The sequence below is a fragment of the Parus major genome, chromosome 9, assembly GCF_001522545.3.
Source record: "Parus major isolate Abel chromosome 9, Parus_major1.1, whole genome shotgun sequence".
In the NCBI taxonomy this organism is placed as follows: Eukaryota; Metazoa; Chordata; class Aves; order Passeriformes; family Paridae; genus Parus; species Parus major.
In genome coordinates this window covers 3,681,778-3,753,124 of record NC_031778.1, presented here as the reverse complement: position 1 = coordinate 3,753,124, position 71,347 = coordinate 3,681,778, and the positions used below count along the sequence as shown (strand labels likewise).

The window sequence follows — 71,347 nt, the reverse complement described above, 5'->3', positions numbered from 1 at the left end:
ACCATCTGAGATTTCAGGTTCTTTTACGCTAAATTACCTCCACTTTGGGAGTGTCTAAAATAAATTCAAGCTCACATATGTGTACATACAATCACATCTTCTACAAATTTAGCCAGCAATTAAAACCCTGAGAGCAGCTCCATGATTGATCAGTTATTTACAGCGTGCACAAGCCCAGAGCTGGAGGAAGTAAGTCAACACACCAGAGGTTGGCTGCTGCTACAACAAATCCCTTTTTTGCTAGAATGTTTGACCAACACTTGCAACCCTGCACCCCCACCCCCTTTGAGTCCCCCTTGGATTGATTAAATTGGCTCAAGATGACACCAATAATTGGCTCAAGATGCCGCTTCGACAGACCAAATGATCCATATCTTTGCATTCCCTAAAATCAGGCCTTTCAGCTCTGTGTTAGATTTAGGATGGTTTACATTGGCTCTGTCACAAACATTTTAATAAAGTCCCAGAGAAACCTCAAACTGGTGACATCATTGGATGGTGTTAAAAAAAAGTTCCACTTTGCTGGTTAGTTGTTAGCCTTTATAATCCGATCAGAACCTCCTTTTCACTATATTTTGTCATTCCCTTATAACTCTCTGCAATTACGGCCGTAGTATTAAAAAGAAAAAAAAAATTAATAATAACTGTAAGGAGAAAGAATTTTAAGTATTTTGACATCAAGTAGTAAAATGAAAAAAGCCAAGCTTAAACATTTACTGTATCTTAGTGGCAGGAGCCTGAAACTGCTGGGTGTATTATTTTTGAACTATTAGATTAATTAATTACAAAGAAAATATTGGCTGTTCTCATGAGACTGTTGTGTAAAATAAATAATGTCATCAAGCTCACTGGAAAGGCTAATACTCATTTAAGTACTTTTAGAAAATAAGTTGCAAATTCTTCAGCGTGTCCCAAGCCTGTGCCTGGGTTCAGACAGCGGGGCCTGACTCTCCTGTAGTTTATGTGTGTGGAAAGGCAAAGATATCCCACCTCCATCACAGGAGCAATGGCAGTCCGAGGCCTGGGGCTGCTCAGAACCATTCCCAAACCAGTTGTCTATTTTTCCCTGAACGCACAGATTTTTAACAATTAATGTTTTCCATCATTAATTCCTGTCCACCTCGAGAATGGAGCTGCTGTGGAGCTGCACCACGCAGCATTCCTGTTATCTGATACCCAGGCTCCTTGAGCTTTCCAGCTCTTTGAGTTTAAACAGATGACAGTCCTTGTGTCATCAGATGTTATTACTTAATTACTTCTAGCAGTGGACTTTATATAAAAAGGATACTCTGAGTATTTTTTTCCACAACATGCTGGAAAATTTGACTTTCCTTTCCTTTTCGATCTCTAAGGCTGATTTCACGTCCTGAATTTCTGGACAACTGTCCTTAAAAATATGAGAATCCCAAGCAAATGAAAACTAAAATCTATACCAAATTTTTAGCGCAGGAGCAGCCTGTGTTATTGTGGTGCCAGGATTTCCTGTGAAATCTTATTTATAAAGCAGTAACACTCTGACCCTACAGCACAGTCTGACAGCCACTGATGCTAAAGGCTGATTTGAGGGTGATGCTCCATCCTCATCCCATCCTCCAGAACTGGAACCCAAAACAGAGCAGGGTAGTGGAAGAGGGAGCAAAGGGATAGGAAATTACTGGTTTAAGGTCAGCAGCAGAGGCAGAATCTGAACCCTGGATTCTCCTCTTTATGGTGGGTTATTATCAGCAAATTTCCTGCCCTGCATGTGCCAGACCTGGCTGTCCCTCACTGGGGCAGGGGACACTCAGAGGGTCAGAAAGGAGCCCACAAGCACTCCCTGAGCTGCCTCCTTCTCCCAGTTCCTTCTCACACAAGGTGCTGCAGGGTAACAGGTCTGGGGTTTGTCTTGGTCCTTCCTAAAGCAAACCCCATGTCCAGAGGCTTGGCTGGAGGTCAGTACGTCCCCAATTTCCGCTCCTAACCATGCACATCCTCATCCCCAATTTCCACTCCTCACCCTGCACATCCTCATCCCCAGTTTCCACTCCTCACCCTGCACATCCTCATCCCCAATTTCCACTCCTCACCCAGCAAAGCGCAGCCTGCCTGGTTCCTGCCTCCACTCCAAGCTCCTTTCAAAAGTCAACACAAAGAAAGGGGTTTTGCTGTCAAAAGACAGAAATATTGATTTTTAGCACACTAGTTAAAAACTTGATGGTATGCTTTAGTCTTCTAAAAAAATAAACTAGCTTTCAAAACAAAATCATCTTGCTCAACAGACAGAATGCTTAGCCAGTGTAAGACCATCACAATATTGTGTTGCACAAATATTACTGAAATATAATGTTCTTTTCATTCTGTTCTTTTCCATCATTCTTTACAACACTGAGGTAAAATACAAATAATTTTCAAAAAGTCTACTTTCTAGAAATATTTCTAGCAAGTCTGAAAAGCCTTACTCCTTTCTTCTCTTGGTTTTGGTGGTGTTTTTTTTTTTTCCCTTTTTTTTTTTTTTTTTTTAAGAAAAAACACACCAGGAAAACTGCAAGCATATTTCCAAAATAAAACAAAAAAGGTGATTTTCCAGGTTTCAATATATAACAGCTTTTTAAATTATCCAATACGCTGCCTTGATTCTGTACAAATGTTCCCTTCCTTCAAAGAGACAAAAAAGCATGTACTGCCAGATCTGATTGTATGTTCAGAGTGGATCTGATCCCCTTGTCACTAAGGTTACTAATCAAATTTCCATCCAATATGCTCATGCAGGATTTCCTGATCAAACACTTAAATCTGCCCCCTCTGCACCCCCATTAGCTAACATGTTTTATATGTAGTGGGGTCATCAAAAGTGTAATTCCCTTAAAGAAACCTAATCCTGCCCCCTTGTCAAGCAGCAGATAGCTAATAATGCTCTCTATCCTACACTTTTTGAACATCAAGAGCATACCAGAAATTAAAATCTTATTTTAATCTCACAGCAGATGTTCAAAACAAAGGTATCGCATATGTGCGTTACATGGATTTAAAAACCATCAGGTGAAGAAATAAGGAAGTTTCAAGTAAGATTAGCTGGGGGCTTGCCAGAAAAGTGCCGAGTAGGTTTTTGTTTGTGTTTGGGCCGGGTGAGTGTCCTGCAGAACCCCCAGAACAGGTTCCACAGGACAATGTCACTGCGGAGAGGATTATCTGGGGGAGCTGTGGATCTGTTCCAGTGTCGCTCACAACTCCCGTGCTCACCCTCACCCTTCCCTTTCCTGCCTGGATTCCTACAGCTTTCTGAGCGCTCACGAGATCTTTCAGTGCTGTTTTTCTCTCATGTGAGGAAAAGACCCCACAACCTAAAGCAGAAGAAGAAAACTCTCAAATTGATTTCACCGTGAACAAAATTCAGTCCCGTTACTGAAGGTGCTTTTCATTCCCAAGACCACCTTTTTAATCTTTAATAATAAAATCAAACCTTGAAGACTCGGTTCAAGATTTTTCCTCTTGTTAATTCTTTTTTAACAGGTCGAATGAGAATTTGCACTAAAGAAATAAAACTTCCACGATGATCCTTTTGGAAGCCCGTGTGGGGATGAATTTTTTTCCTTTCTGTTTTTTTTCTGAGCAATGGTCACAATCAGAGTAGAAGAAGTGGGTCAGGAAATTTAACCTGACTGGTCGAACTCTGGGCTGAATCTGTAAGGTCTGCAAGGCCCGGCTTTGTCAGAGCTCTGTGGATTACATACATCTGAGTGGCAAAACAGATTTAAAATGCTGTCCATTTCAACTTAACATTTGCCCCAGACACCACTGAATTTCCATGAATACCAGCCCCACTGCCTCAGCTTTTGCAATCACCAGCACTGGTATCTAAATGAAATTGTTCATTTTAATGTGTGGGAGTTAATTTTTTTCTCTGACACGCTGTCATTTAACAAATTTTTAATAAGTGAAGAGAACAAGTGCAATGTAATCCCGGTGCTTTCAGTTTTAGTTAGTGGTGTTTGATGAAGTCAATTTATAATGCTGACAGATCTGAATAATACTTCATGTGGAATTCGGTGGGACTCCTTAGAAATATTTTAAGAGTAACTGAATCATTTTGACTACTGTATATGGTAAGAAAATGTACTTTAAGGATGTAAATACAATTTTGAAAAATGTCTGTTGAGTTTCAGGATTTTATTGAACTAAAAAGGACTTAATGAATAGAGTTAAAGAAAAAGAGCAGAAAGTGGTGATTTAATCTACTTAATATTTTTCTGTACAATATCTCTAATGGAAAACAAGTGGATGGCTTTTGCTTTAACTAGAACAAAATTTAATATAATAGTGTATGGGAACAAATTCAACAACAAAGCCAGTGCTTTAGAAAAGAAAACACTCATTATGCTGCAAAATTAATTTTCTTTTTCCAAACAACTTTTTTTCAGGTTCTTTCTCTGATCATGCAGAATTCTTTCTGTGATATGCATATTTTTAAATATTGAAATTATAATAATTTTCTGGGTGGTGCCTGAAGATGTTTAAATGAACTGCTAAGATTTTAGTTCCCAAAACTTAACAAAGGAATCACAACAGTTTTATTAGAACAGTTAATTTAGAAAATGAAATAGCAAGACAATAATGTGGGCACTGTAAGTTCTTAGTTCTGTGTGTAGAAAAATCATTTGTCTACTTTGCAACTCAGAATTTTCAATTAGTGTCCTATCCTGAAATCTTCCATTTGATACGAATAACACTCTAATTTAATTTCTACTATGATCTTCAGCTTCTTTTTTATTCCCAGCACATTAATATGCTTCGAAATTTGACAAGGAAAGAACTGAGTAACTTCCCAAACAGTAACATGAGTCTTAATGAGAGATTTCAAATGAAAACAGTGATGAGTTATGCAAACGCAGCTGATATTGCATCATACTCCCAAATCTTCTCCAAATTAGCTCTATGTCAGAGGGCTGTGCTGGGAGAATGGGCTCTTGTGAAAGTGTGTCAGATTAAAAAATGTTACAATAATATCAGTTTACTGCAAAATCTGACAGGTCATTACATTTCATTGCAGTGAGCAAAGATTTAAAATTCCTTTTTTTGGTTGTTTCATTTTAAAGCCATAGCTCAATTTGATACATTACTTTTAAGAACTGCTTTCCCGATTCTTTCCAACACAAAGCTTTTTCTGATTTTGGTGCACCATGAGCTATAGATATAAGCAAACCTTGCCCAAGTGGCAGATATGCTCACAGAAGGAGCACTTCTTCAATATGCGTTGTGCTAGAATTTTGGAAGGGATTCCAGTTTCTTCACAGGGATGGAGAAGGATGCCAGGCAAACATTGCATGTCACCAAGTGTGTCTGTAACTGAATGAAAACACAACAGAGGGAAACATCACGGATATCTGACAGAACAAAATGCAACTCTCTGGGGTGTTCCTGGGCACAAACTGTTGGAAAATATCAGAAAGGTTAGTCCTCAGACTTAGTGCAAATTTTGGAATATGACTGTGCAGTCGAGAAGGCACCACTGGCCTTCTCTGGTATTTAATCAGACTATAAAAATCAGCCACAACGATGAACATTAGCAAGAACTCAGTTCTAACTCAGCTAGAGAACAGACCCAAAAGATGCAGAGCGAAACCTCTCACTAGGGGTTTGTGTGACATGTTATAGATGGCTACACTGATTGAACTGAGGACCAGGGATATGGCTTGGATGGAATTGATACACACAGAGAGAGTATCAAATTCATATTAGAAATGTTGTGTGTACGTTTGTATGTTTGACTTACATTTTTTATGTTGCTATAGATGAGTTTCATAGCAGAATAATGAATTTTAGTTTATACATGCAGCCTTTTAAATTATTTTGCAATGACAAAGGGTAGCAGTGCAATATATAACTATATGAAATATATATTTTTAATGATCTCCAGTAAAGAGCGCAGTGGTTATGTCCCACTAAGCTGATATCAGCAGTGAGAGGAAAGGCAAGGTTCACATCTCTGTCTGAACATCACAACCATTTTCCTCATTCTACTTTTCTCTGCATTTCTCCTTTGGTTTTGCTGCAATCACCACTGCATGCCCAGACCAATGTTCAGTGTTTCTGAGTGTCAGCCTCACGTCTGTGTGACTGAATCCCACACCCTGAGGTGGCTGCTGCAAGCAGAGAGGAGCTGTTAGTGGCAGAAATGGGGAGGCAAAAGCCTTCCCAGCCCCAAAGCTTTGCTGTGCCAGACAGACAGACAGATGGACAGCCAGACAGAGCATGCTGTTGTGCTGCTGTTTGTCTCTGCTCAGAGCAGAATCCCCTTTCCCAGCTTGGGTGGGTCCCCTCAGCATCGTGCTGACCCTGGGGAGATGTTGATGCACTGCTCCAGCCACGAGGGACACTCAGCACCACCAACCACAACAGGAAAAGATCACTGTTACTTCTCTCTAAGCATGTACTTGTAACTCATCCTTGCAGGCAGAGCAAGGAGCATTTATTCAGAAGAGCCATCTGGTTAAATGAAACTCAACCCAACTGTCAGGCTGCCTGAAAACTGAACTCAGAATTTTCTACTGCAGCCTGAAGTAACATAAAAGTTGCAGCCTCTGATTTTTCTTGTGGTGCTGCTGTGTATATATTGTGTATATATTGTATATATGGAGCTTTCCATATCCAGAAAATCCACCTCCTGGCAGAGGACACAGGGCAGAAGGAGCAGGAAGGCCAGAGCATGCCTTTGTGTGTCATTTTTCTTTGAAAAAGAACTGAGGCTGTGAAAAAAACGTGGCACTTAAGGAGCACAGGCATCTCTCAAAATCCCTCTCTCTCTTCTCTTGCACACCAAACCCACAGAGCACTTGTGTTCCAATCCATCCTTCCTCACACCCACTATCACACATCAGGATAAAAAAAATGCCTTCAAATGCAAATTTTCAAGAGTAAAATGCAAAATGGAAAAATGTAAAAGGTTTCTTGGGAAAGCTGTGAAAAACTCCATGGCACAGTTCTGTACCTCCTCTTCCAGGCTGAAAGGTAAATATTTTTTGTTTGTTGATTATGTTTAAAGAACTGAAGGCTTCATACCAGCAGTCTCACATGTCTGGTTTAGACAGGAATATTTTGATTGTGAAGAGGGAGGTTACTCTCTGTAAATTGTTTAAAAACAGATATGCAGTAGAGTCAGTAGAGAATAAAAACAAAGGAAATTTTCTTCTCTAAACAAGCTTTCCCTTTTTTTTCTACTTGTTTTGTCCACTCCAAATAAAAGGATTTATAATGGATTTTTCTTTTCTTGTTTGGCTGTATCTTGATCAGAAATAGCTGCCTGGCTAATACATTTTGTATAAAATTAAAAAAAAAAAATCAAAACATCTTTAAGAAGTCTCCTATTTTATGTCTAAGGAAACAGAAAATTTTTGTTGGTGTTTATGGAGTAAGAATTTGAATATATTTCCTTAGAAATTTTCCTCAAAATTTATAAAAGCCAAAAACTACCAAAATACAAATACAGAAGAAAAAAGAAAGAAACCTAATACTGGAATCTCTAACCAAAGAATAACTTTTGTTCTTTTTTTTTTTTTTGCATAGTGACACTTTGGCTTCAGGGAAATAAGAATTTTTATTTTTGTCAATTACTGTGTTTTCCCCACATTTGCTTTTTTAATGGTTGAAATGAAATGAGTCAAATTAGACATTCTGTTACTCCATAAGAAACAAGGTAGAAAGCAGTCTAGCTTCAGTTAAAAAATACACAACCAAATCTACTTGTTTTGCCTCATGTCACAAATATGGCCACAGGGCACTGTGTTAAAAACGAAAAATAGTAGAAATACTGAAAAATGTGAGTCTGGAAAAATAATAATATTCATGTTCATTCTCAGTGGGACTTTCATTAAGGTAAAATCTGTGAATTTGAGCCTTTGTCGCAGTCCTGCAGCGTGCAAACATTCAGAACAAACTGAAAACTCTGAGCTATCATCAGAAAAGCTGAACTGAAATTCAGATGAAATGAGCAGGCACCATGGCTGAGGAGAACTTGCGCGTCCCCTCCAGCAAACGCCACCGCCACCATGTCAGGGCAATGCAAAAAACAGGAGAAAGGAAAACTTGCCATGAAGCAAGAGGTGCTCGTGAAACTTAACACCATCTTTCAGTGACTGGCAGGAATCATCTCTTGGAGAAAGACAGAAGGAGACAATTAAATACCTGCCTCTGAAAAGCAAACCCGGATTTGCTGAAGCTCCTTGCCTGCAGTGGAGGCAGGCACAGGGGTGACTCTGGTCCCTTGCAGGGACAGCGCCAGGGCTGAGCCTCACTGCTCAGATGGTTGTAATCCTTTCACTGCTGGACACTGAGCTTTGACAACAGGACTCACTGTGCAGACTCCTGACTCCAAAAGCACAAAATCACTTCATACTGATCCGATTTCAAGCGTTTGTCCAGGCTGCTGCACGTGTGTCACATGCAACACCAACACACTGCTCACACTATCTGGGAGTTTTGCCAAATATTGTACTTTCCTGCCAAAACCTCTGACCCAGCAGTGGCAGAATGCAAATGAATAAACAAGTTACTGAAGAAAATTATTAATGTATGTGCTGCAGCTTCACTTCCAATGCAAATCCCCTGTTTGCCAGCCAGAGAGTTAAGCTTAGCTCTTTGCTCTGGACAGGCAGTGAGCAACAAGCAGGGATCCCGTCACCAATCCCAGAGATATTGCCAACACACAGTAACTCTTTTTTGGTAATGACTCCATCTGTGCCAATGCCAAAATGAGCTTCAATTCCAGCATTGCAACTTCCCAGTTGCACTGCAGGTGTGGGACATATCCAGGTCACAAGAGCTGCTGAGGGGCTGTGCAATGGAGGGAGGCTGCACACTTTTATTTCAAGTGCACCCACCTGAAGAGATGGGATTTATATCATTATTCCTGCAGTAGCTGCTTAGCAGGATCCCGGCTACAAAGCATTCCAAAGAGAGAACACTGCTGCCTGTGCAGTGCAGGAGCTGCTCAAGCTGACAAAAGGTTGATCCACTCAGCAGCAGGCCCCAGGAATCATTGCTGTGCTGCCTTTAACTCCCACTGTAGACAAGCTCTTACTCAGTGAAGTCCAGGGCTCTCTCCTCTGTCTCTCATTTCACAGCCATGGAGGTCCTTTCAATCTTTTCCATGAGCTGAGTGCCAAGGAAGGGGTCAGCAATTTGCTAAAATGTGTGGTTCAGTCGTCACTCCCTGCTTTTTGCTTTCCAAAAAGGATTTGGGAGAAAGAAGGGCAGTGGAATAAGAACAGATTGGAAAAGGAAGCAGAGGAGAACAGAACAATCACTGAGTGGTTCTAGCAGGAAAGTGTTTCAGGAGAGGGAACAACTGATGCATATTACTCTCTGAAACAAGTCATATGAGTGGTTTTAAATGGCATTTATTGTCAAGGAGAGGAGATGAAGAAAAGCCATCTGTCAATAGACACACACTGAATTCCTCAGAGCAGGGGCTGCAAACCTTTTCCAGGGGATGGACAGGAGCCACAGGAACACTTGGCAGGAAAGTCCTAGTTAGGATAACTTGATCATCCTGTTTTGCAAGAGATTGGAGCCTTTTCTGAGTCTGCTCTGAAAACCAAGTGTGATGTACAACATGTACATATCTGATGGACAGGAGGGGAAAGGGCAGAGCACAGCAGTTCTCACTGAGAAATGATCCTGCCCAGTCCTGGTAAATGGACCTTGTCAGTTCTAACACCATTACAGCAGGATCTTTCTAACTGCTATGAAAATCTATTTATTATTAGGTGTAGCCACAAAGAAACACGCAAATATCTTCCATGTACGTGTATTAAATATTGCTTATTGATTTTCTTTTTCATTTAAGACTTTGGTTTTGTTTCATGGCAGCTAACAGTATCTTTTTCTTTTTACAATGACAACCACACCAAACAGAGTCACTCTGACCGTCAAAGACAATTTGCATATGCTATAAAAAAAAGGCAGAAAGCCTTTTATTGATTAATCATAAATTTAGTATTGTGGGTTTCTGCCTAAATACAGCTCAACATACCCAGATGTCAGGAAAAAATCTGGAAAAAGAAGGAAGTATGGGAAAAAGGCATACATCCATCTATCCATCCATTATCTATCTATCTATCTATCTATCTATCTATCTATCTATCTATCTATCTATCTATCTATCTATTTCTATCTATCTATTTCTATCTATCCATCCATCCATCCATCCATCCATCCATCTGCCTCCCCATAACCAGTTAGGAAATACAGTGGGTATTAAAACCAATTGTCTATTAAAAAGCCAAACATTCATAATTCAGTAGAAAAACCCCAAATAAATAATTGTTATGGGACCATTCAACAGTATTTGATCAACTCTATTATCTCAAATAACACCATCCTGAGACTTCTTAAAAAACATTAATCTGGTCATTAATGCCTTAGATCAAGCCCTGCAGAAGCACCAGGTTACTAAAGGGTTCATCCCATTGTGACCCCAAGAAATTCTTGTAAGCTGAGCCATGTTCCTGGCTATTCCTGAATAGGAACACGTCTGTGAAATGCCAGAACTGGCTCTGCTGAGTTCCCCATGCTGCCTCATCTGCTGATGAGATGTTGAAATGTATTTTATAGGTAAATTGCACACCACGCTGTGCCACAGCATCTCACTCCTGTTCTTTCTGGTCTCTAATTTCTCTGCTGATGTTTCTCTCACATTTCAGCTGCAAGGTCTCTGGGACCAGGATCAGTGAAGGCTTTACTCAGAGAGATCCTGAGCAATAAATCACGAATACTCTGCTCCTAAAAATAATGAGCATTTCTTGTAACAAATGAGAGATTTGTTACAATCCCTTCTATGGATTTCAGCAAAGCCTGTCCCTGCCCCTCCTCAGCTTCACCCTGCACTTCTGGATGAACACTTGAATGACTGATGCTCCACATGTCCCTCCCCACTGGTGTTTTGTAGTAGAAGAAACAAACTCAGATCCTCAAACTAAAAGTGTGCAAATGAGAACAGCTGTGCCTCAGTCTCCTCAGAATTCTCAGGCCTCCTTATTTTTGTGGCAGCCTGTATTTTTATTTTTTTCGGGGGAGTGCAAAGCAGCAAAACCTCCTTGCAGAGCTATTGCAATAATAACAAATAACGTGGCAATTGAGACAGCAGTTCTGGCACCAATCTTTCCTGCCCCTGTTAAGTGCAGGATTAAGCACTTTGTCCTGCAAGTGGCACAGGCCTTCAAATGGGCAGGTGGCAGAGGAGCAAAATTATTCTTTCCTGCTTGAAAAATTGTTTGCTTATCCAGGCATGAGATGTTATGCTGGAAGCTCTGTAATGGTAGTGTTGAACAAGTGTCTGCTGCTCATCTGGGTTGAGTGAGGCTGCATTCCACACTGGGAAAAAGGCATTTGAATGTGCTTTTCAGTGGAGCAGATAGGGACATTTCCAGTTCTGTAAGCTGTGGTTCTGAGAAAGGATTTACCCACAAAGAAGCCTGTGGTATTCCACAGGACATCTCAGGTGCATTCAAAAAGGCTGAATTGCACTTCCACCCTGAGTTTCCCTCATGGTTGACAACATCCAGATTCTCTGATAATTCCTTTCCACACTGTGTTCAGGAAAGCTTTGTGCATAACTATAAAATGTCCTAGCAGAAACAAGTAAACGAATGAAAATACACATCCCTGCTCCAGCTAGGAGATTTTAATTTCAGCTTTTACAGACAGGATGATACTTGCAATTATTTACTGAATTTATCCTATACATTTCTTTATTGAGGCAGGCAATATTTATGATTGCTGAAGTAATATTTGTATCAGTCACACAGAAGAACAAGATGTTTCCATAAACTGATATTTCAGATGGCCTAGAACCTGCACTTCCACTTATAATAACCATGGGATTTCACTTTGGTAACTCAATGTAAGTGTAAAAGACCCTCTTTCTCTGAATTAAACCTTGCATATCTACGTGACCCCTCCACAGAAGTGCTCCTGGGACTAAAATTAAGCACACACAACATTAGAAACTGTTGACACATTCAGAAAATTGCCGATATGTGTTTATTTTGGGGTGGAATTCTAGACTGCACAGCTCACAAGACAGAGAAGCAGAGGATGAAAAGACTACTCATGTCCTCAGTTTGCTCAGCTGAATTAGCAAAGAATTCGGTTTTAACAAAAGTAGCTCATGACAGACATGCTTAATTTTTTTTGTAATTATTACAATAAATTCTGCTATAAAAAGTTAGATTTATATAATTACTGAAAGTAACCTCTGTGAGGATTGAATTTGATTGAAAATACATGGCAATAATTTCAATAGTCACCTTATCCATGAGAGCTGGAGCAAGAAAATGATTTGTGTAGCATAAATCCAATTTGTGAAGATACTTTAAGTATTCAGGCCACTGGTGGTCTGTGTGGATGGAAAATGACTTTAATCCCTAGCTCCCAACGTTGCTGAGAAATGTGGTCCAGGAAGATCTCACTGTCACAGCTGTGTTTGGCTGAATCCCAGTTTGTAATTGAAATCTAAGCAGTTTGTTTGGAAAATGATCTTTAGAAAAGGGAGAACTTTAAGAGGGCTTGGTAGACAGCAAAGTTCAGTCTATCTGATCAGACATAGCCACAATCTGAAAATTTAAACTTTTGGTTGTTTGCAGTATGAAGAGGCATGGGAGGACTATGAAGAAGAAGAAGAAAAGTCTAAACACCTGTCTGGAAATCCTACATTAACATCAGACCTGGGGGATGAGGAAATACCTCTTATCTTCACCACAACCCATGGAGCTGGGGAAGTTAAGTTGTGCATGGGCTTAATTAAATCAATAGGAAAGGACTGCAAAATATTTTGTTTTTTCACTTTGAAAGGGTAACAGAAAACCTCACACCAAAGGCTGCTGGTGGGAAAAAACAAATCCAGAAGTTGTCCTAGTTTTCTGAAGCCAAGAAGTAACTGCATATTTCCTGGTCCAGCCCCTACACAGCACCAGCATCAGCATGGGATCCCGTTCAAAAAGGTTGGTGGAGTCCAACAAACACAAAAGTGATGATTTCCTCCACCCCAGCAGAGCAGTGCATTACAGCCTCTCTTCAATGCAGACATCACATAAATTCTGAGAACATCAAAATGGAATTCTCTGTGCACTGTTATGAAATGTGAGAATAGCAACAGGGAAGTGTTACATTTTTGTTGTGCAGGGTTTAAGTGAATGCTTATAAAATAAACCCTGGAGTTTCTACCATCACATGTCTGTGTACGAGCTTGTCATTCTCGTAAGGTTTCTTGCCTGAAGTTTGTGACAAACTGTCTCTAATGCCACTTTAGGCATAAATATGAATATTTTTATTGAATTGCTTTCATAGCTTATTCCCCATTGCTTATTATCTGCTGGAATGGACACATGGCTGCATAGCAATGAAAGGTCTTAAAGCTCTGTTATATTGTTTTTAACACTTTTGCTGTCAATGTAATTGTTGTAGCTGCATGCCTGTGCAGCATTCACTGCTGGATTAAAGAGTGCTCTGTATCAACACACTGAGGCAAGTTTCTTTATCAGAGAAGTGGGGGGTTTGTAGCTTTTTAAAATGCAGAGAAATATCCTTCCTCCACAATATCCCAAATTTACTCCTTAGCCAGAACAGCTTTGGAAATGAAGAAATCATAATCAGATATTTTTAGTCTCCAGTTCCTCTCACCTGAGGTAGGTACACAGAAGAGATGATTTCTCTGGTTATTTCTCTGCACTGCTTGTAGGAAAACCCCAGAGATAAAAAGGAAGCATGGCCAAATGGATCAGCCATCCACACATCCCACTACTACATCCTCCCACTGCTCAGGTGAACCCCACCTGCCACATCATCCCACCTTTTCCTGAGGTGCAGAACTTGGTATGAGATGGGTGCAGAGCACAGAGAGGCACAGGGGCAGCAGGCTGAGTGTGCATTCACACATTATTGCAGAACAGGCCTTGAGATGCCCAAAGTTTGACTCTGAACACCTGTCCTGGCTTGGCAGAGGCTTCGGGACTGAAGCCTGAAGTCTGAGATTATAATATTAATATTTTTTTAAGTCCTAAAGGTATATTCAACTGGTCCCCATCCCTGAAGGATTTAAGATCAGATTTGGTCCTGCTGAAATTTTTTGGAGCCTTTGCATTAATTACAACAGGATTTAGAGGGGCACCAGCAAAACCCATCCAAGACATGGTTTTTGTACTTTCCATGATTAACACATACATGCAAAAAATACAGGAGCTTTACATGATTTAAAAATGCATGGCCTCTGCAGCCCTTTCAGTCTGTGCTTCTTTACACTAGCTATTGCATAGATTCAGAATTAAGACCTAGAAGTAATTCAAAAGAAGAAAATTGGAAAAAAACAAATCTGGATAGAATGTCCACATCCCAAAGCAGTCTGTGTGGTCCTCGCTGTCAGAGAAGGTATTGCAGATACAAACATGCAGCCCAACACATTTCTGAATTACATGTTCCTGTGAATGCATTTTTAAAAGACACATTAAAAAAAAGCCACTCTGAACGATTCTCTTTATCTCTTTCACAATAACTTTGCAAACAAGGGAAAGAAATATTCATGACCAATTGTATTACTAATTGTTCAGTGTCCAGCTGTTTATCTTTATTGCCCTTTGTTTCAGATCTAGTTAACTCCATGTTTTACAAATGAGTGGGTGGATTGGATTCAAATAAATATTTTAATGTCTCATCACAGGTCATCTTTGCTCTCTCTTTCAATCCCGCATCTATTACTTTCCACAAGAAAGTCTTCACAGAAAGAATAATTTCCTTCTAATGAAAAAGGTTTCTTTTATTTACTACTTATTATTTTATTCTGCATGGCAAGAACAGGAAATTTCTGTCCTCCAAGGAAGCCAGTTGGAGCTGCACATTCCAGGCCATGAGGCAATTATGGCTAAGTGAAGGGGAAGTTAATAGCAATGTTATATTTGGGGTGGCTCCAAGCATGCTTTCACAGCTTTGATAGCTGACACAGAGATGGTCATTTTATGCAAGACAAAATCCATTTACCACTGAAGCTCCCTTGCCAGATTTTTCATGCTGTCTCTGCTAATAAGCAAACATGTAAATGAAAGCCATTATTAAACAATAAGGCCTGATTAAATCCATGTATTTCCCAGCAGAAACACAAGACTCATTCTTGCCCTGTGCTGCTGCCTCTGAGCCAGCGTCACCCCCAGCTCCCTGCCAGGCAGAGCTGGGATGCCCAGCTGAGCACAGGGACAGCTCTGGGGGTGCTGCTGCCAGGAGCATTGTCCTCCAAACCACTCCAACAGATTTCACTCAGATAGGATGGACTTGAAATTAGGCACATAGTGGGATCAAAACCACTGTAAAAAAAAAACCAAAACCATTTGTAAGTTCTGATACCTGGAGAAGCTGCAAGGCAACAGCGCAAGCTTTGGTTCCAGGGTCATTTTCATTGGGATGAAATCTCTCCCTGAAGTGAATCCTTACATATGGTTGCCTTTTCTGCTCCTACTGATCCTCTTTCCCATGCACTCACTGACCCCTCTGACTTTCTGAATAAATCTAATAGTGGGACTGTCCAAAGATATCCTTGGAAACTTGCAATCTAGTGACACCAGAGGGATATGTTTCCAAATATTGAGACAGTTATCCCTAAGGATACTTCCTGTTGCAGGCCTGGCAAGTGTGGAAGCTGCTGTGGTCTTATTTTATGCTCAAAAAATGGCCAAGAAGAGAAGGAACTGGTGCCAAAAATATGCCTTAAAAATTAGAGGATGACAGAGCAAATAATGAATTTTTGAGCTGGTGAAAAAACAGCTGAGACTGTGTTGCTCAGTGATATAGTTGGAATGCAGGTTGGTGGATCACGAGAAAATTTGAAAACACACCTGAAAGATTTTTCAGTGTCCACCTAAATCCAGACTCTTGGTCACCAACAGAACTGAGCTGGACACACCAGCCATGAGAACTTCCCTTGTTTTCTATGTAAGTCTAACTGAAGGAAAAAGTAATTTTAACTGCTAAGTACACACTTGAAGCAAAGCAGTTTTTCTCATCTTTCTCTAAGTTTCTAAATTCGCTCCAAACACAAGGTGTGGCAGATCAGTAGATGGAGAGGTGAAGGGAAACTGAGGCACAGAGCAGGGATGTGATTTCTCATGAAGTCACAGGGAACCAGTGGCCAAGTATTTGAACTGATCAGTTATCCACCTTATCACTTAACCAAGAACATAATTTAAACTGATTTATTATGGAAAGTTATTTTCCAAAGTTAACATTTATGGACTTGCATGACTTTTTACACCAGTGGGGCAAAAAGATGTCAAACAAATTTGCAGCAAGATGTTACAAGTTTAACAGAGTGCACTGAAAAGTGACACAGGCTGTGATGTCTAATCTGATTTTTCAGGCAACCTCAAAAACAACCCGTACAAAGACACAGAGCATTTGTCTCTGACTTCCTGTCCTATGAAATACCACACTGGAGCCAAGAACATTAAATAATTCCTAAGAACATGTCAGAAAGGATTGAGTTTTTGTGAAGGCATATTTCTGTAATTTGCAAGAACAGGAAGAGGATGAATCACTTTCTGACCAAAAATAAAGCTGAAGCTTTCCTAGAGTTCCACTTGTAAAAAACGGATTTGTGCATGGCTGCAGTCTGGTCAGGTGGCTCTTACCCTTCCCAGGTGTTCACTCCTGGGCCAATACTTCTGGTTTTTGGTTCCAAAGTTACCTGTGAACAAGGATGTCCTCACAATCCTCAACACTGAGAAGCCACTGCACAGCTGGGAGTCCTGAAGGTGTTATTCCCATGACAATGACATGCAAAACGCATCTGCACACACTCATTGCAACTCAGATCCTCTGCAGGGAAAAGATGACAAGAAAGTCTGCATATGGACACAGTATTCCCTTAAATAGAGTTTAAATGGCTTTGCTTCAGAGCAGGAACATGACATTTTTCCTGTGCAGAAGCAATCTCTAGCAAACATATATCAGCTTTAGCCAGAGCCTGACCCATTATTTATTTTTAAGTTCACACCACCACCTTTCCTCATGTGATAGACCACGCTTGGAATCTGGTCCATGCTTAAATAGGTATCCAGGCTGAGTAAGAGCTCTAGGCTTTACCTAATCACAACACCTCATAAATAAAATTTAAAAAGGAGAAATTTAATTTTAAAGAAAAGGAAGAAAAGAATTGATTGCTGTGATGTTCATAGCACAAGAAAACATAATATTTAAGGAATATCTGGTACAATCTGTATTTTTATTAATTTGACATTTATAGTTTGGTCTAATAAGCCCACTCTTAAATGGGCGAGCTATGCTTCCTCTGAAAATCAGAAAATTGAAACTACCTTGCAAAAGTTTATGAAAAATAGAAACTGTTTTGACTCTGTTTCACAAGAAAAGAATTCATTGCACCAAGCTGTCAGTCACTAACACCGAGCCACTCAATTTTCCTGCAAAAAAATGCACAAATGGCTTTCATTATATTTAGCTGCAGCTTTAAGAAAATTTAATCAACTTAAACTGTTTAGTCTTTTTCCCTGATGAGAATCATAAAGTCAAATTCACATTTCAACCTGCTTAAACTGAAGCTCCTGTCAGCACCTCTGTTTATATTAAATCTATCAGCATGAAATGCATTAAAATAAGAATAATGATATAATGTCTTAAGTGTATAATGTTAACATAGGTCCCAGACAGAAAAGTGGGACAGACAGGCTGAACATTGCAAAATAATTTTCAGTGTGTTATATTTATAGCTGTCAACTTTTCTAAATAGTTGCTCTTGTAACTTTTACACATTCTACTTGTCCATTTGTCTCTGTTACTCAATGTCTGTCCTCTACATTATTTTTATTTTGTATTATTTAGTATTATTTTGGAAGAAATTTGCTGTTTCCACCTTTAGAGGATGGCTTGGCACACTCGGTATCGAGCTCTCCCGGTGCTTGCTTTCAGAAGAACAATAACAGTTACCCAGAATGGGGAGCCTGAGATATCCCAGGCCCCAAAAAGCAATGCCAGTGCTCCTCCAAATCTTCAAGAGCTTTGGAATCTATAAAAACCCAAGGTAATAGAAAGGGAAAAACTGCTAGGAAAACACTGGAATTTGTGTCTAACCCATCTTCTTATGAGGTTCCATCTGACTGATCTCATGAATTTTCATCTGATCAGGAATAAACTACCCCAGAGGTCTCAAAAACTCACTTAAAACTCAGTTTTATGTCCCTATTTCATGCTCCATGAAAATACCCTAAGGTTAAAAACCAAAGTCTGGAAAACCCCAACAACTCTACCTTTCCAAACTCCCACTGGTAACGTTGGGGTCCCTTTTTTGGGCATCCCAGTCCCATTTTCAGTTCTCCTATCTGGAGAGCTGCACAGACACAATGGCTCTGCCCAGCAGGTCCCAGGGTTAGCACAGTTTCTGCTGATGTGAATACTGCACAGTGCTGCTTCTGGGCATTGGCTAAGAACTGGGCTTAGCATATCACACTAAGCAAAAAAAAGGGCTCTTTGTGCTTGAAAATTGAGGGCAGAACGATGGAAATAAATTGCCCAACTGCTGCATTGCAGGCATTCCCAGCTTTCACAGTGACCTGGCAAAAAAGTGTTTTGGAAGACCAGGAACCCAGTTTTACATCTGTATTAACAGCATCACAGCAATGCTTCCTGGAATTTGGAGCCCTGAATGCTACCAAAGCTCAGTACTTTATAAAGCTTGTGGTAAATCAGGCTGTATATGAGTTATATAGTAGAAGTGCCCTGAAATTGTGCTAAAGAAACCAAAAACATGTTTCCTCGCTGTACTTAACAAGAAGGGTGGAACATCAGGATCCATGAGATAAAAATTCATGCTTCTCACACAGTCTGTTGGTGGGAGCAAAAGATGCAATCAGTTCATCAGTTTCCCAATTAATCACTGGTCACAGTAGGTTTGCTGGATTCTGACCATGACTCTGGTCTGAAAAGGGGTTTGCATTTCTTTCTGCAGATGGAAAAATACACTGGCTGTGGGTGAAGGGGCCTCTGAAGCAGATAATACAAAGTGACCAACAAACCTTAGTTCTGTGTCTTAATTTTGTTTTCAGGTACATTTGTGAGAGGTGCACTTTGAATTCCATACAGTGATACTCAGAATATCATGAATACTCTATGATTTAGCAAGACTTACATTTAAGTAACTTATCTCCCATAACACTGAAATTAAAGGAATTTTTGTCAAAGTCTTCCTGGTGTAGCAGATCTGGACAACACTTCGCACTACATTTAATAATTTCAAATTGGAAAGCAAAAGTAGGTGAGGAACTCTTGTCATATGATCATGCTTGAGAGTCCAGATATCCTCCCATGTGAAACTGAGAAGTTTGAGTTGTTATATGCAGACTTTAAATAATTTTAATTGAATCATTAGCTGTGAGAACATTTTCAAACTAAAAAGAAAGCTTCTGGCTTTAGAAAATATCAAAATAGGCCTTTGCAAGGTGTTTTAATTGAAAAGCAAATTTACAGTTTATTACTTCAGATGTGTGTGTGGGCAGACACACGTGGTTGTTGGTGTCTATATGCCAGCTTTGGTCTGAAGACAGAAATTCATTCTGATTTCAGATCCATGAGCCTCTCCATGAACTAAAACCAGCATGAACTGTTATTTTCTGGATACACAGAGTTCATTATCAGAGCCTGGGAAGGTACATAGTTTGTAATGAAGATTATAAAATCTCTCATATAAGATAAATTGTGTTGAAGGTGAAACTCCCCTGGCTTTGCTTTTTGTTAAAATGCCTCCCATAAACTTTTGACTGAAAATCCAAAGTTAGATCTCTGAGGTCACATAAACTAAGAGTGGTCAAAGAACCAGTCTCAAAGAACTTTAGCACTGATGTTAAAGTGATGTATTTATGCCTCTAAGCTTTTATGCTTGTTTATAAATGACTCATTATGACTGAAGCTAACAAAAATTTCATTATGCATTCTCTAGATACCTTTCATTAACAAATGAAGCAGAAGTAAAGGCCAAGTAAATTACACATTTGAATAACATTCAAATGCAGCAAATTGTGCTTTTTTACTTTATTACTCCTATGTTATGTCAGTAGCTCCACAGCTATGGAATCAGCCACCACACACTCATTTGATTGACAGTATTATCACCGATGGATTTCTGTGCTACACATACTAGATTTTTTCCCTTTTTTCCAGCAAGTTTTTCTATTTTGGCATTTATATTAGGAATTGGATTTGTCTTGCAACCCATGCTACTTTCTCCTCTCCACTGACAACACATTCTCTGGAAAATTCCCATTTTCTTACATAGCCTGCCAATCTGACCACTAATGTGCTTAAACTTCTTCCCTGGTCTACAAGTAACAATTCTTTGTGCATGTTAAATTCCCTTCTCAATGGGACCAGATGTGATTCTTGTGTCAACTACTCCTGAAACACAGAATAGCACCTTTTGAGTGGCTCTTCCCATTTCACTCTCTTCTCAGTCCCTGTGAATCTTGGATTATTCTCCTATACCCTTTGGTGCCTACTACCTTAGTGGACCAGGCTATCAATCAAATATCAATTTATTTATATACATATAAATCAATGTAGCTCCCTGGAGGTCACTGGAACATGGGTGATTTTACCTATGTCCCCACATTTACAGCTCAGTGTACAGGGCACTTTATCCCAGCAAAACTACACTGAAAAGAGAGAGAGAGGGGTGAAGCAGAACCTTATAGTATAGATTACTGTGACGCAGCCACATCTATCAGTGATCTGCCAAAGCTTGTGAAGTGATTTTACAAACCTGCAAAAATGTCAGCAGGTTCAGTTTAGGTTTAAATGTTTAAAAGTAAAAAGGTCCAGTATTGAGGAAGCTGGTTTTTTTTTCCTTTTGAACTCCCTGCTTATTTCCAAAAGAAGTAAACACTGCACACACTAACTCAACCAGCTCATCCTCCACATTCCGCCACAGCATCTGCAATACAGCTCTCAAGTCTGTTTTGTTCTCCCTGGCCTCCAGTAAATAGAAAGAGAATAAAGACAGCAAAGCAGTTCTGGAACAGACAAGGAGGGGAGTCCATGTCACATCAGTGGGATCAGAATTCCAAGAGGAAAGTTGTGTCCCTCTTTCCTACATTATCAGTTGCTAACTCATTCCTTTTAGATTCACACAGGACTTTGGTCCAGGTTTTATGCTGTGAATCTGACCTGCCCAAACTGCAATTTAGTTATCTCTATTAATTTTTTTCTTTTTTTTTTTTGTCCCAATACAGTCTAATCTTCACTGTTTGCATTTTAATTGCCTTGCAGTGCCAGGTTGTTTTGGTTCAGTGGAACCACGGAGGCGACGTTTATCAGGAGCGCTGCAGAGAACCAAGCTCAGTTCTCACCAAAAAGAACTGTTACTCCCATCAGTGACTTTTTGTTCTGAAAACAAGGCTACTGATTTGGCTGAAGTAAACAAAACAGCCCCTCCCACCCTGAGATAGCTGCAAGACTCATCTCAGCCGTGAAACAGAGGGGAGGTGCCACAGAACCAAGGATATTGTTATTTCTGGAGGACCAGGTACTGATAGAGAGGCTAAATCACAGAAAAAGAAAGATGCTTCCATTTGCAAGCACTCCTTGTGGATAAAAAATTCAAAGTAATTTTCATTCATGTGTTGGCCAGGCTAAGCACGTGTGAGAGAGATGCTGGTATTTTTGAGAAGGCAAAATCAATCAGTTCTCTGACCAGCCTGCATTACCTGTCCTGGCCAATGTCAGAGGGAGCCATCAGCAGCTTGTCTTGGCACAGTCAGACTAAAGCAGGCTCAAAGTCACCACAGCTAATTCATCCAATAACTGCATTATTTCTAGAAATGCTGAAGAGTTTACTTCAGCTTCCCCTCACCTTAAAGAAAGGGGAGGGACACCAGCTGTGTGCTGATCCTCAAGGATGCCTTCCAACCTGAGGTTGCTGGCACTCAGTATGTGAAGAGCTGGAGGAGGGTTTGCTCTGATCAGCCATGTTCTGCTCTGAGGTATGGGGACCAAAACTGAGCAATTTTGGAACTACAGGACTCCTTGATTTACATAATGATATGCAAAGATGTGCGCCCACCTCTGAAAGGAACAGGGGCTCTGATTGCAGCACTGAACAATGATTTAAAGCCAGCAGCAAAGGAACATCAGAGAAAACAATATTGGAGGGGGATTAAAGGGAGGTAGCATGTAATTATCCCAGTTGGAACCCAGCCTAGAGCTGCATTTCAAACTGCTTTTCCTTTTCAAGAATAATTACTATGAAAACACTTAACCAACACTGTCAAAACCGATGTCAATATTCCATTCAAAATATGTAGGAGATTTTCATTCTTAAAAGGGAACAACTGAGAACATCAGAAGTTACAGATTTTTACACATCTCTTGTCTGTCAGTTTGTCAACTGCAAGTAGTAAAGGTAGTGCTCAGATGCAGCTGCTTAGAAGGAAGAGGTTAAAGTCAGTTGTGGATGCAACAGTAATTTAAAAAATCTGAATAATGTGTGTTTGTTCCTAAACAGAGCTCTTTGGCACTGCTCAAGGCCTGGCTGTGCCCTTTGAGGGAACAGTGATTGTGTCATGGAGCAATCTGCCGGAGGTGAAGGAGCAGGAGAAATTTCACCTCTGTCACTGACAATGCTGTGCTTGCCTGGACCACTGCTCCAGCCTCTGAAATCCCCAGTGATGCTGAAAACCAAAGGCATGGGAGGTTACAAGTGAGGTGCTCAGTCTCTCTCAGCCCAGGAGCCGCTGACCATGCAAACCACATTACAGACAGCAGGATTTTCTGAGAAGTTAGTGTCCTCTAAAAGTTTATAGGAACACTACAAAAGGTTTTTCATGTTCCTTTCAAGTGAAAGAGCAGCTCTGATAGCATCTACTCCTATTGAACTTTTTATTCATTCCAAACTTTCTTTTGTTCTGCAGGGTTGGTTTTTGGTTTTTTGGGTTTTTTTTTTTCTTGGCAAACACAGGGAATTTATTTGGGTACAGAAGTACATCTTGACCAAGTATTTTGCAGTAAAATATTTCTCTCTTTGTTGGATGGAATAAAAACCCCCACTGTGGCATTTCCCTATCCCCAAATTCTTTCTACCATCTCAAAAGTTCTTCTATGCCAGGACAGTAAACAAAACAAAATGGATTTAGGGCATAGAAAGGGAGATGTATTTAATTTTTATTTTTTTAAAAGCAATGAGGTAAACATTAGTCACAGCAAGTAGGAAGCAAAATTTATCATAAACATAACCAGTGTCTGTGTGTCTAAAATAATTGGTGCTTTTATACTTTCAAATAACCATACAAACAGACCATTTCTGATCTACCTACTGGTGGGCTGGCACACACAAAGTTATTTATAAAGGGATAGTTCAAAAGTTAGCTCAAATTTGCACCAGTGGAAATTTCTTGACATCAACAAAGTCTGCCCCAGTACAAATTTGGCTTTAGAATTTTGAGTTTTTCCAGAATCAGTTTTCCAAACAGAACTAAATGAAAGAGCTGGATGCAGAGTGAACTCTTGGAAAGCCATCTTAATTATTAAAAGCCGAAACCAGAGAAGCAGCCTTCACAATTAATGTAATACTGATCCAAAGGCAATTAATTTTAACTTTGGATGAAGGAGGATGAAATTTGCCAAACTTTAAAAGCTCGCCTTTTCCCATCCTGCTCTCCTCTGTGTAACTGACACCACACAATTTGTCTCACACAAAAGCTTGGATGGATATTAATGGCACATTAAAGGAAGTTTTTCAGTTTGCTATCTACAAGAGAAAAGAGAAAAGCTCTTCTTTGGCCTCCTCTGAATGAAATGTGGCTGTTCTAACTGCTGGATTCTGAATTCCAGGATTCAGGAAGTCCCTAGCTCATTTCAGTGCTCAAACTGCTTGCCTGGGATGAACGGATTTTTAAACCTCAAACTTCCTTCCTACATCATTAGAAAGTTCCTTTTAAATTGCCAGGTGAGCCACGAGTTCTGCGTGCAAAAGAAGGATCTGCAGGGAGCAGCTCATGTGGGGAGCTGGGGGCAATAATGCAGTGCCCAGCCAAGCTGGCAGTGCCAGCAGCAGCCTCACATCTCCAGAAACCAGCACTCCTAAACTCAATCTCAAAATCAGGTACATTTTAGTGGCCTAAGCATAGGCTTCACTTGGTACAAAAGAAAGTCATGGTTGAACTCCAGCAATTTCCCTCGCCTCTGGCAGGCTCAGTAGATTAGCTTTGCATATCAAGGTACTTTCTTCTAAATTAAATGAAATGTTTTTATTAACCTTACCTTCACCTTGTTCTGGAAAAAGGGGAAAATTCTTTTAAAATATTTGATAAGCAATTTTAGGGAATCACCAAGCAGCACTACCCACAGGCATGTTCAATGAATATAGATGTGTTCATCCTTAAATTGCCCCAAGCATACCTGAACACTTCCTAAACTTTTATCTGATGACTAAAAAAAGGAGAATCAATAACCACTTCCTTCTGCTGCCAGATGAAAACATTCAGCAAGCCTTAATTCCTTTTAGCTCAATTCTAAGCCAGTACAATTCAGCTGTTCTGGTGAATCTGAATTTGCCAGCTTGTAGCCTTGCAGTTTGCAAGATCAGGAACAGCTGGAGGCCAGGCAGGCCCCAGTTTTTGAATCATGGGCACAATTCTTTTCTCTTATCAGTTTGAAAATGCATCATGCAAATGAGATCATGAAAATCAAAATATAGGGTGAGTCAGAGCTAGTGCTGGCAAGGTTATTTTGGGTCTTCCTTTTACTTAAGAGTGGCAGTTGTAAGAGGTATACTCAATATCTGCTGATGAACCCTGACTTTTTACATACTGTTTCTTACAGAAAATTCTTTTTCTTTACACAGAATATAAATAGAAGGGATATTACTGTATTAGCCTCATATGAGATAAACTTTTTTTATCTTCATTTGCTTAAATAATTGATCATCTTTTTTTTTTTTTAATTTAACTGCTGTTTTTTTCCACTCAGTGAGAATAGAATTCAACTGACATCAAAGTGAAAAACTGTGTGTGAAATAACACTATAGACCAGGTTAGTGACTCTATTCAGCAATCCTATTTTTGTATTGTACTTAATCACTTCTGAAAAACTACACCTGCTTTCTTCCTCTTACTCATGTGCATGTCAGTATTAGTAGTTACAGAAGTTTTAGGATTTTGCCTGTTGTATCTGAACACCAGAAAGACATAATCCTGGAAAGTTCTTATTCTAGTATGGTTTGATTTGCTGACATTGAGATGATATGACCTGGCATCAAAGTTGCTCTCACTGAAATCGATGGCAGTTTAAAAGTCCACCTGGGACCCAGGATACTTCTATTGCATCTATAGACTTCTATAGACTGAAAATGGAGAGTCAGTCATTTAACTTAATCACAGTATAAGGTCTTGCTTGTTTAGTCCCTCCTACCAATTGCCAAACTAAGTAAAATTAAAATTAATGAAAATAGAAATCTTGACTGAGTAATACTGACAAATCCAGTTACCAAATACTCAGGTGCTTAAGGGAATGTTACAGGGAGTAAATATTAGGCAGGATTTCACCCTTCTCAGTTATCTGCTGAGGACTGTTCTCAGTACATCTGGTTCTGTGGTTGGCTCCTCTGCAGGCACAGAGATAGCAGTTAATTGCTTCCCTTGATTAGACTTCACAGCTGCATCTGCAGCAGGAAGGCTCCTTCTGAAATTAACTGAGCTATCAATCGACAGAATAATTTGCTAGAGTGAAAAGCAACTGGTCAGCTGTGCACTTTCAACAAAAGCAGCAAAGTTCCTCTGGGAAAACTCCTAATGTTTGATAAAACAATCACATGCTTTTCTCCAGCCTTAAACATCAATATAAATCACTGCCTTCTGCACTTTAACTGTTCTCACCACTTTTGCCAGCTTTCTTGTCTGTGTGCTACTGTGTTTACAGAAGAAATCCTTACAGGTATCTCTAATGTATTTTAACATGCAATACAAATCATATGCAAGGGGGCTGATGAAACTTTCTGATTCCATTTCTGAATGAGTTGCTCAATAGAACTTTATCCATGCTGATAAACATATCCATGTTCTCTTTGGAAATTAGGTGAACCTGAAGTGAACAAGGACCTTGCTATGCCTTACAGTAACTACTAACAAAGTTCAGGTTCCAAAGAAAGCAAACATAAAAAATTACCTGTTGGGAATATTTTGGTAGAAAAAGTTATATGAAACAACTTACTACATGAATTGTTTCAGCCATTTTAGCATTTTGTATCTCCTGCCAGACAGCACATGTAGCCATTGAAGCCAAAGTTATTTTTTAAGAGGAAACTGAAGCTTTTTTCTGCTTTAGGAAGCCTTGGCTCTAACTACATAGGCTGTGGTAACTCCTTCAGTCCAAATCCCAGCCTTCAAAGAGATCTTCACCAATTTTGCCTCATTTATATTTGTTAATTCTAAACTAAGCTTCTTAATGCTTAATTATGATCACTGACAGGCTCTTCTCCCCCCTCAACTTGTGCACAGAAAAAACAAGTAAAACTCTTTGCTACAGAAGACCAGGTACTCATTGCCTCTCAGAGCTTGGTGCCATAAGAGCAATTGCAAGAACATCTGTCACGCTTGTGCTCCTGCTCTTTTTCTAAAACCCATGCCTGTAATGTAATGGCTGCTATTCTCTGGATTATGACCAGCAGGTAATATTTTATAGGAATATAAATATATAGAATATTTTATATTCTAACTTCTATTTTAGAAGTAGTTGCATGTAGAGGATCAGCTGACCTGTGCACCAAGATCTTTGCAAAGTGATGTCTGAAGCCAGGTTACTGAAACTTGCAACACAGAATTCACACCAAAAGCTCATCCCTCACATCACATGGTCTCACATTTACAGCTTTACTGTAAATTTTAACCTTAAATTGGTGTTATTCAAACACCTACAAGTATTAAACTGCTAGATATGTTAGTAAAAGAGCAAATGTATATTTGCAAACGTTTTTGTCTAGTTTTATTTGATGACTCAGTGGCATCACTAATGTTTTTTATTTATGCACTTTGAAGGTATCCAGGACTTCACACAAGAAAAAACGCTGATCTTCAAGCATCTTAAAAGGACTGAATCATATGATTGGATAATATGTCAATAATTTCTCCATGTCATAGAGCTGAAATATTTGGCAGGAGTTCAAGCTTTCACAGCAGGGCAGGAGTTTGTCCAACATGATGTAGTGATTTTCTGGTGTCCAGTGTGTGGTTGGCAAGAGGGCAAATGAAATTCCTGCAACAGAATTTTCCCTGGATATCCCCTAAATGTCAGGAGCTCCAGGTTTAGCCACAACTTCCTCAGCAGGAACACCACTGCCCTTCGAACTTTGGGAAGGGGAGGCATTTTATGGACTGCAATTAGAAGAGAGTTAAGCCAGAGATGAGTACATTATAAACCTCCCAAGTGTCTTTCTGTAAAGAACTTAGACATTTTTATGCCCCAGTCATGTTTTATACATTATTTCTTGAGGTTACAAAGCACTTCCTGCCACACCAATGAATGCACACAATGCCAGAGTATGCTTGTTATAAGTCATGTCTGCCAATTAAGAACAAAAGATCAATCATCAGATTAATTTGTTTTAACCATTACAACTTCTAGTGTGTTAGAATTCGTTGTCTACAGCAGGGACCTCCGTCAGGGTCTTCATGATGGGATTTAGAGTTGACAGAATGGACACTGTGCTAGAACACTGAAATGCTGAAGTATTTGTGCTTCAAGGAAATAGGAAAATGGAAGCGTAATTTCCTTTTTCTAGTGAAAGATTAATACCATATTTCCAGCAGTTGAGAAGTCAGGCAACCTACAGGCAAATTTCAGCATTATCAGCTTATTCCAAGACAGCAATAAAATTTGACTACATTAAATGGGTTTAAAGTGGAGATCAAGGTCAGTCTCATAGTTAAGATCATCAAGAAGCAGAACCAATCACAGAGAAAATATCAGCTCTGTCCATTTTGTACTAATAATTGTATGTTTCAAACAAGCCCATTAATTCTTTTGGAAAAAGTAATTGGGTTATATTACAAAATATAACAGTATTTTGAATTTCAGTTTTCTACATTGCTTTCTGATCTGTGTTTCCTGCCACAGGGCTAAAGGTTATGGTGTTACTATTCTCAGAAATATTTCTATATTCCAGTTAAAGCAGACTTGGAATAACTGGATTCAAGGCAGATACTGTAATCAGAAAGTTGCATGTATATAGGCCTGCATATTTTAGCATTGAAAATGTACATCTCAGTCCACTCAAACTCTATTTTCAGAGGTAAGAGAACCAAAAGAAATAAATGTGCTCTTTACAGGGCAACTGTAGCACCAGTAAACTGATTTTAATGTCACTGCAAACTATGTGTGCTGTATGTTTCAGCTTTCCCCTTAAAGATGGAAGAATTTCCGAGGAGCTGCCTGACAGAGGGAAACACTGCAGCAGCTCTGGGCTGGCAGGACAGGAATGAGTGCAGAAAACATGCTGTGCTATGAATTCATTGTGATCAGACATCCCACCAGGCTCTTTATGAGCTTCGCAGCACCACCAATATAAATTTTATTCCCTGGTATTTTTTAGAATTCAGAATTTTAACTAAAATCAATAAAAAAATACAGCACTGAATAAAACATGATGATTGCCGCCTATAGCTGTGTCTAGATGTTCATCAGGTTAAAAGCAGTTGTTTGGGGTTTTAACTCTCATGGCTTTGATTTGCATTCATTTTATCCTGTGTTCCTTCACTAATTAAAGTTTTAGGAATGCTTTTTGGGAGCTCTGATCCAGCATCTCTGAGCACAGTACGAGTGAGCTTCCTGTAGGGTACTGACCCATAACTGTGAACAGATGTGCTGCTTTGAGGCAGACAGAGGTTACAGATGTTCTGCTGCCAGAAAAGCAACGCTGTTATTTCAGTGAAGCAAGAGCAGCTCAGAGCACCTTGACCCATCCAAGGAACACCTTACCCTTTGCTTTACTGTGCTGCCAGCTTTTGCTTCTTTTCATACGGTGTCGTGATGAAGCTTTAATGTGTGGGAGACAAGGCTATTGCTGTTTATCAGGCCCTTTGAAATGTCCAAACGCATTGCCAGGACTGGGAAGCACAAGTTTTATTGAACTGACTCTGCAGTGAACTCTCTACACCAGGGGATTTTTACTTCCCCCTCTCCAGCCCCCCAGTTGGTTTTCTAATAAAGCAGCAGCTGATTCAGCAGGTATGCCCTGCTCTTTTCATTATCGTTTTAGGAAGCTTAGAGGACAGGGATGCTGTAGAAAGCAGCTTTTCCAGTAAAGGGGATTGATGGTTTTGGAGGAAGAACATCTTAAAAAAAATACTTTTGAGTAGCTTTGACTTGCATTGGTGCTGATCTAGCTCCTCCTTCACACTGAGGAGGCAGCAATGACAGCACTGAGGGGCAGGAGGATTAAGGGGTGACCCTCTCTATTACTCACAGCTGCCATTCCCATGGATATTCCCTGGGAATACTAATTTTTAAGCCTACAAAAATTCTCAACTCAGTTCTAGACCAAGAAAGTTTTGGGAAGATTTTTTAGATGGGGTCAGTCTGCTAGAAATAACAAACCTTGCCAAGAGAAAATATTCACTGGAATGAAACTAAAAATTCTTTTTGTGATTCCAAAGCATCCAGGCAAGCACCATAGCATTCCTTTTAAAGCTGCAAATTAGAAATTTAAAAAAAAAAGAAACACAACTTCTTATCTATTTCAAATACGTATAAGGGGTGATGCTTCCATGTCTGTGAAGATTAGGAAGAGCTTAGGCTAAAAAATTCTGCAAGAAAATTCATCCCCTGATGTTGGTCTAAAGTATTTTGGGGTACACCAAGCAATCTAAGCAGTTCTACTCCATTTTTTACTGTCAAGTTCTACATTTATCTTTGCTAACTTTCTGAGAAAATAATTATACTATGTTTTCAAAATGGCACAAGAAGAGATTATTCTAGAAGGAGAATGATTTCCTTTCCAGAGAGCACTGCACAATTGATTATCAGCCTTCATTAAAGCACTGAGTACAGGGGGCTTGTTAATAAATCCTTATAAAATTATTTAAGTGCAATGGTTAAAAATTCAGCTTTAAAAATAATTATTAGACAAAATAAATAAAAATGATCAGCAACTAAGGGATGTTAGTACATATTAGCTTTAACTGAGTGAAACTCACTCATTTGAGGAAAAGCAACCCTGCCCACCAAGCTTTGGATGATTGCTTTGCAGAGGTGCAGAACAGTCTGGATTATTTGGGAGGAAAATACCACTGCAAGTCTATCCTGTCCATGCCAGCAAGAACGTGAGGAATCTTAGACTGCAAGTGCTGACATATGAGCTATTTCACAAAGCTCAACAAGAGGCGGAATATCAAGATTCTGCTAAAGCACTGCAGCTGCCCTGCCTCAGCTCGTGTCTCCCCTGCTGCCAGCAGCACTCCTTGTGCAGCTCAGAGATCGCATCCCCTGCCCCTGGGGACTGCTGCTCCACCCCAGCAGCTCTGCACGAGGGGAAAGCTGCTCAGAAAAAGTGGGGGGCACCTCCTGGGGCTGGCTCTGCAGCCCCTGTGAGGTTTGTAAAGCTGCTGCAGGTTTGGGGATGCAGCTCCTGGGTGAGCACTCCATCCAGCTCAGGAATGGGTTCCTGTTTACTGTAGAAACCTGTTAGAAATCAGCTCCTTCTTGCCTGGCAGGATCGGGTCTGTAAATCAGGAAGGTGTTAAAATATGTCTGTCCTTATCCCTGAAACAGGCACTGAATGCACACAAAGAACAGGAATTAGGAGGGAAAAAGAGCCATTTTCGGCAGTTAATTGAGAATGGCTGCTGCTGTTCATGGTAACCAGGTGCTGGGGTATTTGCACAGACAACTGCAAGAAGAATTGAAGGAGGATGTTCTTCACCACTCATATAAAATTGAAATTCTGTGTCTGTGCTAAACATCACTGACTACAATTTTTTATTGTTTTAATGATATTATTCTACAGTATGCATTATTAATTATTTATGGACATGCTCCATATGAAGCAGATAAGATTCGAGTTTTTCTCAAATTTGAAAAGTGCATGTACCTACATCATGGTTATATCTTTATATTCAACCCTGAAAAGTATCTCAGTTAAGTTTCATCTGGGAAATTAAACTGAATTTTTAAAATTTATTTGCATCTCAGATCAATGTAGAAAGAAACAATAGAAACCAACGACGATGAAGAAAGAAACTATGTAATGAGACTATGAAACTAAGAAATGAGATGAAGGAAGAAACTATGGTTGCAGAACTCTCCAGATGCAGCCAGCTGTTATTAGGGATATCCTAATCCTGCAATCAATCCTTAGTCTCATAGAACTAAACAGCTTTTTGACTGCAGAACTATGAGGTTTGCTGATTATGTCTTTGAACTCAGAGCAAGTACAAAACAGCTGTTTTTCACAAAGAAATCAGACTTACTAAAAACAGCAGCAAGAAGAGACCTGATGGTTTCTGCTAACACCACTACTGCATGTAGCCTCATTAACCAGGCACAGCCGTTGTAAGCAACTAAATTAAATAAAGGGTACATTATAGGAAAGGCAGAATATTCTAACTGAAGCTGGTTTATATTCTCTTTAACTTGTCTTAATCACAATCAAAATAATGACATAAATTGCTAATCACATCACTTTGGATTTATGAAGCATCACAGAAGTAAGAACAACTCTGCAGCTACAGAGACATGTACATATTTCTAAACTACAAAGATAAAAAGAAGTCTAGAGACAGCTATCAAATGAACATGGAGCAGTTCAGCTCTGTGCTGGCACTGAAATTCCTCTGTGTCTCTGAAACTTATTTATCCATTTAGGGTGACCTGTGACCAATATGTTAGCCCTGTTAGTCCTGAGTACATTGCAGGGTCTAAGCAGAAGCTGGCACTAATATGTGAAGCAATGCAGTGCAGTGGGAGGAAGAGTAACTGCTGATCCTAAGTAAGGAGTGAAGCCATGAGTCTCAGAATTGATTATAATGGGTGAGAAAAATGTGTTGGTGTCATCTAACTCAGCAACTTTGAAAATGCCGTGTCCTCAGCCATATACAAAGTCAGCTTGTAAATACATTTCCATATTCAAAGTCTAAGCTAAACACAAATGCTATGAGACCAAAAGTGTTTGCCATGTACATTCATGTATAATTAATTATTATTCTGTTCCTGTTAATCTTGCTTGTTAATTCATGATGATTTCCTATGAATGCAGTAATTTAGCAACTTTTCCATTCCTTAAATATAAGGACTTGATTTAGAAAAGTGAATGAAAATTTGGGTGTAGGCAAAGCTTAGGAGCTCAGTTCTAGCCCAGAGCTCTGCTGGCTGGGCTGCCCAGACTCTGTGGCATCAGCAGCTGGAGGACAAACATGTGCTGTCATTCCAAGACCTGCTCCTGGCAAGACTGGCCTTGCAGTCCTTGCAGTCCAAGGACTGATTTGTTCTGTGTACAGAGGGCATCCTTCAGTGTCTGAATAAACCCTCCCATGTACACGGAGCTTGTTTTGGGAGCTATGCTATACTTCTCTATTTTATACATTGTATAGTAAAAATGATTATAAATCAAAGGTGAGAGATGAAAGAAAGTAATTAGAAGTGGCAAGAGAAGCATCTTTCCCCCTTAGAAAACAGCTTCTTAGTCAGCTAGAAGGTATCCGATTATCATATCCCTCACCCAACTACAGCCAGGAGTGAGGCTGGAAGCTCCTCAGCAGAAGCACACTCACAGAGCTGTAAACTCTGCCTCCTTCCAGGCCTCTCTTCCTAGATACCCTGGTAAGGGGAACTGAAGGGCTGAGGTGGTTATTTCCATGCCCATTAGGATTTAGACTGGTAGCTCATGCAGACTGGCATCTCCAGCTCAGAAAATGTGGAAAAATGTTTCAGAGACTGGGTGCCAGTTCATTATTTTAAGTCCACTGTGAGCCACCAGAGTCCTTTATACAACATGAGTATCAAATACTGAGATCAGTGCACAGCCCTGTTTAGGAGATGACAGGTAGGATATCTACAGATTTCTCTTTTTAAAAATGAAAGATTAATTAAGAACCACAGCGTTCTCTTTCTCAAAAGCATATTGAGACTGAAGTTCTTCCTTTTGAGTGATAACTCTCTTAATGCTTTCTTACAGTCTAAAAATTTGATAACTATCTGACTTATGACCCTTCCCCTTTACACTGACTTAACTGGAGTTCAGTATCTGGATCTGTGCCATGTCACACTCATGTAAGGGAGACATCATCCCCCTCACCATCATCCTCCAAATCTTCATCTTCATTATCCTTCTGCCTTGAAATGGACTCAAGTCAGTGGTGCCATTCCTTAATTTGCCGTTCCTTTAATTTTCTGTTTTATTTTGCAGGGAAGTATGTTCAGAATCAGTACAGATGTTACAGTGGTAGCACCCACCCCAAAGAGTAACTCTTCCCACAACAAAAGGTAACCAATCTTACATGAAAACAACTGGTAATCCAGCTGGGATTAACAGCTGGGAAATGGGAATGAGGACAGTGAAGGGAAAGCCATGGCTGAAATGGGAGCCAGCCTGATGGTGCACAGAAAGCTGTGTGGGGCCAGGCAATGCCCACCAGGATAATGGTGAGTGGGAGAGAACTCATCCCTGCAAAGGAAAGGATTTCTGTACGTTGATGCTCACTACTCTCAGTTGTAGAAGGAACCAGGGGCTATGGCAAAACATCAACCTTCTTGTGGACCCACATCTGCCCTATGGAAAAGCTTCTTGGGCCCCAGAATGCTGGGAAGAGTGCACCAGGCAGATCTTCTTAGGTGTCCCTCAGGTCAGCACTGGTTGGGCTCCACTCAGAGAAGCTCACTGCAAACTCAAGCATCAGTTTCTGTGCTAGGCTGGAAGTTAGGCTTTGGCTTAAAAGATCTGTATAGCACAAACCTTCAGCATCCTGCTTGTGAAATTGCCCACTAAAGTCTATAATGGTTTTGCATTTAAAACAATGACATCTTTAATAAGTGATCTAAATGTCATCCTATAAATGAAGAACGGAGCGTTCAGCAAAGCTCATTTGTTCCCATGTTTCTGTTCAGTTATTTAGCAACAAGAAGACAGAATGAAATTCCATTGCTGCACTGCATTAGAAATGCTGTCAAGACTGGCTAAAGATTAGTGATTTTGCTTCGGTTGGAATTTGTACAAGTAATGTTATCTAAAGAAGAACCATATGACGGCAAATTGAGAAGCACAGAACGAAAACTATTAAAGTTTAACCTAGCGGCAAAGTATCTAAAAAAACCCCAAAATGAGATATTCAGCAATCCATGTGAATATCTAAGATACCCAAAGAGCAAACCAAATTCCTCCAACTTCTCTTTATCAAACCCAAGTCATAGTATCTTCAGAGCATCTCTTTCAATTATAGATCCACAATGAGTTACTTTCCTTTGACAATGCTGTATCTGTTACTTTATAATTCATTAAAGAGGACTGATACTTAAAACAACAGAACGTGCCAATTTTCCAAAGTACAAAGAGGCATATGCACTAAGGAAAATTATTTATTCAAATAATTTAACTCTATCAGTATGCATTATCTTAGCACAGGCAGTTGTTATTTGATATATACCAAACCTGCTTCTATGAATGCTATTTAGATTAGAAGTATGAGCAGTTTAGTTTGAAGAGGGTCTCAGACAATACATTACCTTCACCTGCAAATACTCACTTTTATTGAGTGCTTCTTGCTTGAATGCTGGAGTAGTGGTACACAGCATTACCACTGCTCACTGTACAACATTCATGCATGTTCCATAAAATACAACAAAAAAAGACTCATGGGGTGAACAGCCTAACATGTGGAAGCAACCTGTGCAGTGAACTGGAGCAATAGTAAACCAGAAAAAGAAAGATAATATTGGACAGCACTTTCCTCAGCTAAGAAATTCTGAGCCTTGTAGTTACAGCACAAGTGGAGGAGACAGGAAATCTGGGATTTATTCTGGGATCTGTCACAGATTTCCTGCATGGCTTTAAGAAAGTCCTGTGGGGTTAACTTCAACCATGGGGTCTTGTTCCTTTGAGAGCAGCTCTTACCCCTATCTCAACCCTCCCTTACAGTGAGAGCTAATGAACACTGAGGGAGGTGTTACTGGTGCAACTTTTGGACAGAAGAAACAGCAGTCAGGTCTCATGCAGGTGACACTGTATGATCACAAGCAGCCTGGGCAATAATAGTCCAAACACCAAGGCAGGCAACACCCTCTTCCCCAGGAGCTGGCAGGGAGGGAGTAAAAAGGACGTGCGCTCCAGCCAGGGCAGGTGGAATCAAGAAACAGAAGTTCATCTCTACTGGAAGCCAAGACTTCATTTCCCTACTTTCTCCCAAGCCTAAAAACTAAAGGGGGACCTGTAGGGCGTGTAATTTCTTGAACAACACCTCCTTTTCAGTTTTCACACAGAATACATTCTCCTCACACAATCCAGCTGTGGGAAACCAAGACACTCATTCCTCTAAAAGACACCTTCACACACTCAGCTAAGTTAGCCCAGAGTTTTCAGTTACAGAAAGAAGTACGATAATTTCAACAGCTCAGTTTTATTAACCCTTAACGTCCCAGCTTTGACCAAAACAGAATAAATCCCAGGTGTTCCTGTTGGGAGCTCATTATCTTTTGGGTTCTTCTGGCTGGAGAGATGGTTCCACTCATTCTCTGAGGACTACTCCAAAACTAGGATAACTAATCCACAATAAACCACTTTATGTTTTAGGTCACTTGCCTGGTGCTACCAGATGATCCATTTTTATCCCCTGTGTTCTGAGCTATTTTATTTCTACTAAGTGTTACTACATGCAAGGGAAATAAACCCTCTAGAAGACAGCTCAGGGATGCTTTTGAGTTCAGTTAACAAGGATCTGGAACCAGGCATTACCCAACTAAGTTTCCTAACTTCTAGCCAATAGGGTTATTAAATCACAGCAGGTGATTCTACTTGTTTCTTGATGTTAATAGATGCCTGGATGCTAACCAAATTTGTAATGCTTTTGCAACTTTTAGTTATTTATGGAAAATGCAGTCTAGAAAAGCGTTATTTTGAATTTGGTCTATGCAAAGAATTTATCAAACTTCTGTAGTGATTTATTTTAGTATGTGCATCAAATCTTCAACTGAAGAATGATTTGTTTGAACTTTCATTTTCAGAGAAAGATCAGACTGGAATTGGACACTTGGGTCATAAAATAATATTGCATCACAATATCTTAAATCATTCTCAAGAATAAAGATGTGGCAACATAGAGCTGTATTCACATAACCCTAAATCACGTCTTTTGGTACAAATTGTCCTTTTTAGACAGCTGTGGGATTAAATTTCTAGGAGACCTGAAACCAATCACTGAAAACGAGGCACCTGGTTTCCCAAAGATACCCAGCTCAACTGGATCTGCTGGGCAGTTGTGGGAAACCAATCACTGAAATCCTAACTGCAAACAAGTGACTAGTGATCCTATTCAGTCCCACAAGCAGCACAACTCTAGAAATAAAACAGGAAGCAGGATAACAGCTTGTGTCCTGAGCTTCAGGCTCAGATTTGAATTCAGTTTTGACTAGAGATGCAAATACAAACTTTTAAATGAAAGCTTTATAACAAAACAAAAAGTTCAGGATACAGGGCCACAGGTTGTTTTTTTCCATGCTAAGTCTTCTCCCGGTGTGGAGGCAAATCCCATCCCTACAAACTCTTGCCCTGCATTGAGATGGTTGTGTCTGTCTGCTCACACTCATCCTCTTCCCCCTCAGCCCCATGTGCAGCTTCACCTTCTGAGCAGCATGCAGGAAGCAGAGTCACTGAGCAGATTCCTACATCATGCTAAACAAATGAACCTCCTCCTGATTCAGGGCCACTTATCAGCCCTTCCTCTTCACTAGCTCCTCCAGACACCTACAGGAATATTCCCAGTGACAGGGCTAATTATCCATCACAAGACATGAAGCATTCCACACATCCTAAAGAGGTACAGCGTTAGACCACGCCAAAATTACTGACAATGGGCTTTCTCCTTCTTAAGGGCTCTAAGGACACTAGACCAAAATATTCTGGACATAATTTTTCTGTTTAAATCCACAGTGACTTTAAAGAGGTTGACAGTGAAAAGCTTCTGACCTAAGGTATAAAACCAACATCTTCCTGAAGTCTACAGGCTTAGGTTCTATGACTCTTGGACATAGCACAGGCCATGCAAATATCTGTCCTAATAAAATGCATCTAATTGCTACTTACTGTTCCAATTATTTTTCTTCTGATGCTGCATCAGAATCTTTAAGAAACTTCTCAGAAAGTTGAAAATAAGCTTATGGTAAAAAATCTCTTCTATGGTGGAATTTAAAATGCAAGACAGTCAAATATGTAGAAAAATTAAAGATTATTAAATATGTCTTCTGTATGAGATGCATTTTGTGTAAGCTTTTATATTCTCTTTCCCAGAATTCACATCCATCTATCTACACAAAGCCTGCTCACCTATATCCACATTTTCTAGCACAAGTTTTGCTACTTGTCTCTACTCTTAAGTGTGTGTTAAATGCAGTTATAAATTACCTGAGCCTGTCCTTACTGGCCTGCAAGTGGAGTTCTCATAGCCACACACCTTCTGGGCTCAGCTACTCCAGCTAACAGGGACACCACAGTGCTCCTGCTTTGGAGCAAATGCTCCCTGCCCGCATTCCATCATTTCCCAGGAATACCAAAACCAGGTTCCAATTCTGAAACACAAAATGAGGACTTTTCACATCTTCATTCGTGATTAGAAAACAAAAAGTCTTCACCTTCTTTACCAGTTCTAAGAATGACTCAAACTTTTGAAACAAAACATTGAGTGCTGTTGTTTTATAGCCTTGCTCTATCTAAAGCAACTTGGGAAGGCTTCTCCACACTGTGCTAACAGGAGCAACAGAAAAGCCTCCCAGTTGTGCCTGCATAAAATCTGGGACATGTATTTGTCACTGTGTTTGTGGGCCTTTAATGCTGACACATTTCTGAGAATACAGGAGAACAGAAACACAAAAGAGAGGCTTAAGGTGATGCTGCAATTATTGTTGGGTCATTCTAAGCATAGGAATGAGGTTCAGCTCATCTAGAAGGGATTAGAAGACCAGATTGTTCACCATATAAGAGAAAATGTAGAGAGTTTTTAATAAATATTTTTTTCATGGTGTTACTGCATTTTGACAGCAATGTAATTTTGTTAAAATATCATAAGAATAGTTTATTACCTCAGAGCATACCTTCAAAATCTAAACTGAGTTCCACAGAACAGTTCCAGATAATTGACATCAGAACAGTGCTCATCTGTTGTTCTTCCTAGAAATCTGGTACTTCAGAAATTAACTGAAATTAACAATCATAAACATTAAAAATAAAAAATCTCCTTCAAAAGAGGAAAATGTGTGAGCTAAAGACAACAGAGTCAATGACTGGATAATATGTTACCACGGTCCTGTCTAAATTACAATATTGTAATTGTTTTCTTCTATGTTACATTTCCAGATATTTTTATGTTATAGCAGACAACAACTTTAAAGTATTTCAAAAATTTTTATTCATTCTCTTTGTCTTTATTGCCATGAAACAGGCCCTCAGCCAGAATAGATTATTGTATAGCATAAACTTTAACCGGGGTTTGTAAGTTTTTGTCTGCATATTACACCATACATTTAGGAAATTACTGAAAATCTTACATTGCTCTTCTAGGAAGCAGAGGAAACATAATTATCCCTTTCTAATTATTGCACTTTGGCTTCCTTGGATTATTTGTTTAGCATGAAGATTTGTTTATGTTCACTGATACTTTGGTTAAGTTTATTCTTCATTTATTTTAATTTGATGTTCTAAGGATATTTTAGTGAACACTCCCTGTAAGACCTTCAACTATGGCCACCCACATCCTGAAATTTTCTCTCTACCTAATCCTGCCTTATGTCATAACACAGTTAATATATATATACATATATTTACAAAACACATTTATTCCTGCAAAATATACTGAGTATTTTGTATGTTATTTTAAAAAGCTTGTGTAGCATTGCACAGTGTGTGCATGTGTACATAAACACGTGTACTTGCTAGCCCCCCTAAGAACATGCACAGAGCTATTGTTGAAAATTTTCGTTAAAACTGTGTAAAGGAAGTCCATCTGCCACAGGTCAGGATGTCCTGTTTCTCTGAGGGGCTTCAGCTATTGCTTGGCCATTTTCTCACTGAAAACGCAAGTAGGAGACTTGAGGGCATTTAATCTGCTATTAAAACAAACTGATTTGGAAAAGGCATTTTGAAGAGTTTTCTCCTGGGAACTGAGAACCCTGAGGCACAGACACCTCCCCGGACACAGCACTCTCAGTTTTCTGCACTGGTGTCATGAGTGGGAAGGATGGGAGGAAAAATTCCTTCTGTAAGGAGGGGATATCATCTGGTCATGGAGATAACCTCAAAGGACAGCTTTGTTCCCAAGCAATAGCTGTGCCCAGCTTGTCTTTCAAGGCAAACCATAGCAGCGCCCAGCCCTGCTCTGGGGGCTCCTGGCAGTGGGGTGGGCTGTAGCTCGTGCCCTGCCCCAGCCCCTCAGCACAGGTGGCACTCCTGGCAGAGGGATGGCACAGAAACCCTTGGCTTCAAAAGGGACACAATTTGTATGTGCTCATGGTGTATATCTGCTTGCTTTGAGTCTGATTGCTTTGTAAGAGGATAGGGACAGCTCTGTGGCCAGTTTGGATTCCATTTTTATTTTGAATCATTGAAAGAAAACCCCAAAAGTTCAAACCTCAGAAAAATTCTTTTGTGATTCATTGGGTGTATTTTGTTTTACTTCAGCACTGCTCTCCAAAATGTTCAGCTTTAATTTTACAGTTGATCAGTCAGCAGGAAGTCCCAAATCTCATTTCCACTAAACAAGGGCTTTCCTTGTTTGTGTTCATCATTGAGAAATAAAAGATTCTAGCCATGAGAGGTTTACACTTACACACAGTAGTTATGAGTACCCAAACCAAAATGTTCTCGGTGGGGACTGGTGTCAGTCCCAACCAAACAAAACCAAGTGCCACAGGGATACGCCCTATTGCCAGGAAAAGAAGACGAGGACAGAAAGAGACAATGGGTGGAAAAAAAAGGAAGTGCATGAGAGGTCAAAAATGTCAAAATAAAGCACCAGAGTGGAACAGGGAGCAGAGAGACCAACAGCAAAAAAGAGACTGGGGGCAGAGAAGGGTCATTAATAAAGGCCATAAATATCTTAGTTTTCCCATCCAAGCTTCCTTTCCCAATGGAATGACTGCTGGTGTTTATCACGAGACAGAACTGGATGCTGCACTCAGATGGAGAAGGCAACCGGCAGAAACCTGAAATCAAATGTCTGCTCTGGGCTCTGCCTCTCCTTTTGGGCACTGAAAGCAGCATTGCCTCTGAGAATAATGAGACAATGCCCCCTTCATCCTGGCATCCAACAGGAGCCACAGGCCATGGATGACTCCCCAGTTCCATCAGAGCACAGCTGAAACAGCCTCTGTCCTCTGTTCACCCTCCTGTCCCAGAGACAGACGCACCTGCAGACACAAACCCTTCCTGCCCTACGGAGAGCACTCCAGTGGCGAGAGCAATAGAACATTCTAGGGTGCCTTAGGCAGAATGGCCACCCGTAACAGCCTTGGTGAGCCCTCACCATTCCATATTTCCCTCTTGTCTGAACAGCAATAATACACTCCATGCAAAATTCCTCAAGGCATTATTTCTGCCTGCCTGTCTGCAAAGTGAGATCATTAAGCCTGACAAACACAGGACACAAGTTTATCTTGATAAAAAGTGACCCATGCAGGCTGGTCAAGAGGGAGACCTAAAGCAGTGAGAAAGAGGTAGAATATGACATAGGAAAGTAATAACACACCACAAGGGGTTCAGCTTCATTCCCAAAACACACACAATCTTTTCTAAAGAGCCTGTGCAGGATTGGGCCCTTCAAAAATCATCAGTCATGCAAGGGCAGTGGTTCTGAAGCCACTTCTTTTTTGAAGTCATCCAAGAGCACTCAAACACTGAGAGAGTAACAGCTGTTGCACTGGTTGTCTTCAGGATGACTCTGGAGCCTGAAATAGGGATGCAAGGTTGCTATTGCCAGCTAACACCCTTTGCTTTTACCTGAGTTTTAAAATGTCCATTCTCATCATTGCCATGACACCAAATAAAAGGTTATTTGAGGAGAGAGGGGAGGGCAGCATTCTGTCATTCCTCCTTCCTCATTCATGGTAAGGAATGTGCTGATGATGCCAGGAACTGAAAATTCTGCCTTTTGATAGATTAATCGATTGGAGAGCTTTACAGTAGACCAAAAAATGGGAAAATGTTGTACTCACCAGTCTAACTCATTAAGAAATGTTCCCCGTGTAGTCATAATGCAGGAAAAAGAAAGTTTGTAAAGCTTTTAGACTGCAAAACCGGAGCATTTACACATTATAATTGTTTTCATAATAAAAAGGGAATATTACAAATATTTTTGAAACATGAGGATTCACGTGTTGAGACTTTTTCTGCTGTCGTTCCCTGGATGTCACACAGCCACACTGCCATCTAGCGCCCGAGGCCACATCCGCAGCGACAACGAGAACTTGGAAAGGATATTCTAAATTAGTTCACAATAACAAACACGGATCAATTTTGTTTGCCACCAGTGCAGTACTATATGATAAAAAAATCGCATCTGACAGATGACAAGGAAGATTTTTTTGTTGTTTTGTTTTTTGAGCAGGACCGAGGAAATTATGAGGAGAATGCAAAAGAATGTAAGACTATAAGCAATGTTAAACTGTCATTAAAAGGAACTATATAATCATATTTAGAGAATATAGTGAATTGGATGCACTGTATCAGCATTTAGAAGAAGTTTTATTGGGTCTACAATTCAAAAAAGAGAGAGGAAAGGAGCAGGGAAAAGAGGAACAACTAATTCAAATGATGCTCTGCTTTAAGGGCAAATATTCAGCCCTTCAGGCAGAAATGTGCATGAAAATTGCAGTTAATTTTGGACTCTGTTACACAAAACATGCCAAGCAATACCCTGCTAAGTCTGTACATATCAATCAAAAACTCCCCTGCCTCCTTAAAAAAAAGAATGGTACTTGGCTGGGAGCAATTCTGCTGCAGTGGAGCACCCAGGAAAAGTGAAATTATCTCAGTGCTGCCAAACTCTCTGTAAAATACCCTTGGATTGGCTGCATCTCAGAAACCCCTTGTAAGGTTTAGGAGAGGTCCGTGCTGCTGCAGAGCCTCTAAAGGGACAGAATCCAGTTTGCTTTTCCATGCAGCATTTAACCTCCCTTTCAGAGTCAGATCCTGAATTTCTGTGTCACAAACTACTGTGCTTTTAATCAAAATTCAAAAGGAAATTATCGACTCTGTTTAGTGACTGTTATGAAAAACAAAATGTTTTTAGGGAGGGCTTGAACAGAGGGAACAGGAAAGTCTTAGGTCAGTTTTGAGTAGATATAAAACTGCATCCTGAGGCTGCAATTACCTGAAAAGCTGTGACAGTCTGGAAGTTTGCTGCTAACAAAGTAGGAAGATTCTGCTTCCATTTTTTCTTTAGACGGTCTGGAATTCAGTGGGTCCCTCTGTCACTTGACTCAGCTCAATAACCAAAAAGAAAATTGATTCATTGTTTCCACTTACATTCTGAAGTTGTTTATGAAAAGATATAATGTGTGTATTTGGAGCAGGTATAGGGGAGGAATCAGAAACAGACTGGCCAGAAATGAGTAAATAAAAGGGAAGATCAAGACATTCCGTTTTCTTGTGCAGATGTAAAAAAATTAAATGAATAAAAAAGATCTAACCAGACAAAAACACTCGGACTTCTAGCAGTTTTCATTTTTTAATTTTCAGTCTATTTGCTTGCTGTAGTTGTTTCTTATCCCCTTCCCCAACACTGGAAGAATTCCCTCTGTGTCCCACACTCATCTCTGACAATGGGGACACCCTGCACTGTGCACAGGGCAGTGCTTTGTTTCTGTCACTAATATTTCCCCTGCCATGGGGCTATCTGCTGGCTTTTTTTGCCTCAAAGAATTTAATAAAATCACTACAAGACCCCTCCAGCTGCCCAGCTACATTATTTATTAAGATATGAAATAATGTGCGTTCACAAAATGCCAGCACCTGTTCTACCCCAGCACACAAACCCTGCCATCTGTTAGTACCCATTCCATTCCTGCAGAATGCCATGGGCAGCATGCAGGGCATGCAGGAGAAAGCCCTGTGGAAACGAAGGGTTCTACCTATAAACACTCTCTGAAAACCCACAGAAGCATAAATGTAATTTCTTACTTGGTGCGCAGGTTTAAAACACTTCAGGAAGAACATACATATATATTTTGCCCCAAATACAGCAGGGATAGCACCAACTGAATAATTTTTTATTGTGGCTCTTCTGGAAATCATCTCATTCTCCAGACACTTTGTCCAAAAAATTAATGGGAGCCTTCCTATTAGCTCCAGTGAGCAACCCAATAAATGTCAAGAGGTTTACTTAGAAATAAATGGGGAAAAATAATCTGGTAAACTACTGGAATTGTTGATAAAATAATTAAATTGAAAACCATAAAATGAGACAATATCCCAGATGAAACTTGGATTTAAAAAAGCAGGAAAACCAGACCTCCACACTTAATACTTAATTGTATTTCTGTTTTAGTTTCTAGAATTTTCTTGCTTCCTTTCTATTCAAGCAAATCAGCTAGAACAAACACAACTGGAAAGTGTTCTTGTGAGACTGGCTCTTCACTAAAGAGCTGAATAACCATTTCTTCTTGGACCTAAAGACAACCTTCATCTCAAACAGGTAAATAGAGCTTGGATTTTACAATGGAACAGGAATGGCTAAAATTTAAATGGACACAAAATTATTTTATCTCTGCTTCTGTGAGATAAAAATATCTTTTACTTTCTGAGGCTTTTCTTTCACTTATTTGATCCTGAAGAAAAGATACTGTAGATTTATGTGTTGTTTGTCCTGGAGAGCACAGCTGGTTTAGCTTTTCTGTCAGACCCCCAGGAACCCATCTTTAAAATTACTTTTTTTAAATGCACAGTGGGTTTGCCTAAACAAATTTAATTTGTATTACAGTCTGGATCCAAAGGAAGGAATAAGAAAAAAACAGAAGGAAAAAACCAAATATACAAACACATCTCCAGTGCAACCTTTAAAAGAGAAGGGATTCTGTTTTAAATAGTGTGATATTATGAAATAGTTTAAAAAGTTAGCCCTATCTTGGAGGCTATTTTTATATACGGTAGCAAGCCAAAGGTATACAATGCCCTTATCAGCAACAACAAAGAAAATGAAAAAGTGCAGACTGTTAAATGGCAAACTACAGGAGCTATTTCCACAAAAATATTAATTTGGGGAAAGATGAAAGAAGAATCAAGGTGACAAAAAACATCCTAATAAATCCTGATGAATTCAAAGTAATATGAAGAGAGGACGGCTTAGGGGTACTATGAAAAACTATGAGGACACTTAAAGAAAAATAACTGCATAAAAGGAGAAGTGAATTGTAAAAGAATCCCAGCCAGATGAATCTCTGAGGGAAAAAGAACTTGAGAAGGGAATGGCATGCAGATAAGAGTGATTTCTTGGCATCACTAAGCAACGAGATGGTTGGTGTGAAGTAACAGCTCTTTAAACTGGAAAAAAAAATAAACAAAATTATAGAAGCTGGACCATTCTGGGGTGGAAAAATTAATGTATTTAACTGTTACAAGTCACAAGAAAACAAATATATTCACCTTCTGAAGCAATTGAAGAGTGAAGTGGTTGCCCGTTAATATAATCAACTCTTACGAGAACAGGCTGGAAGAAACAAAACTTGGCAGTCACCACTGAGAGGTATTAAAACAGTTTATAACTAGGGGGATGTGCTTCTTTGCCAGGTAAATTCGTTGATAAAATAATTAAATTGAAAACCATAAAATGAGACAATAGCCCAGATGAAACTTGAATTTAAAAAAGCAGGAAAACCAGACCTCCACACTTCTTTGTGAGGTTGACAAAACACGACAAACTACTGGTTAGTAGACACATAGGATTTAGATTTTTATGAAACATTTGACAACAGGCCAGACAATACACACATCTAGGTTTAATTTGGACAGTTCTGGTTTCAGAAGATTCTCTCAGGTGTCAGGTTTCAGTGAAAAACAGATAAAAGTACAATTATGAGAACAAGGTATTGACTACTTGTGCTAGCAACAGAAGAGAAGGAAAATAATATAATTAACCTTTAAACTGGAGGGTGCCATCTCCTAATTTTCCTGTGCCCAAAGAACAAAACAAACCAACAATTCTGCCAGGATCATCGCTCTGTCCTTCTCCTGTGGAAACAAAGGGATCAGACACATCCCACCTGCCCACACATAACAGTGCGCTGCACACCAGATTTAGATCACAGTGCCCTGGCAAGCCCTTGGATCCAGAAGGACAGGACTTGAAATAGTGATGGAATGTAGAGGGAGGTTAAAAACTATTAAGAATGGGAAAAACAACAATTACTGAAAGCATACCTTACTTTGAATAATACTGAATATGAAATATGTACTATTATTTCTGTCCTTGACAACTCCATTTAAAAGATAAGTATTACAAGAAGAGAGAGGAATAATAAAATTAATTTTAAAAATAGGGACTCCTAATTCAAAACCTCCTGAAGTTAGGAAAGGACTTTAATGGGCTTTGGCTCAAGCCCTTATAATGCAGCAAAGAAAACAATATAAAACTGAAGTGGGATTTATATTCCTACTATAAATAATGTATGTAAACTCAACTACTGGAGACAGTCTTTGTGTGGATCTAATTTATCATTATTATAGTGAGATTATGGCAGCTTTATGCGAGACAGAGGCAAATGTGGGTCATTAATGAAAACAGTTTATTTACATTACCCGCTGCAGCTCCTCAGGCACTTTCCCTGCTCTACACCCTCGCTCCTGCCCCACCGTGGCCCACAGGAACACAGCACACGAGCTCAGGGCAAGCGTGGCTGAAACAAGACTGAAAATTAGAAAATAAAGAGCACAGATAATCCTTCCTGCTTTGTCATTTCCCCTTCGAATTGGAAACACAGATGTCAAATTCTCACGGCACAAATAAAACCTCGAGGTGTGTTTGGTCTTCACCCTGTGCTGACTATGAGCACTTGCTGAAAGTGACAACACCAAAGGAACAGCTTTGGAAGCTTTTTGCACCATGTTTCCCCAGTCCCTCTCGCTGGGGATATTTGCAGCAGCAGAAGGCAGCCTGCACACAGTAAGAATGTCGAAGCTGAGCTCCATTACCTGATGTTCAGTGGGAAACTCTGAAAATAGGTTATGCTATTGAAAATGACAACTCCAACGATTCCAGCAAAAAATACCCACTCCCTCAATGTACACAGTGGAACAAAACCAGCCATGTGTAATATTTCATTCCTTTAAAAACCAGTTTGATGATATAATAAGGTTTGTGTCATCTCTCTTATGTCAGCACTCTACATCTTCTCTGGAAAAAATAATTTATCTTCAAACTAATCCATGCAGGTTTAGTAAAAAAAGCTTCCAACCTGGTCTATTGTGTCCTCCAGAAAAAAGTTCTGCAGGATTGCCAGATTTTTTCTTCTCAGGAACAAGAGAACCAACCATTAATTTTAAAAAGATCACATCATTAACTGTGAACACATGCACAGGCTAATTGGGTTCACTCTGTGTCCTTCACATAACAATTGGATGCAGAGTTACCAAACCTGACATTTTGTCTGTATTTTTTCCAAGAAAGAATTCTCCCTTCCAAACAACTTCTCACTACTAATTTGACATATTTATGGCTCAGGAAGACTAGTAAACTACAGCCCCTAATTTTATCAATTAAATAGGCAAAGCAACAACACAAGCTCCTAAGCTCCTCATTTGTCTCCTCTTTCCCTGAGATATCAACCACTGGTGCACTCTCAGCAGTTACCTGATCCTTTTGCTCTCCTGAAACTGCCAGTGAAAAGGAAATGAATGCCAACTGTGCAGATGATTTTGTATTGACACTTTCCCAATATAATCCAGACTTGCACCACCAGTGTGTTTCACTGAGGACATCCACCCATCATCAGATGGTTGTAATTTTCCAACAGCAACTGTCCTGGGACTCACTGAAAATAATAACAAAAGCTCAGAAACATTCTTTATTTCATTATTGATTTTTACACCACCTATTCTTCAAGCTGGTGTTATTTTTTTGACTACATCAATAAAAAATATCCTATTTAAAGCTGTTACTTCAGTATAAATTTAAACCACAATAAAATATAACCAACCCTCCCGTTATAAATGATCCTACTTTATAAATCATGTTAACCTGCTATACTTCCATCTACAGTATAGTTAGTTAATATTTCCTTTCATCCCACCAGCCAAAAAGGTTAATCCTCACAGCAGCTGTTACTACTTCAGTACAGACTCAATGTGAATTTAACCTCTCCTGGATATTGCCCAATAAATTCTGTTGTTTTTCTAAGCACTTCTGTGAATTAAAATGGATGTTGGCTTGCCATCCAAACTCATGAACAGGTCTGAAGTGGCTTTTAGGCACGTTGCCAAAAAACTTCCCAATTCCCTTATAGGGGTATAGCTCTCACTCCAGAGATCTTCCATGCAAGAATTGAAAAACAACACCTTCTCCATTTCATCAAAATTATTTTTCATTTTCTTAGCATTGTTTTAATAAATTCTGCACAAAATTACATTAAAATAATATTAAGGGTTTCATTTGCCCTCTGCAATACCCAGTAATTTAAACTTAGCTGCAGCAAGGCAAATATGAGACGAACATATCCTCCTGCAACCTTCCTGACAAGGCCAAGATATTGAAAAGCCCGAATATTAAATTCAACCCAGAACATGTGTTTGGGTATAAGGCTGGGGAAAACAGGAATACTCCCTATTAAAAAAAATAAATCAATTATAAGAATACATTATAAGAATTATAAGAAATTATAATTATAGAAATACAATTATAGAAATATAATTATAAGAATACATTTTTTTAGCTGATACTTAAGTTTATTCTAACTAAAACAAATATATCTTAAAAAGCCTTCATTTTCTCCCAGACTTCAATCCTCATTTTCAAAAGTAGTATAACTTAGACTGTGATGTGGCAAAGCAATGAACAACCCTCTAAAGTTTAAAACAATTGGAGACCCACAGAACATAAGCACATCGCTTGTGTCGCCCCCCCCTGGAGTTTAAACCTTTCCTGTTTCAATGGGAAGTCGTGAGCCAGCTTGCACCGATGGGTGGCTTTGAACCCTCTGGAACTTGAGGCATTCTGGGCTCTTGGGCAGAGACTTGCCTGCTGATAAGAGAATCGTAGAATAATCAAGATTTGAAGAGGCCTTCAAGATCAAATTCTGTTTCACACCCCCCTAAGCGCAGTCTGTAAGACTGAAATTCACAACAGGAGATACCAACTAGAGTAAATAAACTTCAAGTCATAATAAACTTCCAACCCCCTGAAACAGGCCCAGTTGTAAAAAGTCAGTACTCCCTCTTCACAGACATTAGAGCCTGTATGTCCTAATTACTGAATATAAAGCTGATTTTGGTTTTATGGTTAAGTGCAGTTATATTTTTTCGTTCCTTTACAGAAGCGTTAAAGCTCCCCGAACATGAGGGCAGCAATTCCTCCCCACTCGCGGCAGTGAAGCCGTGGCCGGGCTGACGAGGCCGATGCCTCGCAGAGCACAGGTGGCTCCGGGCACCATGCGGGACATGCCGGAGCGGCACACAGAGCCAGTTGGGGTTTAATGTGCGGATTTCCAGCTGTTCCTCTCCGGGGGGCAGCCTGGCCGGACACGGGGCCGGGAGCTGACCCTCACAGCCGCCGACCCTTACAGCCGCCGACCCTCACAGCGCGCACCTCTCCGCACTCGCGGCGGCCGCGGCTCATCAGCGCTTTAATCCCACACGGTGGCTCAATTCCCCCGTTTCTCCTCTTATGGGAACTCCCCGCCACGGAAGGGAACCCGCAGCCCTGCTCCGTGCCCTGGGCGGCTGAGGGAGCCGGGCACCCCCCGCTCCTGCCAGGGTTGTAGCACTGCCGCTGAATAGGCTCCCCGCCCTCACCGGGCCCTCAGCAACGTTTTAATGGCACAAACGCGCTGGGAGCGCTCGGAGCAACAACGTTCTTGTTCTTTTCCTCAGGGAGTGCCGCGGGAGGAGACGTGGGGGACACCCCATACCAATCTACAGTTCCTCATGAGGGGAAGCGGAGGGTCAGGTACTGATCTCTGCTCTCTGTCAACCACTGACAGGACCCGAGAGAACGGCCTGAAGCTGAGCCTGGAGAGGTTTAGGTTGGATATCTCGAGGTTTTTCACCCAGAGTGGCTGGGCACTGAAACAGGCTCTGCAGGGCAATGGTCACAGCAGCACCAAGCCTGTCTGAGTTCAAGAAGCATTAGGACAACGCCTCAGGCACAAGGTGCAACTTTTGGCACAGAGTGTGACTGCTGTGCAGGCCCGGGAGGAGCGGGACTCACCGCTCCCGGCGGGTTCCTGCCCGCTCGGACTATTCTGCGGCTCCGTGACTCCATTTCCCGGCGCGCCGTGGGGCGGGAAGGGGCGGGAGCGAAGATGGCGGCGCTGGGGGCGCGGGGCTCGGCGGCGCTGCCCTCGCGGCTGCGGGCGCTGTGGGCGCTCCCCACCCGGCGGGCGCTGGCTGCGGATGCGGGCGGTACGCGAGGGGACCCGGGAGCACCCTCAGAGCGCTCCCGGCCGCCCAGCCTCGGGGTTCAGACGCCCCGCGTGGCGGTGGTGGTGGGCGGCTGCGGTCCCCGTGGGGAGGGATGCGGTCGGGCCTGGTGAGGGGCCACGGAGGGCCCGGCGGGGCGGGAGGAGCCGTGAGGGCAAGGGATGGCCGCGGCCGTCCCCTCAGCCCCCGGGTAACAGCGTGTGCCCACTCCCGCAGAGGGAAAGTCCGCCCCGCCGAAGCCCGCCTTCACGGACGAAGCGGTTCAGACACTGCTTTACAAAATGACGGGACTCGACTTGCGCAAAGTGTTCCGGCCTGTGAAAAAGGACCTCAAGCCGCCCCACTACAAGCTGATGACCGAAGCTCAGCTAGAAGAGGTAGGTTGGTCTGTTTCCTTCGGAAGTAAGTGTTGGTTTTAGACAAATGCCTGTAATAGCCCAGATTTCTGCCTTCCTTACTGCTGTGTTTGAAAGCATTCTGGTTTCTTTATTTTGTTTCAGATTATTCCCTAAGTCAGTGTAAATCTGTGTTTCTTCATTTGAATTAATTTGGTTTGTCCAATTTTGTGCGGTTTTGATGGAATATGGAAGGAAATATTGACAGTTTCTCTTTATTAACCTGTTATGCTTCCTAACTCTGTCAAATACCTTCATCTGATACTTAAGTTGTAGCCCTGGGAAGCCTTTGACTGTTTTTTTTTTCCCCTCTCACCTGTGGTCTGACTTCATTCAGGATGACAAAGGGACCTGACTTAAGCCGGTTCTGCTGTAGCCACAATTAAAACTATATACAAACTGCTGGCTGTGGTTTATACTTTGGGGGAAATTTACTATGGAAATACATCTGAAATAAACTTGGTGTTTGCGGTATTATGTCTGTTGTAGTTTTGTAACTTCCTCCAGCATTTTGTCCAGGTTTTAGTAGTGGTAAATTGTTTATGTGAAATTTACCTACCTGGAGGTGGTATTGGTGTCTCACTTTTTTCTCAACTGCAGAATTAAAAAAACTGGCTTCTCTAAATGAAAATATTTGTCCCCAGATTGTATGTTATCTTTCCAATAGGATGATATTTTTAATTGTAAGATTAAACTACATTTTTTCCCCCTACAAGGCCACAAGAAAAGCCATTGAGGAAGCTAAAACAAAATTAATCATGCCCCCTGTTTTGAATGAACGAGAGCCAATTGATGATGTCTTAGCAGAAGACAAAGTCCTTGAAGGAACTGAAACTGCAAAATATGTGTTTACAGATTTAAGTTACTCCATTCCACATCGTGTAAGTAATGTGATCAACAGTATGAATTTGTTCTCAAAATAAGCTGTAATGAAAATGTAGATGGATCAGTTTGCAAAAGGGCTGAGGAGTTGAAAATTCAGTCTGGTACAAGGCAGTAGAGAAAAATGTATTTCTATGTACTTGCTTCTAACTGATAATCATAAATTACATTCTGCTACTCAAAAGCAGGCATAGGGAAAGCTGTGTGGTAGGTAGTTAATTATTTTATAAGCAGGTGCTTGTGATATGCTAGGAGTGCTGAGTTTCTCCATGCTCCTGGAAGCTTTCTGTAGTGTTGGATTCCTCTGTAAGGTGGAACTACTCCACAGTTGCAAAGGTCTGGTGGAAAGCTGGTGGAAATGATGAATGAATTCCCAGGAAATCTGTAAAGAAATAGTTGTCTAATGGAATCGGGGAGTATAGGGATAAAGTTTTCTTTGTGTAATGAGACATCTTGATTGTCTTTAAGTACCAGTAATAAGAGGCAGGAAAAATTCTTAACAAAGTTTTTGAGTCCCAAGAAGCCTTTATGGTTCAAATATGGATATAGTGATGGTCCTGTGAAATGAACTGCTGCTTCATATTGAAAACTTCCTTGTCAAACAAACTTTCCCATTTGCCACCCTAAAGCAATTCTACTTGTGAACAGATCTGAGTATATTGTTTAATTTGTTGTATTTTTTTTGCCTTGCACTTGCCCTTACTTGATTCTAGCACCTAAAAGGTAAAAAAGCACATGACACTTGCATTCCTAATGATGTATGGATTATCAAATGATAAAATCAGGCTAACTGCCTGTCTGGGTGTGAGTTATGTTATCTCTAAACTTCTCAGAGCTGTAGCGCTCCGTGTTGGCACATGCATAGTGGTCAGCCAGTAAAACTGAGTGCAAAAGCAGTACTTAAGCAGGTAGAAAGGCAGAAATGATGAATCTGGCGCGTCGCAGCAGTTTGTTAGAAGCTGGTGTTATTAGGGTGACTTTAGGAGTAGAAGGACTTTGACAAATTAGGGTTTTTTTTAGGACAGTTCTGGCTATGAAAAGAGAAGGCTTTAGACAATGTTTGGTTTTTCTCTCATTTCCAGGAACGTTTCATTGTAGTTAGAGAACCAAACGGAGTGTTACGCAAAGCCACCTGGGAGGAACGAGACAGGATGATCCAGATATTCTTCCCAAAGGAAGGGCGCAGGGTGATTCCCCCCACATTATTCAAGGATGAAAACCTAGGGGTAAGCTCTTCCTGGCTTTGAAACTGAGCACTTTCACTTCATTGCAGTCTGACAGTGAATCTCTGCTCTTTGGGCAGAGTAACTCAGAACAAGCCATTCTGCATGCGTGTGTTTAGCTGCTTGAATTCCGTTTTGAACAGTCCTCTTTCATTGTAACTTGGTTAAAATACTTGAAACAAAGTTCCAGGTTAGGACCAGGTAAGTCCTGGGTAGGTGTAAATACTGTGTTACACTAGAAACAATCGCACATTTAATCTGGAAATGTGAACTGGTGTTTCAGAATTAAAAATCAAGAAACATTATGTCATCAAGGCAGTTGCTGTACTTCTGTCCATTTTGAATTTTGATGAAGGGGTTACTCACTGTAAGTGTTGCCCAGAACAGTGTTGTGTCTGCTGGTTTTGATTCTGGAGAGTTGGGATGGTGTGATTACATAATCTGCTTCTGAATCTAAACTGTTATTTCAGACTGTATTTCAGCAAGACCGTCATGAAGATGTCCTGAACATGTGCATTGCACAATTTGAGCCAGATTCCCCTGACTATATCAGAGTGAGTTTCCTTTTTTTTAGCAAAAAAAAAATCCTGATGGAGAATTGTAGGGTTTATTTTGTAAACATAAATATTTGTCTGGGGAGTGGAGGTGTTGGTCATATGTGCTCTAATTTTCCCATATAGATTATCCTTGTGATGAGTTTTGGCATTTACTTTTATGCAGAACAGTAAAACAGGATCTTGCACAAGTAATTTTCACCAGCCTAGAAAGGTAGTGCACATACAAAAATAGTCCTTATTCAGGTACTTCTGGTATCAAAGCAGAATTGAGGGTAACACTTGTCAGGGGATCTTAGCAGGGTTGTGCTGCTGAAGTCACACTGACTGCTGGTGGGAGCTGGCAGGACCGGCTAGGGATACATAGCTATGCCTAAGTACCAAGGCCTGGGCTAGCCCAGTGGTACCCTGAATTATAACAGGCATATGGTTCAGCATGTGGCTTACTCCTGCACCTTAGGGAAATAAAAAGGATTAAAAGCTCAGAGAGGTGCAGGGGGAAAGCTATCACCAGGCTCCAGCTGTGCAGTGAAACAGCCCTGTGTGTGCAGGTTCACCACCGCACCTACGAGGACATCGAGAAACACGCCAAGTACGACCTGCTGCGCTCAACCAGGCACTTCGGGGGCATGGTGTGGTACCTGGTCAGCAGGAAGAAGACAGATGGTTTACTCATAGACATGATCAACAGAGACCTGTGAGTACAGGCTGGCACTTCTAAGTGCACTTCTAATCCTGCTTAGCCTTAGAACAAGTACCACTGTTTGGCAATAAAAACAGTATTTCTGTCAGATGGATGAAAGTTTCCGTTTGCATAATGGTTTAGACCAGTTCTGTTATCTGTACAGGTACTGTACAGCAGCACCAGGAACAGTTCATGAAGTTGGAGGGTGTGTGTGTGTATATATATATATAGTTTCTGCAGAAATTAGCCTTCTGTAGTTTTTGCGTTTTTGTTGGGTTTTTTTTGCTGCTGGTGGTGGTTTTTCTGTTTTTCTGTTTTTGGTTGTTCTTTTTTGTTTTTTGGTTTTTTTTGTTTCCCATGTAATTGTGAGGATAGTTCCAGCTCTGAGCACTGCTGATCTTAAAGCCTGACATTTTCATACTAAGCTCAGTTTTGGCTTATAAGGTTGATACACTATGGGTTTTAGAGCAATTCCTAAGTAGCTTAGGAACATGTACATAAGGTTTCATTTTAAATGGGTGGATTTCTGTAAAATACAGTACTAAATTTATTCAAAGTTCCCTGAAGTGAGCAATATTCAATAGTTCACACTAGAGCTGGGAGAAAGTTGTACAATTAGAAGTTGCAGTGATGGTGGCATTTATTTCCTGCTGTTTCAGTGGTCAGATCTTGCTCTTAAACCTGAGCATATGGAGAAATCAGGAAGATTCCTGGTTTAGAATCAGATTGGCAAAGGGAAAATTCATGTATCTGGCCAATTTAAATATGCAGAGTTTAGAATGTCTTTCCCTTCCACAAACTTCAGTCATTTTAAATTCACCTGAGAGCTCTGTGTCACAGGATTTCTAATGCTACTTCTGTAAGACATACTGGTCATCGCAGCCTGTGTTAGAAAGCTCACTAAACACTCACTATTGGTAATTAATTGTATTTTCAGAGGGATGTCAGCTGTATTACTGCTGAGCAGGCCAGCAGGCTTCAGCTGCAGGAGGGACAGATGCAGGCCTGTGTAGTCCAGGGACTGGATACTCAGTGGAACCAGCAGTTTGGCAACCTGTGCTGTGCACAGTACATCACAAAATACACTCTCTGGAAATACTCTGAAGAGAAAGGACTAGCTAAAATGAGCCTTTCTTTGTTCAGGCTGGAGGATGCTACAAGTTTAATTACACTGTATCATATGCTTCACCCTGAATGTCAGTCAGCAAAGGAAACTAAAGAAGGGAAACTTGGAGGAGTTGATCTGATCAAGGTAAGCTTTTCTGCTTTAAACTGTTTAACCTGCAGACGAGGGCCTCTAACCAGCAGAACCCCATTTAGTAGTTAAAGTTCTCCTTACCTTAGGAAGCAGATATTTAAGCAGAACTGTTGTACATGCCAGGCTGGGGTTTTTGTTAAACTGTATGTATATACAGCTGCACCAGGATTTCAGCTGTGGGAGGCTGATCTGACACTGGCATGATGACTCTGCTGTTAATTAACCACTCTCCTGCCATGGCTGCAGGTATTTGTAAAAACTGAATCCCAGAGAGAAGGTTATATCCAGCTGGCCCTGCAGGCTTATGAAGAAGCAATGGCTACTTCTTCAGCTTCGTGAAATAAACCTCAGCTCATCAGAAGTTTTAAGTCTGTTTATAAACATTTTCTGTACAGGATTCCACAATAAATACTTGAAAATGACTGCTTTAGAATGTATTTTTCTTTACTGAAATGCATGTGACTCACTACAGCAGTTTATTTTGAAAAGTTCTGTAAGTGAACTTAGAACAGCCATCATGACCTTTGTTTTCACTGACAATGTACCCTGAGTTCAATTTTTTTTACTGTTATATCTTCAATCTAAAGAATTGCCCACAATTAATTTTAGTTATTAAGCTAAGTGCAGGGTCTGGACAGCTTCGTAACAATTTCTAACCATTTCTAACCCTTAAGCTGTACCACTGCTCTCTTAGAGCTTTTTGCTAGAAGTACTGTCTGAAAGAGTAGCTAAGCTGATACTGATGGTTACCAGTGCTAGATGGCAGCACAGTAAAAACATAACCACATAGCTCAGTGTAGGTGCTGAGAAAAGTCAGGTTAAAATACTATTTTTCAGTTACTGTGATCCTGTTTCACAGATTTGGAATATACACTATGGAAGCTGGGCTATTCATAAGAATTTTGCTATTAGTAAATATTACTAGTAAATGGAGAGCTGAGGAGCAGAATGTTTAAAAGGATTTATTGAATTGCTTGATAAATGAAAACATTTTTTAGTATGTTCTGGAGCAGGCCAACATCTTGAATTTCAACATACTGGAAGGTGATTCTCTTTCTACAGTTGCTGGCTCCATACTTCCTTGTACACGGTCCACTTGTGATATAAAAATCAAAGTAACTTGGAGCACCTAGTCCACAGAACTTCATTCCTCTGGGTTTTGACCAAATTATTTCCTGATTTGGTCAACTAAAAATGGATGTTCACTCATCTAAGATCTCTTCATCCAGATTGATATCTGTGGTATCAATATCCTCCAGATCCAAGTTATCTAAGTCATCTTCCAAGTCCAGCAGTGTCTAGGGAGAGAAAAGACTGGATGAAGGGGGTGCTGCTATAGTTACATGTATACAGGATATAGCTTATAGGATGGATGGCACTGCAGGATGGAGCTGCACTCTGCAAACTCCAACCAAGGCCTCATGAGGAACATGAGTGCTGAAGGAAGCTGGAGAGCAGCTGCCTGCTTGGTGAGGAAGCCTCTTCAACCACTGCAGTGTTTTTCCATGCTCTGAGCAGCTGGGTTTGAACTGCCTCATGTCAGCCCATCTGCTGAACTGATCTGTGACTGTGTGCAGTGTCTGCACACGGAGGGCTGGGCTCTGAACACTGTTCTGGGACTGCCAGAGTCATCTCTGGAGTTCCTTGGTTAAATCACACTCATTAAAGTCTTTAATGTAAAATGAATTGAGTGCTTATACTTCCCCTCAGAAAACTGTTTGGGTACCTTTTGATCTCTTGATGGAAGGTTATCAGAATTCTGCACAACTGTCTTCATCACTTCTTGTTTCGGAGAAGGAACTGGTTCTTCAGCCTTCTTCTAATGGCAAAGAAATTCCTTTAGTTTTTTTCAATTTAAATTCTTTCAACAAAAGCAGGTAAACAACAGCATACCTATGATCTCTCTCTAAAAGAGAACCCTTTCCCAGTGGTTCTCTTTCTACTTCCCTCACTTATTCTTGAGCCACATCTTCACTGTCAGAAAGGATTCTAGTCCTCACTCCACTGGAGACTATTTCTCTCCCCAGTATATTTGAAGCAGTTGATGGAACTGATAAAATGAGAACCTTCAGAAATTATCAGTTCATTTTAAATACTGAAGTGCTGTTAGTGATTTTCAACACCCTCAGCCGGAGAGATCAAGTTAGCTGAGACTGACAGCAAATTTTAGTAGTTGCTGGGCTTTGTGTTCCAAATCCTATAATAGTTTAATACTTGTTGCTTCACTGCTGCACAAGTTTTATATTAAGGTAATTCATCAGTCAGTAGTATTATTGAAGGCAATGGTGCTATTCAATTAACAGTATTTAATTACAGAATTAACTATCTCCTACAAAACATCCCATAATTAGTCTCAGATGTAAGAGAACTGGGGTTTAGGGCTTCTATGCAATCATGAGCTGAATGCAGATACAGAGGTCTTGTTTTCAGCTTCTGTGGCAAGCTAGTTCTCATTTATTTCCATAGGTAGCCTTGACAGGGTTGTTTATCATCTTTATCAAATGTGCAGACAAGTCTGACTTTGCTTTAATGGTATTTCTGTGGATGCACAAGAGGCAGAGTCACTACAAAAGCTTGAAAGTAACCTCTCTGCTCCATCGGGGATGTTCAAAACTATGTTTTATAGTGCATCTCCTATAAGGAAAAATGTACAGACAATGGAGAGCTGTAGCTTTTCTGTTTTTCCTTCAGTTTCTGGTGCAATTTTGATTTTAGATGTTTATAGCCTCAAAAGAGTTATGCCACCATCAATACCTTTAAGAAATCCTCACATTATGATTTTCACATACACATGTAAAGTGTATTTGACTTGAGCAAAATCAGAAGTTGTCATCTTCTCCCGAGGCTCTGAAAAGGCTTTGTTTCAAGTGTATGCTTATACTTTGTCCTATTTTCTGCATAAGACTTGGACAACTGAGGTGGTAAAAAAATGAGTTTCTTACTTCAGATACTGATAATAACCTATGTTCAAGTATCCAAGTAGGATTCCTGGTCAGTCAGTTGTGGAGCAGCATTATTTCATAACCATGCAGCACACCAGCAAAGAACACAGAGAATTTGTCACTGCTGTAATAGGTGAGAGTTTCCATTTCCAGCTACTGAGCTTTTAGAAAACCAGCTGCAGTCGAGGCAGTGTTTGTAAATGCAAGCAGAGTTATTTTTCTGTAGGATGAATTCAATGGAAAGACTCTACAATTACTCACACTACAAAGAGTGACCCAAGGTAAGGAAGTACACAAATAATTTCAGTCAAGAAGCTGTTAGTAGGTACAGATGTAGATTAAGAAGAATCTGAGGCAAAAAAACATGAAGGCAACTTCAGCACTTACAGTCAAGGTAATAAAAGCAACAATTTGTCCATTCCTGGTGAAATATACTCCAGGGTAGATGTTACTGTAAGACAGCAAAGCTCTCCCTTATTCATCACTCACTGACCTGAGATGTCATTATTCCAGAGGGCTCAAATCCTTTTGCTTCTTCAAGTAAGTTTCTTTCTTCATTTGGCTAAAAGTAAAAAAACCCAGAGACATTTCAGTGTTGCACTGAGTTGCTTAGAGCTGATTTTGCACAGCACCAAATGTTTTTCTTCTCGAGACAGTAAAACCTTCTACTTACAGTGACAAGGGGGTATTCCCTGGCTGGCCTCAAGTCAGCAAGACTTTGCTTAACATACTCTTCAGCAATAAAAGCTTCCTTTAATCCAGGGAAAAGATTTTCATATTCTGTAGGATCAGCAAGGGACTCAGCAGCTTTTTGATTGACTTTAGAGAGGTTCTCCCGCCAGAGTTTAACAACCCTGGAGATGCAAACCAGATTTGTTAAAGACAGCTCACTCAGACAACACAACTCATGCTCTGCATATGCTTAGAAATTACCTTGAAACTTGGCTTGGCAAATACGTTCGTGCAAGGAAAGCAGCTTCAGGGAGGCGCCCAGTTTTGATCAGGAGTTCCAAACATGAATCAAGCCTAAAAGATTTCAAAATGTGATTTCAACCAGTAAAGTTTATTAAAGACAAATTCTTGTATTAGAACAGCTGTTTATTCTGTTCCATTACTTGAAGGTGCTTTCATTTCAGATTTTAAATCTAGTAGCCATTATAGAATGAATGAGCTTTTCTGAGAAGGACTTATGCCTATCTTTCTCCATGAAGTTTTCAGTTAGCTGTAGTTAACCTCTTGAAGAACCTGAGGGTCTCGACACTTGAGAAAGCAAACACAACAGTCAGAAGCTCATTTGGTACTTACTTTCCCTGCAGGAAGTAGCTCATAAATGCCACATTATTCTTGCCATCCTTTTCTGCACCTTCAGCCAACTTATTCACCATGCTGGCATTCCCTGAAGCTGTGGCCAGGAGCAGCAGTCCTCCATAGTCTTGGGCATGGTGGAGACACTCCTGGGCTAAGCCAAACTGGCATTTACTGATGGCAAGCTCTGCAAGCTGCTTCCACTTCTGTTCTGACTGATTGTACAAAAAGGGGAGAGGGAGGGAAAGAAAAAAACCAAACCACTCACATTCCTGAACAGCATTTAAAGGTTTTCATAGCACTCAATATGAAAATATAAGTTGGCTTGTGAAGGTGCTGTATCCCATGACTACACCTGTCTTCCCTTTGAGGTACTGCAATTACTACAGCTTCCCAGCATGACATGTTCCCAGTGAGGGTGAAGAGATCCCTACCCAGCTGTAACATTACATAAAATATATAAACAGCTTCTCACTAAACATGGAGGGGGAAGCCAGGCATAACTGGAAATCAAACTATAAAAATCTCTTAAAGCTCCCAAGTTAACTCTCAGAATGCTGAAAGACATTTGCGTCTGTAACTAAGTTACCATTCCTTCTAAATAACTTGATTATTTTACAGCAGGAACAATGAGATTGATTCTCCACATAATAATGACAGGACAAATCACTGCCCGTGAGTTTTTTTACTGCAGCATTCTAAGTTTGCCAAGGCTGGAACAAAGGTCTAAAGGCTTTCCTCCTCTCACTGTTAACTACTGGAGATTAAGGCTTGGTTCTGGGCTCAAGTTTTGTATTCTCCAGGGGTTCCTGTGTTTTCTGAGCAGACACCATTCTTTGTCCCCATCCCACAACTTACATTCCCTTGAATTACAGGCAGAAGAACTTCATCAAAGGAGCTGGAGGAAATTCAGTTGTATTTAGGGAGTTGTACTGCATCCCCACATACCACTGCCTTTTCTTACAGGGCCTCTCAGACTCCTGCTAATACTCAGAATCCAGAATGAATCACTCAAATTTATATAATTACCTCTGCTTCCACTGCAAGCTGATAGGCTATTTTTAATTCTCCAAGTTGAAGAGCAAGTTCAAAACGATGCTCCGGATCTGTAGATACTGCAAGAGCTTGTTGTTTGAAGCCCTAAAATAAAAGTCTGACAGTGAAGCTGGGACCTGTCAGGTCTAACATAATCCTAAATACGTTACCAAAAGCACTCTGAACAGAAGGTTCTCAAACAAACAGGAAAATTAACAAGAGTCAATGCTCACAGATAATATCACTGGGTTTTGCTTAGCAAATGTAATTAAGAATGTGAATAAACTGCTTTATTTAGTTGGATAACTAAGAAGTAGCTTTCTTGCCTGTTTTTCAAGAAAATGTGCAACCCTGGTTCTCTGTTCTTTTGGGATTGTGGGAAGAACTTTGTCAGCCATGCCAAAATCTCTCCTCATCACAGCAGTTTGATACTCCAGCACTGAGACCAGCAGAGAATAACTAACAATGTTTAACTCTTTATCTCCCAAATACAGCCTGTTGTCCTTCGGGATATACCCCAGGAGATACATTGTTCTGAAACAAAACAAAGAGCACTCAGCTTCAGCAGATGCACACAAACAGTCTGTACAAAAACATTCCAGCAGTTATTTTGGTAGCAAGAATACCCCATCCAATACTCTGCGCTTCCTGGATGTACTCTTTCACACAGCACTGTTCATCCCTCAGAATTGCACTGCTGCCTCAGAACACCAAACTTGTTATCACCCTTGTGCTAAAAGCAGGGCACAGCAGCAGCTGCCAGGGTTCACCAGGGGCTCACCTGTCCAGGTGGGCAATGGTGACAATCTCTCCTCCAACATAGTAGTTGAGTCTGTTCACAGAACTGGTGTAAATGAAGCAGTCACCCACCCACAGACCTGTTTTCACAATCTCCTGGATCTCACCAAGAACCTGCAAAGCAAAAACTGGGTAATTAGATACACAAAAAGGTACTTCTAGGTAGCAGAGAGACTACTGCATTTAAAATATAATTCCATATTTTATACTTAAATAGTTGGGCAAGTTGCAAATATAGGTTTAGATATAGATTAGAATTACATAAATGATAATTTAGTTTTATATGCATGCTACCCTAATTGTTAAGTAAGCCAATTACAAATCTAGGAAACAAGCACCAAACTAAGCATTAAGCAAGACAATCAAAGATAACTTTCCTTACGAAATTTTGATTTCTGACATTTTACCACATGAGGTTTTTTCACTGCTCAAACTTGAATAACATTTCAAAACTTGAAAATTGTAGGAAAAAAATAATTAAGCAATGACCCAAAAGTGTGTTCTAAAAATAATCTCTATATTTCTCTGACAACAGATCAGAGAAATGCAGGCATCAAGGTCTGTTATGCTGGGATTCAGACAGGGATACACTCCTCAGGAATCCCAAAAAAATGATTAAGTGTTCCTCAAGCAGATGCACAATGTGTGATACTAAAAATGGTCTGGAAACTAACATTTCAATTGGACTATGTTAAGGACTATGTTTGCTGTATTCTCTTGCTCCTACCATCTCTAATCTTATTCCACTTTTTAAATAGAAGGTACCTCAAAGGCATCTTCAATTCCATCTTCAGTGACACCTTCATGTGTTTCTTGGGCTGCTGCCACTTTTTCTGACAGGTACTTGAGAATGAAGAATGACTCTTCTGTAGCAATGCACACGAGCTCACCCGAGTCAGACCAGAAAATCTGTGACAGCAGAATCAACAGTGGCACAGTGTTAAAAACCCAGGCTAAGAAGGACAATGCGGGAATTAAGGGTAAAACACACCAGCTCTAGAAGCTTTAGGACTGAGAAGCCAACACATAACAGGAATTGTTTTGCCCTTTCTGCTACATGACTTAGATAAACTTTAATTACTCCTTTATTCTTGACAATTTGGCTTCATGCAAGAAAATTAGTTTAGTAAAAAAAATATAAATCTCTAAACCCAGACAGGAAAGTGTCTTCAGTCCCATGCAGAACCTTACATGTTTGGGCTGGATTTCAATCCTGCGAATCAGCTCTGTGTTCTCCCAGTCATAGAATGCCAGGCCATTGACAGATCTGACTCCCAACAAAAAGCCACCGTAGATGCCTGCAGGAAAGTAAAGGTGGAGGAAATCCATGTTGTGCAGAATCCACACCAGCATATCTATTTTTGAAGTACTTACCTTCTGCTCCAAAATCAGGCTTGAATGACTTCTTCTCTTTGAAATTTTTAAATATCTTTACAACACTGTTGCTCTCCCTGATTGCATACCTAAATAGAGATTAAATTGTAAATAAACAAAACTATTATTCAGTTTCCAAAGTAGTATATTACTAAACCATAAGCTGCTACAGAACAACTGCCTTTGAGTTATCTTCTAAAAATCCAAACTTTTCAAGCAGGACAACTGTTGAAAGTTCACTTTACATGCATGTTTTGGTCTTCATGGCCTTCATAACTGCTTTAAATAAGCAGCAGCAAATGTAATACAAAGGAAAAAACTTGCAAGACTTACTCTGAAGAGTCATGTGCCCACACAAACTCCTGTGCAGAACCAAAGCTCTTGTTCCTCAGAGCCATGGCTGTGTAAATGATGTATTCGCCATCACCACATACCACCACGAACCTGGGGCAGGAGAGAGAGGCACACATATCTGTATTCAGGTCAACAGGCAGCAGCAAGAAGGCAATTGTCTGTAAAGGTAAAGGCTCCCATGTCCAAGGTAATCACTGAAACAGAGCATGGGCTTTATATATTCCTAAAATGTCATGGAACTCCATTTCCTTCCTGAATCATGCTCCTTCTGGTCTCCACTGAGCAGCTCTTGTACCTTGGATCCCTTTTCTTTGAGCTTGTTAACAAAAAAGCCCCAACCAGTTCAAGAGAAGTGATAAAGGAATGTGTTACCGTCCATTAGGGTTGTGCTGGATTGTCTGAGGATAGATTTCACAGCTGCCCATATCCTTCACAGCCAGTGGCAACCTCTCTCCATCTTTGATCTCAGCGTCTCCCATCGCTTTCAAGTTAGCCTGTTGGACTTCGGAATGTTTAGCCCAAATAATTTTTCCATTTGCATCCATGGACATGGCAGGTTCTTCACGACCAAGCTAGAAAGTAAATAAGTTAGGCTATGGAAAAAAATACATTGTTGATTTTTTTTCAGTTGAAAATATGAATTGAAATAGCCAATCTCTATAAAAAAAATGCCAAAAAATCAGTATTTTACATACTATCCCAAAATCAGAAACCAGTTGTTGTGCACACCAGACAGCGATGAATCACAATTTCTCACTTCAAACCATGAACTGTACCTTTACAATAATGCTGCCTTCATCATATCCCAAAGCCACGTTGTTGGAGCCCCTGAGGCTGGCCACACACCACACCCTCTCCATGCCGTAGTTCAGGGTGCTCTCCAGGCGGTAAGTGCTGGAGTGCCAGATCCGCACCGTGCCTGGGGGAAAGCAAAGGGATGGATCCTTTCAGCCCAGTGTGAGGACAGCAGGGGTGCAGCCACACCACCACAAGAGCTCTCCCCTCATTTCTTTTCCTGTCCTTTCTACACCAGAAAACCCAAAGTTACCATCTTCAGAGCCAGTGATGATGATGGGCAGCTCCGGATGGAAGCTGACACACGACACATTCTGAGCATGGCCTTCCAATGTCTGCACACAGGTTTTATTCTGAAAGAAAGAGAGAACACAATGCCATATTTTAATCCTTATTTCTTAAAAAAAAATGCCCCCAAATCCAAAATAGATCTGAAGATTCTCCAGATTTCTTACATTTGCAAGGTATTCAAACAACAGCACTAAGCTATTAAAAGCTGTGATTGTACTGAGTTGTACCTCCTGCCTAGAAGAAAATATTTCCCTTGACAGAGGAATTTTCCTCTATTTTCAGATGTATTTATGGCTAGAAAATATGCTTTCTCAGAACTGCATAGCACAACAGATTAAAGAAAGATGGAAAGCTGAGTACACTGCAAAAAAGATCAAAACCAAACATTGCATTACAGGTGAAAACAGATCTAATTTAGGTCTTTGGTAAGAATGTTCATTCACACAGGTGTGAGAGAGAGGCTACTCTGAGGTAACTAAGACTGGAGCATGTATAGTGTCTCCAGCTGCACTGTGGCAAAATCTCAAGCACTGTTGTGTGACATTCATGACTGCAATGAATGCTTAAATTAACAGTGCCAGCTTCAACTTCTGGGCTTGGATTTACTCCAGGGCAAGAAGTTTTAACGACCAGAAAGTACCACCTTACAACCTCTGTCTTGCCCTTCTGGCCTTTCAGGCTCTTGTACACAGGAAGAACTTGGGAGTTCTAGGCTCTGGCACCAGAACTGAATCCCTGGATTAGATCTCTCTTTCCTGAGGAGCACTCAAGCAGAGCACCTCATCATTCCTGCCCTCTTTGGGGGTACACTGCATGTGTGTGCATGCAGCACATGGGACTGTGCCAATGTGCACAGGATGAAACAGGAGAGGGGGGAGCTATAAAGAATGAAGAATAAAAAGAGGTGGAAGAATGTAAAGAGTTGATACATTAACAACATTCACACTTGAATATAGAAGAGGAACAGCTTAATCCACAATCAAGAGGCCTAAAAGGCAGGGAATCAATTTGTCACAGGAAATAAATCTAACAGAAACTTTATACCAGATGTGGCAGCCTTCACAAAGGCTCCTGAAGAGCTGAGCACACACCTGATAGTCCCAGATCTTCACCAGACGATCATCTGCCCCAGAAATGAGGTATGGCTTGTCCCCACCACTGTAATAGTCAATGCAGTTCACTCCTTTCTCATGGCCTTCCAAGGTGAAGTTGGGAGAGGATGATCCCAGCTGCCACACCTGACCAAAAAAACACAACCACATGTACTCAGCAGCCTTCTGTGTCCAGATCACCCTTGGCAAACACAACAGGTATCCAGAAGTACTTCACAAGTCCAAAGAGAAATAACACAGAATTCCAAAGACATGGTGTTTTTTTAGGTGAAAAACCTCAACAACTGCTCCGCAAACTATCAGTCCTTCAATAAACACAAATAACATGCTGAATTGCCCATGCTCTGCAATGAACAATGAAATTAGTTGCTTTAAACTTCTTTTTAAGTACATGAAACCATATAAAGCACTGTTTTAAAGAATTAGCAACTGTTTATAAAACTAACTAGTAACTAATTGTTATTATAGATGAGTTTCCTCCAACTGTCCTGAATTTTAATTTTTCCAGTTACACTAAAGAATAACAAATCTCATGTTAAATGAGGATACAAAATGAAGCAAGTCAAGTGTAGATATACTAGTGTTTTCTCATGTTTATCACATCAAATCAACACTGACGTGCACCTGATCTCAACATCTCATACGTGGCCATATGAAATCAGTGCTGGCTTTTTACAGCCAATATACTGACAATGTACAGGAAATGTGAGGAGGTGGCAGTGTTCAGTGGCTGCAAATCTGTAGTCACAGATATTCAGTAACAGCTGCACAGCAAATGAGACCATGAGAAGGCTAAAGGCATCTCTGGGAACAATTCCATGCATGGACAGCCAAGGACATGAAAGTAAAGGGAGAGACACTTTTACCAGGGTTTAATTTTTTCTTTATAATGCACCATTAGTGTTTATCCAGTGTACAGTTTCAATATTCCCAAATCACTCACTGACAGTAAAACTATTACTCCTCTCCCATGTTTCTTTGTAGTCCAAATGGAGATATAGCACTCAGTAGAGTTAAGTGAACTACTTTCCAATCATCAGAGACAACAGGTAACCTGGTAAATTTATTGGATTACTTAGTAGGTGCCTGGACCAATATCCAGGTCTTTGTTCAGTAAAAATTCTATCACTGCACCTGCTTTTAAGAATACTGAGCTATCATCCACACAGGATTATTGGTTTGTGTACACTGATAATCACTTAATGACTAAAAACCCCAAATACAGTTTCTCTACCTTAATTGTCCTATCCAAGGAGGCACTGGCAAACTGGTTATTGTCTTTTGGGTTTATGACAATCTGCATGACGTAATGGGTGTGTCCTTCAAACACCTGAGAACAAGACCATTTCTTATCCCAGTCCCAGAGTTTGATCAGCATGTCGTCTGGAAAAAACCACAAACAACAGACAACCAATCAGTGGGTGATAACTATCTCCTTAAACTGCATCATCCTCCAGAACTTCATGTTACAAGCTGGAAAGGAGGCACTGCTAATAATCTATATGCATCTATAGGATTACCAGTCCTTGCAGAAGGGCCACAGGGTGATGAAAGCTGTCTGTCACTTTCAAGTCAGATTCACAGCTAAAAACTTACTCCAAACCACAATGAAATTTTTTAGAAAACACAACTTCAGCTGTTACTTGAGAGTTTGCCACACTAATTAGCACACAGACGAATGTTTCCCCTGGCAGATATTAAGAGAGAAGGCTCTTTGCTCTTCTCTGACAGGAACACAAGCCATTACATTTTAAATTTAAAGTTCAGTTGATATTCTATTAAAAAAACATGAATGCATCTACCAAGAAACAACAAAATCACAAATGTCACATTGGCTACTTGCTCAAGGAACCCTGAGTCTTCCCCAGACCTGCAAGCCTCCAGTCCCCAGGAAACAGAAGCCTGAAAAGAGCTGAAGATGAAAACATTGCAAAGGACTCTCACCACTGCTTGTGAGGATGAAGGGCTGCGTGGGGTGCACTGCAATGCATCGGATGTAGTCAGAATGAGCCTCAAACATGTGAACTCTCTCCAGGGTGTTGTAATTAAAAACTCTGATCTGCATGTCATCCTGGGAAAGGGAGGAAAAGCCACATGAAAGTAAGTCTCTTGTGCAGTGCACCTTCTATGCAATGCAGGGGAGCTAGGAAAAAACATTCCACCATTGGAGACAACAAATGTTTAAGGAATTTTGCTTACTAATGATACAAATTATCCTTGGATTCAGAAGGCTATAAATTACACACTGCTGTTCCAAGCCATTTATGAAATGGAAAAAACTTCAACCAAATTTTCATTTTTACAAGAAACTTGAGTCATGGCAGCATAAGGTAATGAACTGAAAATAATTTTTTTACTCCATGTACAGGGCAGAAGACTAGAAAATGAAAGCTGAGACAAAAATATTTAGGCATTACCTTAATTTAGCCAAAAAATATTCACTCCATAAAAATAAAGTGTTACCAAGATCAGAACACAACTATTGCTCTCAGGATAGAGTCACCAAATAAAAGCAGACATTTTTTTCTAGTGGTGAGCAAAATAAAAAAAAACATTTTTAATATAACCAATAACAAAAGTAGAAAGCAATTTCTAATTCATCTTACCTAGGACTGTCAGTAGTTTCATCTTAGTTAAAGTAGCACCTCTGATACTGAGTCAGAACTGTGTGCTGGGTATGTTCTAGCTGGCAGTAAAAGCTGAATTCCATCTACCTGGCATTACCTGCAGTCAGTCACCTTAGCAGGCTGCTCTCTTTTGAAATGAAATATTTAAGTTTCTAAGCTTCCTTCAAAGGAGAAAACTTCTGAGAAACTGTAGTGAAGTATTCCCTTCCCCTCTACAAATTCATATCAGATCAGATTATTAAGTGATGCACAAAATAACGGCATGACAATTAATCAGAGAACGTGCAGCTGCATAGGAAATCACATGAGGAGAGCAGCTTACAGCTCCAGTAACGACCCAGTTCTTCCTTGCCACGAACTTGGCAGCTCTCACAGGCAGGTCACACACTTCAAAATTCTTCACCAGAGTCTGAAAATAAAAACAGTTAAGTTTATAGCTCTGGAGAAAATACCGATTTTGAAACCAGCTCTTTCTACTTTCCTAACCATATCCAATATGTCACTTCCTTGTCCACTGATACAATACAGTGATTCTTGTACTCAGCCAGAGGAGAGCACAGTCAGTGGCAGTGACAGGATTCTGTACAAATTCAGTTTCTCAGCACTAGATACACATCTGTGAGTCATGAACATTTCACAATAAGGCACACTTGTTGTGTGAAAAGCCCTCACCTGTGTTTCATGGTTCCAAACACAGACACTGCCGTTGTAGAGGCTGGCCAGCATCCATGGCTCCGTGGGGTGCAGGTCCACACTCTTCACCCGGTCAGAGCGGGCCGTCAGCTTCCGCTTGATGTCCAGTCGGAGAGGCTGGGGAAAACAATTGGCAGTGTCAGGTGGTTTAACAGAAAACTGACACACAAAAGGGAAAAGGAAAGCTGCAGTTTACTCTTAGAACAAAAGGATCCAATCCTGCTGTTCAGGCAGACAGAAGGTTACTACTCTTTTCTATCCATCTGCGTATCTGTTTTTGTAGGAAGCCTTGCATCCTCACCAATGGCAATGGCTATGTTTCATTTGAGTCTGTGAAATTCCAAACCTCTTCATACTGCAAAAAGTATCTCCAGCAGAGTAAAAAAAAAACCAACCAAAAAACATGCACTGCACATCTTCCTGGTGTCCCTGAACTAATTAAGAAAAGCAAAGAGAACTTGCTCCTAATACAAACAGAAGAAAATTAATCTTCCTGCTACTTTACCCAACAAACCAGGAAGAAAAGCCAGCTACCACAATAGAGCACAATCATATTTGCCCATTATAAATTTACTTACATTCACAATTCCAAAATTACATTTTAGAATGGAACATTCTGTTGTAGAAACTGAGAGGAGGGAAAAGTTTAAGTCTTTCCCTTACAAAGAAAGCTCGGACCTTCCACTTTCATCACTGGCAATGTAAAGCCAGAGTACTTTAAAGGCCAGCAAAGTGATTGTCTAACATATTTGATGCATTATGGATTCATTTGGACACTCATTTGAGATCATTTAACCCTGCTTTTATGTCAGGGAACTCAGTGCACAACAGCTGATCAAAGAACACCGCACGTATTAATAAAACGTGCAGTTACCTATGTTAGACACTGCAAGGAGCAAAATCCACCTGGTTATCATGTAGTAGCTGTACTACAGCCATGACATGAACCCAATGAATTTGGGTTCATTTCTCCTGCTACAGACACCAGGAAGGCAAGCACAGCTCCCCTTGATTCCGTGTTTAGCCCCGGAGCCGCTGGGATCTGCAGCTCCCGAGGGGAGAGTGCGACACAACCCCGGCCCGCGGGCCAGCCGCTCGCTGGGGCTGAGGAACACCACGGGCAGCACCGCTCTGCCGACCCGGCCCTGGCCCCTCCTGCCCCGCCGATCCGCCTCCCGGGACCCCGCCTGTCGCTCACCATGGCCCGGCCGTCCCCAGGCGCTGCTCCGCTGTCCCCAGGCGCTGCCCCGCTGTCCCCAGGCGCTGCCCCGGCCCCACTCCGGTGCCTCCACCCGGGCTCACTCCGATCTCCGACGTGGAGCTTCCGGGCCCGCAGCTCTCGCAGCAACACCTCCGTGAGGCCTTTCAGTCTCGCGAGAGCGAGGCTCCCCCGTGGGATGCCGGGATGTGTAGTCGGCGGCTCGGGGCCGCGCGGCGCGGGGCAGAGTGGGAGTTGTAGTCGGCGTGCGCTGCCTCAGGAGCAGAGGGGGCTCGGAGCCGTGGGGTCACAGGGTGGGAAGGGACCCACGGGGACCATCGGACCTAGCTCCGACCCTAAACAGCACACCGTGTGTGTGAGAGCATACCCAGCTCTGACCCTAAACAGCACACCCCAAGCATCGCTCCGTGTGCCTGAGCGTTTTCCTAACGCTTCCCGAGCCCTGACAGGCTTGGTGCTGTGTCCACTGCCCCGCAGAGCCTGTTCCAGTGCCCAGGCTCTGTGTGAACAGCTTTTTCCTGACATCCAGCCTCAGCCTCCCGTGACCCAGCTCTGCTGTTCCCTCAGGTGCTGTCCCATCACCGCAGAGTAGAGCCCGGTACCGGCCCTCGCTTCCCCTGATGAGGATGCTGCAGGTTTCTGTGAGCTCTCCTCTGAGTCTCCTGCAGGCTGAACACACCAAGTGTCCTAAACCATTCGTACAGCATCCCCTCCTTCACCATCCTCGTGGCCTCCTTTGGACACTCTCAAATAGCTGGGGTTTTTTATACTGTGGTGCCCCAAACTGTGTCCCCTCAGTGTCCCCAGACAGAGTCCCCTGTGTGACCCTGGACCCCTCAGGGAGAGGACATGGTGACAATCTCCAGGTGTGCCCAGATGTGCCTGATTGTGTCCCCTCAGCGCAGCCTTGGTGTGCACCGTGCTAACGCTGCTGAGGGGACAGGAGCCTGGTGACAGTGTTCTGGGGTGACCTGGCAGGGAGCCCGGCGTGCCCATCTCTCTCAAAGACAAACACATGAGCCTGACACAGGAAATGTGACACTTTTCTTAACCATTTTGCCAGCTAAAATTGCTGCAATCCCAAACAGCATCTAATAGAAACGTGGGGAATATGAGGGCTTGGGAAGCACCGGAGCACAAGAAGCCACTGTTGAGGGAATTTCTCCTATCCCTACTGCCAGATTGAAATTCCACCTCTAAAAATTGCATTCCCCACATTTTTGTTGTATAATTACACAGAGGATATTGATATTGATTGGGATCCAGTTAAAGAAAACTCTCCTTTTGATACAAGTGCTCAGCTGGAGATTAGGAGCCCTGTGTCCTCTATCCCACAACACTGCAAGAAGGATTACACCGGCCTGGAGTGTTTACAGTCTGAAGGACATAGCAAGAGAGACAGAATAGTTACTGCAATTCTTGTCATTTTCACTCCAAGGGAGAAAAGACAGATAATTAAATCTTTAAAAAATCCCACAAATCTGATGAAAAGTGAGAAGAGAAATGCCTGAAGCAAGAAAAGGGGCACAATATTGTCAACTGCTATGATGAATTTAGACTTTCAGCTTTCTTGAAGTCTTGCTTTCCACTTTGAATTCATTAACAGTGATGATTCTCCAAAGTAATGAATAACACTTAAAATGTTTGAGTACAGAATTTTAGGATGCACAGTCTGGAAAACCCTGCCTAAAAGGAATTATTTGAGTAAAATTTATGAATTTTGAGTGTAGTTCTTGATTTTTAGATGGCTGAGGTGGAACATTGAAAGAAGATATGTAGAAGAAAGTGACCATAATAGAGAATGTAAATAGTGGGGGATATACAGCACACACTGTGTGTTTTTCCTTGAAAAACTCACTGAAGTCTTGTCCAGAGAGAGATGAGACTGTTACAAGGCAATTAAGGATGATCATCAAACTGAGGGAAAGATGAAGGCATAGAGCTTGTTAGTCAAGAAAATAACAGCAGAGAAAGGAAGAAATT

General features: G+C 40.8%; 2 protein-coding genes and 1 long non-coding RNA gene across 15 annotated transcripts; 1 reads left to right on the top strand and 2 right to left on the bottom strand.

The window, feature by feature from the left end:
* Positions 1–37,615: 37,615 nt before the first annotated feature.
* Positions 37,616–49,697, bottom strand: LOC117244846. 9 transcript variants are annotated; one of them, XR_004498664.1, is made up of 7 exons: positions 49,611–49,697; positions 48,322–48,425; positions 45,989–47,220; positions 45,329–45,421; positions 44,837–44,900; positions 38,296–44,734; positions 37,616–37,773 (listed from the first exon to the last, which is right to left on the bottom strand). It is a non-coding gene; the product is annotated as an uncharacterized LOC117244846 (long non-coding RNA). The 9 variants fall into 9 exon arrangements; XR_004498658.1 differs by having other exon boundaries at positions 45,989–46,097; positions 47,040–48,425; positions 49,611–49,696; XR_004498661.1 differs by having other exon boundaries at positions 45,989–46,086; positions 47,040–48,425; positions 49,611–49,696.
* Positions 49,313–55,241, top strand: MRPS22 (mitochondrial ribosomal protein S22). 2 transcript variants are annotated; one of them, XM_033516626.1, is made up of 8 exons: positions 49,313–49,349; positions 50,039–50,199; positions 50,934–51,098; positions 52,182–52,325; positions 52,793–52,876; positions 53,428–53,573; positions 54,705–54,813; positions 55,066–55,241. In XM_033516626.1, the coding sequence occupies exons 1-8, from the start codon at positions 49,328–49,330 to the stop codon at positions 55,156–55,158; spliced, it is 924 nt and encodes a 307-aa protein (XP_033372517.1). In that variant the 5' UTR covers positions 49,313–49,327; the 3' UTR covers positions 55,159–55,241. The 2 variants fall into 2 exon arrangements, with proteins under 2 accessions (XP_033372517.1, XP_015493340.1); XM_015637854.2 differs by lacking the exon at positions 49,313–49,349 and adding an exon at positions 49,695–49,804.
* Positions 55,242–55,763: 522 nt separating this feature from the next.
* COPB2 (COPI coat complex subunit beta 2) lies at positions 55,764–69,507 on the bottom strand. 4 transcript variants are annotated; one of them, XM_015637853.3, is made up of 22 exons: positions 69,344–69,507; positions 68,125–68,262; positions 67,775–67,861; positions 66,770–66,896; positions 66,060–66,208; positions 64,805–64,951; positions 63,676–63,775; positions 63,404–63,546; positions 63,000–63,199; positions 62,607–62,717; positions 62,274–62,362; positions 62,091–62,197; positions 61,665–61,808; positions 60,883–61,013; positions 60,428–60,635; positions 60,096–60,206; positions 59,067–59,281; positions 58,695–58,787; positions 58,435–58,615; positions 58,255–58,323; positions 56,546–56,635; positions 55,764–56,117 (listed from the first exon to the last, which is right to left on the bottom strand). In XM_015637853.3, exons 1-22 carry the CDS (start codon positions 69,344–69,346, stop codon positions 56,022–56,024), a joined length of 2,739 nt encoding a protein of 912 aa, XP_015493339.1. In that variant the 5' UTR covers positions 69,347–69,507; the 3' UTR covers positions 55,764–56,021. The 4 variants fall into 4 exon arrangements, 3 of the variants coding, with proteins under 3 accessions (XP_015493339.1, XP_015493338.1, XP_033372516.1); XM_015637852.3 differs by having other exon boundaries at positions 56,546–56,638; positions 69,344–69,474; XM_033516625.1 differs by lacking the exon at positions 56,546–56,635.
* Between the last annotated feature and the right edge of the window lie 1,840 nt (positions 69,508–71,347).

What these genes read in the sequence shown, in the direction of transcription:
- MRPS22 (XM_015637854.2), top strand. Translation starts at nt 49,705, where the DNA reads ATGGCGGCGCTGGGGGCGCGGGGCTCGGCGGCGCTGCCCTCGCGGCTG. An exon ending in ATTCCCCTGACTATATCAGA is followed by an intron (nt 52,877 to 53,427) that starts GTGAGTTTCCTT and finishes CTGTGTGTGCAG; the next exon opens with GTTCACCACCGCACCTACGA. An exon ending in GACATGATCAACAGAGACCT is followed by an intron (nt 53,574 to 54,704) that starts GTGAGTACAGGC and finishes TTCTTTGTTCAG; the next exon opens with GCTGGAGGATGCTACAAGTT.
- COPB2 (XM_015637852.3), bottom strand. An exon ending in AAGGCAGCATTATTGTAAAG is followed by an intron (nt 63,200 to 63,403) that starts GTACAGTTCATG and finishes TTTACTTTCTAG; the next exon opens with CTTGGTCGTGAAGAACCTGC. An exon ending in TGGGCACATGACTCTTCAGA is followed by an intron (nt 62,363 to 62,606) that starts GTAAGTCTTGCA and finishes ATCTCTATTTAG; the next exon opens with GTATGCAATCAGGGAGAGCA.